This window comes from Petromyzon marinus, chromosome 15 (assembly GCF_048934315.1).
Source record: "Petromyzon marinus isolate PM22_M1 ecotype Great Lakes invasive population chromosome 15, UKy_Petmar_22M1.pri1.0, whole genome shotgun sequence".
NCBI lineage: Eukaryota > Metazoa > Chordata > Hyperoartia > Petromyzontiformes > Petromyzontidae > Petromyzon > Petromyzon marinus.
This window is the reverse complement of record NC_133681.1, coordinates 21886058-21958146: the sequence shown is the minus strand read 5'-3', so window position 1 is coordinate 21958146 and position 72089 is coordinate 21886058. Positions and strand designations below refer to the sequence as shown.

The 72089-nt window shown below is 45.3% G+C and overlaps 1 long non-coding RNA gene across 2 annotated transcripts; it reads left to right on the top strand.

The window, feature by feature from the left end:
- Positions 1 to 31097: 31097 nt before the first annotated feature.
- Positions 31098 to 36916, top strand: LOC142924668 (uncharacterized). Of its 2 annotated transcripts, none has more exons than XR_012941782.1 (5): positions 31098 to 31292; positions 33772 to 33852; positions 34921 to 35161; positions 35764 to 35899; positions 36294 to 36916. It is a non-coding gene; the product is annotated as an uncharacterized LOC142924668 (long non-coding RNA). The 2 variants fall into 2 exon arrangements; XR_012941781.1 differs by having other exon boundaries at positions 33689 to 33852.
- The last annotated feature ends 35173 nt before the right edge of the window (positions 36917 to 72089 follow it).

The window sequence follows — 72089 nt, the reverse complement described above, 5'->3', positions numbered from 1 at the left end:
TTAAGGCCACATGGCCACACTGTGTCTCTTAGTTCTTGCAAGCTATGCTGGAATCAGTCTCTCTCATTAAGGCCACATGGCCGCACTGTGTCTCTTAGTTCTTGCAAGCTAAGCTGGAGTCAGTCTCTCTCATTAAGGCCACATGGCCACACTGTGTCTCTTAGTTCTTGCAATCTAAGCTGGAGTCAGTCTCTCTCATTAAGGCCACCTGGCCACACAGTGTATCTTAGTTCTTGCAAGTTAAGTTGGAGTCAGTCTCTCTCATTAAGGCCACATGGCCATACTGAATCTCTTAGTTCGTGCAAGCTAAGCTGGAGTGAGTCTTTCTCATTAAGGCCACATGGCCACACAGTGTCTCTTAGTTCTTGCAAGCTAAGCTGGAGTGAGTCTCTCTCATTAAGGCCACATGGCCACACTGTGTCTCTTAGTTCTTGCAAGCTAAGCTTAAATCAGTCTCTCTCATTAAGGCCACATGGCCACACTGTGTCTCTTAGTTCTTGCAAACTAAGCTGGAGTCAGTCTCTCTCATTAAGGCCACATGGCCACACTGTGTCTCTTAGTTCTTGCAAGCTAAGGTGGAGTCAGTCTCTCTCATTAAAGCCACATGGCCACACTGTCTCTTAGTTCTTGCAAGCTAAGCTGGAGTGAGTCTCTCTCATTAAGGCCACATGGCCACACAGTGTATCTTAGTTCTTGCAAGTTAAGTTGGAGTCAGTCTCTCTCATTAAGGCCACATGGCCACACTGAGTCTCTTAGTTCTTGCAAGCTAAGCTGGAGTGAGTCTTTCTCATTAAGGCCACATGGCCACACAGTGTCTCTTAGTTCTTGCAAGCTAAGCTGGAGTGAGTCTCACTCATTAAGGCCACATGGCCACACTGTGTCTCTTAGTTCTTTCAAGCTAAGCTTGAGTCAGTCTCACTCATTAAGGCCACATGGCCACACAGTGTCTCTTAGTTCTTGCAAGCTAAGCTGGAGTCAGTCTCTCTCATTAAGGTCACATGGTCACACTGTGTCTCTTAGTTCTTGCCAGCTAAGCTGGAGTCAGTCTCTCTCATTAAGGCCACATGGCCACACTGTGTCTCTTAGTTCTTGCAAGCTAAGCTGGAATCAGTCTCTCTCATTAAGGCCACATGGCCACACTGTGTCTCTTAGTTCTTGCAAGCTAAGCTGGAGTCAGTCTCTCTCATTAAGGCCACATGGCCACACTGTGTCTCTTAGTTCTTGCAAGCTAAGCTGGAGTCAGTCTCTCTCATTAAGGCCACATGGCCACACTGTCTCTTAGTTCTTGCAAGCTAAGCTGGAGTGAGTCTCTCATTAAGGCCACATGGCCACACTGTGTCTCTTAGTTCTTGCAAGCTAAGCTGGATTGAGTCTCTCTCATTAAGGCCACATGGCCACACAGTGTCTCTTAGTTCTTGCAAGCTAAGCTGGAGTGAGTCTCTCTCATTAAGGCCACATGGCCACACTGTGTCTCTTAGTTCTTGCAAGCTAAGCTGGAGTGAGTCTCTCATTAAGGCCACATGGCCACACTGTGTCTCTTAGTTCTTGCAAGCTAAGCTGGAGTGAGTCTCTCTCATTAAGGCCACATGGCCACACAGTGTCTCTTAGTTCTTGCAAGTTAAGTTGGAGTCAGTCTCACTCATTAAGGCCACATGGCCACACTGAGTCTCTTAGTTCTTGCAAGCTAAGCTGGAGTGAGTCTTTCTCATTAAGGCCACATGGCCACACAGTGTCTCTTAGTTCTTGCAAGCTAAGCTGGAGTGAGTCTCTCATTAAGGCCACATGGCCACACTGTGTCTCTTAGTTCTTGCAAGCTAAGCTGGAGTGAGTCTCATTAAGGCCACATGGCCACACTGTGTCTCTTAGTTCTTTAAAGCTAAGCTTGAGTCAGTCTCTCTCATTAAGGCCACATGGCCACACAGTGTCTCTTAGTTCTTGCAAGCTAAGCTGGAGTCAGTCTCTCTCATTAAGGTCACATGGTCACACTGTGTCTCTTAGTTCTTGCAAGCTAAGCTGGAGTCAGTCTCTCTCATTAAGGCCACATGGCCACACTGTGTCTCTTAGTTCTTGCAAGCTAAGCTGGAATCAGTCTCTCTCATTAAGGTCACATGGCCACACTGTGTCTCTTAGTTCTTGCAAGCTAAGCTGGAGTCAGTCTCTCTCATTAAGGCCACATGGCCACACAGTGTCTCTTAGTTCTTGCAAGCTAAGCTGGAGTCAGTCTCTCTCATTAAGGTCACATGGTCACACTGTGTCTCTTAGTTCTTGCAAGCTAAGCTGGAGTCAGTCACTCTCATTAAGGCCACATGGCCACACTGTGTCTCTTAGTTCTTGCAAGCTATGCTGGAATCAGTCTCTCTCATTAAGTCCACATGGCCACACTGTGTCTCTTAGTTCTTGCAAGCTAAGCTTGAGTCAGTCTCTCTCATTAAGGCCACATGGCCACACAGTGTCTCTTAGTTCTTGCAAGCTAAGCTGGAGTCAGTCTCTCTCATTAAGGTCACATGGTCACACTGTGTCTCTTAGTTCTTGCAAGCTAAGCTGGAGTCAGTCTCTCTCATTAAGGCCACATGGCCACACAGTGTCTCTTAGTTCTTGCATGCTAAGCTGGAGTGAGTTTCTCTCATTAAGGCCACATGGCCACACTGTGTCTCTTAGTTCTTGCAAGCTAAGCTGGAGTGAGTCTCTCATTAAGGCCACATGGCCACACTGTGTCTCTTAGTTCTTGCAAGCTAAGCTGGAGTGAGTCTCTCTCATTAAGGCCACATGGCCACACAGTGTCTCTTAGTTCTTCCAAGTTAAGTTGGAGTCAGTCTCTCTCATTAAGGCCACATGGCCACACTGAGTCTCTTAGTTCTTGCAAGCTAAGCTGGAGTCAGTCTTTCTCATTAAGGCCACATGGCCACACAGTGTCTCTTAGTTCTTGCAAGCTAAGCTGGAGTGAGTCTCTCTCATTAAGGCCACATGGCCACACTGTGTCTCTTAGTTCTTTCAAGCTAAGCTTGAGTCAGTCTCTCTCATTAAGGCCACATGGCCACACAGTGTCTCTTAGTTTTTGCAAGCTAAGCTGGAGTCAGTCTCTCTCATTAAGGTCACATGGTCACACTGTGTCTCTTAGTTCTTGCAAGCTAAGCTGGAGTCAGTCTCTCTCATTAAGGCCACATGGCCACACTGTGTCTCTTAGTTCTTGCAAGCTAAGCTGGAATCAGTCTCTCTCATTAAGGTCACATGGCCACACTGCGTCTCTTAGTTCTTGCAAGCTAAGCTGGAGTCAGTCTCTCTCATTAAGGCCACATGGCCACACTGTGTCTCTTAGTTCTTGCAAGCTAAGCTGGAGTCAGTCTCTCTCATTAAGGCCACATGGCCACACTGTCTCTTAGTTCTTGCAAGCTACGCTGGAGTGAGTCTCTCATTAAGGCCACATGGCCACACTGTGTCTCTTAGTTCTTGCAAGCTAAGCTGGAGTGAGTCTCTCATTAAGGCCACATGGCCACACTGTGTCTCTTAGTTCTTGCAAGCTAAGCTGGAGTCAGTCTCTCTCTTTAAGGCTACATGGCCACACTGTCTCTTAGTTCTTGCAAGCTAAGCTGGAGTGAGTCTCTCATTAAGGCCACATGGCCACACTGTGTCTCTTAGTTCTTGCAAGCTAAGCTGGAGTGAGTCTCTCTCATTAAGGCCACATGGCCACACAGTGTATCTTAGTTCTTGCAAGTTAAGTTGGAGTCAGTCTCTCTCATTAAGGCCACATGGCCATACTGAGTCTCTTAGTTCTTGCAAGCTAAGCTGGAGTGAGTCTTTCTCATTAAGGCCACATGGCCACACAGTGTCTCTTAGTTCTTGCAAGCTAAGCTGGAGTGAGTCTCTCTCATTAAGGCCACATGGCTATACTGAGTCTCTTAGTTCTTGCAAGCTAAGCTGGAGGCAGTCTCTCTCATTAAGGCCACATGGCCACACTGTGTCTCTTAGTTCTTGCAAGCTAAGCTGGAGTGAGTCTCTCTCATTAAGGCCACATGGCCACACTGTGTCTCTTAGTTCTTGCAAGCTAAGCTTGAGTCAGTCTCTCTCATTAAGGCCACATGGCCACACAGTGTCTCTTAGTTCTTGCAAGCTAAGCTGGAGTCAGTCTCTCTCATTAAGGTCACATGGTCACACTGTGTCTCTTAGTTCTTGCAAGCTAAGCTGGAGTCAGTCTCTCTCATTAAGGCCACATGGCCACACTGTGTCTCTTAGTTCTTGCAAGCTAAGCTGGAATCAGTCTCTCTCATTAAGGCCACATGGCCACACTGTGTCTCTTAGTTCTTGCAAGCTAAGCTGGAGTCAGTCTCTCTCATTAAGGCCACATGGCCACACTGTGTCTCTTAGTTCTTGCAAGCTAAGCTGGAGTCAGTCTCTCTCATTAAGGCTACATGGCCACACTGTCTCTTAGTTCTTGCAAGCTAAGCTGGAGTGAGTCTCTCATTAAGGCCACATGGCCACACTGTGTCTCTTAGTTCTTGCAAGCTAAGCTGGAGTGAGTCTCTCTCATTAAGGCCACATGGCCACACAGTGTATCTTAGTTCTTGCAAGTTAAGTTGGAGTCAGTCTCTCTCATTAAGGCCACATTGCCATACTGAGTCTCTTAGTTCTTGCAAGCTAAGCTGGAGTGAGTCTTTCTCATTAAGGCCACATGGCCACACAGTGTCTCTTAGTTCTTGCAAGCTAAGCTGGAGTGAGTCTCTCTCATTAAGGCCACATGGCCACACTGTGTCTCTTAGTTCTTGCAAGCTAAGCTTGAGTCAGTCTCTCTCATTAAGGTCACATGGCCACACAGTGTCTCTTAGTTCTTGCAAGCTAAGCTGGAGTCAGTCTCTCTCATTAAGGTCACATGGTCACACTGTGTCTCTTAGTTCTTGTAAGCTAAGCTGGAGTCAGTCTCTCTCATTAAGGCCACATGGCCACACTGTGTCTCTTAGTTCTTGCAAGCTAAGCTGGAGTCAGTCTCTCTCATTAAGGCCACATGGCCAAACTGTCTCTTAGTTCTTGCAAGCTAAGCTGGAGTGAGTCTCTCATTAAGGCCACATGGCCACACTGTGTCTCTTAGTTCTTGCAAGCTAAGCTGGAGTGAGTCTCTCTCATTAAGGCCACATGGCCACACAGTGTATCTTAGTTCTTGCAAGTTAAGTTGGAGTCAGTCTCTCTCATTAAGGCCACATGGCCACACTAAGTCTCTTAGTTCTTGCAAGCTAAGCTGGAGTGAGTCTTTCTCATTAAGGCCACATGGCCACACAGTGTCTCTTAGTTCTTGCAAGCTAAGCTGGAGTGAGTCTCTCTCATTAAGGCCACATGGCCACACTGTGTCTCTTAGTTCTTGCAAGCTAAGCTTGAGTCAGTCTCTCTCATTAAGGCCACATGGCCACACAGTGTCTCTTAGTTCTTGCAAGCTAAGCTTGAGTCAGTCTCTCTCATTAAGGTCACATGGTCACACTGTGTCTCTTAGTTCTTGCAAGCTAAGCTGGAGTCAGTCTCTCTCATTAAGGCCACATGGCCACACAGTATCTCTTAGTTCTTGCAAGCTAAGCTGGAGTCAGTCTTTCTCATTAAGGTCACATGGTCACACTGTGTCTCTTAGTTCTTGCAAGCTAAGCTGGAGTCAGTCACTCTCATTAAGGCCACATGGCCACACTGTGTCTCTTAGTTCTTGCAAGCTATGCTGGAATCAGTCTCTCTCATTAAGGCCACATGGCCGCACTGTGTCTCTTAGTTCTTGCAAGCTAAGCTGGAGTCAGTCTCTCTCATTAAGGCCACATGGCCACACTGTGTCTCTTAGTTCTTGCAATCTAAGCTGGAGTCAGTCTCTCTCATTAAGGCCACCTGGCCACACAGTGTATCTTAGTTCTTGCAAGTTAAGTTGGAGTCAGTCTCTCTCATTAAGGCCACATTGCCATACTGAATCTCTTAGTTCTTGCAAGCTAAGCTGGAGTGAGTCTTTCTCATTAAGGCCACATGACCACACAGTGTCTCTTAGTTCTTGCAAGCTAAGCTGGAGTGAGTCTCTCTCATTAAGGCCACATGGCCACACTGTGTCTCTTAGTTCTTGCAAGCTAAGCTGGAATCAGTCTCTCTCATTAAGGCCACATGGCCACACTGTGTCTCTTAGTTCTTGCAAACTAAGCTGGAGTCAGTCTCTCTCATTAAGGCCACATGGCCACACTGTGTCTCTTAGTTCTTGCAAGCTAAGGTGGAGTCAGTCTCTCTCATTAAGGCCACATGGCCACACTGTCTCTTAGTTCTTGCAAGCTAAGCTGGAGTGAGTCTCTCATTAAGGCCACATGGCCACACTGTGTCTCTTAGTTCTTGCAAGCTAAGCTGGAGTGAGTCTCTCTCATTAAGGCCACATGGCCACACAGTGTATCTTAGTTCTTGCAAGTTAAGTTGGAGTCAGTCTCTCTCATTAAGGCCACATGGCCACACTGAGTCTCTTAGTTCTTGCAAGCTAAGCTGGAGTGAGTCTTTCTCATTAAGGCCACATGGCCACACAGTGTCTCTTAGTTCTTGCAAGCTAAGCTGGAGTGAGTCTCACTCATTAAGGCCACATGGCCACACTGTGTCTCTTAGTTCTTTCAAGCTTAGCTTGAGTCAGTCTCACTCATTAAGGCCACATGGACACACAGTGTCTCTTAGTTCTTGCAAGCTAAGCTGGAGTCAGTCTCTCTCATTAAGGTCACATGGTCACACTGTGTCTCTTAGTTCTTGCCAGCTAAGCTGGAGTCAGTCTCTCTCATTAAGGCCACATGGCCACACTGTGTCTCTTAGTTCTTGCAAGCTAAGCTGGAATCAGTCTCTCTCATTAAGGCCACATGGCCACACTGTGTCTCTTAGTTCTTGCAAGCTAAGCTGGAGTCAGTCTCTCTCATTAAGGCCACATGGCCACACTGTGTCTCTTAGTTCTTGCAAGCTAAGCTGGAGTCAGTCTCTCTCATTAAGGCCACATGGCCACACTGTCTCTTAGTTCTTGCAAGCTAAGCTGGAGTGAGTCTCTCATTAAGGCCACATGGCCACACTGTGTCTCTTAGTTCTTGCAAGCTAAGCTGGAGTGAGTCTCTCTCATTAAGGCCACATGGCCACACAGTGTCTCTTAGTTCTTGCAAGCTAAGCTGGAGTGAGTCTCTCTCATTAAGGCCACATGGCCACACTGTGTCTCTTAGTTCTTGCAAGCTAAGCTGGAGTGAGTCTCTCATTAAGGCCACATGGCCACACTGTGTCTCTTAGTTCTTGCAAGCTAAGCTGGAGTGAGTCTCTCTCATTAAGGCCACATGGCCACACAGTGTCTCTTAGTTCTTGCAAGTTAAGTTGGAGTCAGTCTCTCTCATTAAGGCCACATGGCCACACTGAGTCTCTTAGTTCTTGCAAGCTAAGCTGGAGTGAGTCTTTCTCATTAAGGCCACATGGCCACACAGTGTCTCTTAGTTCTTGCAAGCTAAGCTGGAGTGAGTCTCTCATTAAGGCCACATGGCCACACTGTGTCTCTTAGTTCTTGCAAGCTAAGCTGGAGTGAGTCTCATTAAGGCCACATGGCCACACTGTGTCTCTTAGTTCTTTCAAGCTAAGCTTGAGTCAGTCTCTCTCATTAAGGCCACATGGCCACACAGTGTCTCTTAGTTCTTGCAAGCTAAGCTGGACTCAGTCTCTCTCATTAAGGTCACATGGTCACACTGTGTCTCTTAGTTCTTGCAAGCTAAGCTGGAGTCAGTCTCTCTCATTAAGGCCACATGGCCACACTGTGTCTCTTAGTTCTTGCAAGCTAAGCTGGAATCAGTCTCTCTCATTAAGGTCACATGGCCACACTGTGTCTCTTAGTTCTTGCAAGCTAAGCTGGAGTCAGTCTCTCTCATTAAGGCCACATGGCCACACTGTGTCTCTTAGTTCTTGCAAGCTAAGCTGGAGTCAGTCTCTCTCATTAAGGCCACATGGCCACACTGTCTCTTAGTTCTTGCAAGCTAAGCTGGAGTGACACTCTCATTAAGGCCACATGGCCACACTGTGTTTCTTAGTTCTTGCAAGCTAAGCTGGAGTGAGTCTCTCTCATTAAGGCCACATGGCCACACAGTGTCTCTTAGTTCTTGCAAGCTAAGCTGGAGTGAGTCTCTCTCATTAAGGCCACATGGCCACACTGTGTCTCTTAGTTCTTGCAAGCTAAGCCGGAGTGAGTCTCTCATTATGCCACATGGCCAAACTGTGTCTCTTAGTTCTTGCAAGCTAAGCTTGAGTCAGTCTCTCTCATTAAGGCCACATGGCCACACAGTGTCTCTTAGTTCTTGCAAGCTAAGCTTGAGGCAGTCTCTCTCATTAAGGTCACATGGCCACACTGTGTCTCTTAGTTCTTGCAAGCTAAGCTGGAATCAGTCTCTCTCATTAAGGCCACATGGCCACACTGTGTCTCTTAGTTCTTGCAAACTAAGCTGGAGTCAGTCTCTCTCATTAAGGCCACATGGCCACACTGTGTCTCTTAGTTCTTGCAAGCTAAGGTGGAGTCAGTCTCTCTCATTAAGGCCACATGGCCACACTGTCTCTTAGTTCTTGCAAGCTAAGCTGGAGTGAGTCTCTCATTAAGGCCACATGGCCACACTGTGTCTCTTAGTTCTTGCAAGCTAAGCTGGAGTGAGTCTCTCTCATTAAGGCCACATGGCCACACAGTGTATCTTAGTTCTTGCAAGTTAAGTTGGAGTCAGTCTCTCTCATTAAGGCCACATGGCCACACTGAGTCTCTTAGTTCTTGCAAGCTAAGCTGGAGTGAGTCTTTCTCATTAAGGCCACATGGCCACACAGTGTCTCTTAGTTCTTGCAAGCTAAGCTGGAGTGAGTCTCACTCATTAAGGCCACATGGCCACACTGTGTCTCTTAGTTCTTTCAAGCTAAGCTTGAGTCAGTCTCACTCATTAAGGCCACATGGCCACACAGTGTCTCTTAGTTCTTGCAAGCTAAGCTGGAGTCAGTCTCTCTCATTAAGGTCACATGGTCACACTGTGTCTCTTAGTTCTTGCCAGCTAAGCTGGAGTCAGTCTCTCTCATTAAGGCCACATGGCCACACTGTGTCTCTTAGTTCTTGCAAGCTAAGCTGGAATCAGTCTCTCTCATTAAGGCCACATGGCCACACTGTGTCTCTTAGTTCTTGCAAGCTAAGCTGGAGTCAGTCTCTCTCATTAAGGCCACATGGCCACACTGTGTCTCTTAGTTCTTGCAAGCTAAGCTGGAGTCAGTCTCTCTCATTAAGGCCACATGGCCACACTGTCTCTTAGTTCTTGCAAGCTAAGCTGGAGTGAGTCTCTCATTAAGGCCACATGGCCACACTGTGTCTCTTAGTTCTTGCAAGCTAAGCTGGAGTGAGTCTCTCTCATTAAGGCCACATGGCCACACAGTGTCTCTTAGTTCTTGCAAGCTAAGCTGGAGTGAGTCTCTCTCATTAAGGCCACATGGCCACACTGTGTCTCTTAGTTCTTGCAAGCTAAGCTGGAGTGAGTCTCTCATTAAGGCCACATGGCCACACTGTGTCTCTTAGTTCTTGCAAGCTAAGCTGGAGTGAGTCTCTCTCATTAAGGCCACATGGCCACACAGTGTCTCTTAGTTCTTGCAAGTTAAGTTGGAGTCAGTCTCTCTCATTAAGGCCACATGGCCACACTGAGTCTCTTAGTTCTTGCAAGCTAAGCTGGAGTGAGTCTTTCTCATTAAGGCCACATGGCCACACAGTGTCTCTTAGTTCTTGCAAGCTAAGCTGGAGTGAGTCTCTCATTAAGGCCACATGGCCACACTGTGTCTCTTAGTTCTTGCAAGCTAAGCTGGAGTGAGTCTCATTAAGGCCACATGGCCACACTGTGTCTCTTAGTTCTTTCAAGCTAAGCTTGAGTCAGTCTCTCTCATTAAGGCCACATGGCCACACAGTGTCTCTTAGTTCTTGCAAGCTAAGCTGGAGTCAGTCTCTCTCATTAAGGTCACATGGTCACACTGTGTCTCTTAGTTCTTGCAAGCTAAGCTGGAGTCAGTCTCTCTCATTAAGGCCACATGGCCACACTGTGTCTCTTAGTTCTTGCAAGCTAAGCTGGAATCAGTCTCTCTCATTAAGGTCACATGGCCACACTGTGTCTCTTAGTTCTTGCAAGCTAAGCTGGAGTCAGTCTCTCTCATTAAGGCCACATGGCCACACTGTGTCTCTTAGTTCTTGCAAGCTAAGCTGGAGTCAGTCTCTCTCATTAAGGCCACATGGCCACACTGTCTCTTAGTTCTTGCAAGCTAAGCTGGAGTGACACTCTCATTAAGGCCACATGGCCACACTGTGTCTCTTAGTTCTTGCAAGCTAAGCTGGAGTGAGTCTCTCTCATTAAGGCCACATGGCCACACAGTGTCTCTTAGTTCTTGCAAGCTAAGCTGGAGTGAGTCTCTCTCATTAAGGCCACATGGCCACGCTGTGTCTCTTAGTTCTTGCAAGCTAAGCCGGAGTGAGTCTCTCATTATGCCACATGGCCAAACTGTGTCTCTTAGTTCTTGCAAGCTAAGCTTGAGTCAGTCTCTCTCATTAAGGCCACATGGCCACACAGTGTCTCTTAGTTCTTGCAAGCTAAGCTTGAGGCAGTCTCTCTCAATAAGGTCACATGGTCACACTGTGTCTCTTAGTTCTTGCAAGCTAAGCTGGAGTCAGTCTCTCTCATTAAGGCCACATGGCCACACAGTGTCTCTTAGTTCTTGCAAGCTAAGCTGGAGTCAGTCTCTCTCATTAAGGTCACATGGTCACACTGTGTCTCTTAGTTCTTCAAGCTAAGCTGTAGTCAGTCTCTCTCATTAAGGCCACATGGCCACACTGTGTCTCTTAGTTCTTGCAAGCTAAGCTGGAGTGAGTCTTTCTCATTAAGGCCACATGGCCACACAGTGTCTCTTAGTTCTTGCAAGCTAAGCTGGAGTGAGTCTCTCATTAAGGCCACATGGCCACACTGTGTCTCTTAGTTCTTGCAAGCTAAGCTGGAGTGAGTCTCATTAAGGCCACATGGCCACACTGTGTCTCTTAGTTCTTTCAAGCTAAGCTTGAGTCAGTCTCTCTCATTAAGGTCACATGGCCACACAGTGTCTCTTAGTTCTTGCAAGCTAAGCTGGAGTCAGTCTCTCTCATTAAGGTCACATGGTCACACTGTGTCTCTTAGTTCTTGCAAGCTAAGCTGGAGTCAGTCTCTCTCATTAAGGCCACATGGCCACACTGTGTCTCTTAGTTCTTGCAAGCTAAGCTGGAATCAGTCTCTCTCATTAAGGTCACATGGCCACACTGTGTCTCTTAGTTCTTGCAAGCTAAGCTGGAGTCATTCTCTCTCATTAAGTCCACATGGCCACACTGTGTCTCTTAGTTCTTGCAAGCTAAGCTGGAGTCAGTCTCTCTCATTAAGGTCACATGGTCACACTGTGTCTCTTAGTTCTTGCAAGCTAAGCTGGAGTCAGTCTCTCTCATTAAGGCCACATGGCCACACTGTGTCTCTTAGTTCTTGCAAGCTAAGCTGGAATCAGTCTCTCTCATTAAGGTCACATGGCCACACTGTGTCTCTTAGTTCTTGCAAGCTAAGCTGGAGTCAGTCTCTCTCATTAAGTCCACATGGCCACACTGTGTCTCTTAGTTCTTGCAAGCTAAGCTGGAGTCAGTCTCTCTCATTAAGGCCACATGGCCACACTGTCTCTTAGTTCTTGCAAGCTAAGCTGGAGTGACACTCTCATTAAGGCCACATGGCCACACTGTGTCTCTTAGTTCTTGCAAGCTAAGCTGGAGTGAGTCTCTCTCATTAAGGCCACATGGCCACACAGTGTCTCTTAGTTCTTGCAAGCTAAGCTGGAGTGAGTCTCTCTCATTAAGGCCACATGGCCACACTGTGTCTCTTAGTTCTTGCAAGCTAAGCCGGAGTGAGTCTCTCATTATGCCACATGGCCAAACTGTGTCTCTTAGTTCTTGCAAGCTAAGCTTGAGTCAGTCTCTCTCATTAAGGCCACATGGCCACACAGTGTCTCTTAGTTCTTGCAAGCTAAGCTTGAGGCAGTCTCTCTCATTAAGGTCACATGGTCACACTGTGTCTCTTAGTTCTTGCAAGTTAAGTTGGAGTCAGTCTCTCTCATTAAGGCCACATGGCCACACTGAGTCTCTTAGTTCTTGCAAGCTAAGCTGGAGTGAGTCTTTCTCATTAAGGCCACATGGCCACACAGTGTCTCTTAGTTCTTGCAAGCTAAGCTGGAGTGAGTCTCACTCATTAAGGCCACATGGCCACACTGTGTCTCTTAGTTCTTTCAAGCTAAGCTTGAGTCAGTCTCACTCATTAAGGCCACATGGCCACACAGTGTCTCTTAGTTCTTGCAAGCTAAGCTGGAGTCAGTCTCTCTCATTAAGGTCACATGGTCACACTGTGTCTCTTAGTTCTTGCCAGCTAAGCTGGAGTCAGTCTCTCTCATTAAGGCCACATGGCCACACTGTGTCTCTTAGTTCTTGCAAGCTAAGCTGGAATCAGTCTCTCTCATTAAGGCCACATGGCCACACTGTGTCTCTTAGTTCTTGCAAGCTAAGCTGGAGTCAGTCTCTCTCATTAAGGCCACATGGCCACACTGTGTCTCTTAGTTCTTGCAAGCTAAGCTGGAGTCAGTCTCTCTCATTAAGGCCACATGGCCACACTGTCTCTTAGTTCTTGCAAGCTAAGCTGGAGTGAGTCTCTCATTAAGGCCACATGGCCACACTGTGTCTCTTAGTTCTTGCAAGCTAAGCTGGAGTGAGTCTCTCTCATTAAGGCCACATGGCCACACAGTGTCTCTTAGTTCTTGCAAGCTAAGCTGGAGTGAGTCTCTCTCATTAAGGCCACATGGCCACACTGTGTCTCTTAGTTCTTGCAAGCTAAGCTGGAGTGAGTCTCTCATTAAGGCCACATGGCCACACTGTGTCTCTTAGTTCTTGCAAGCTAAGCTGGAGTGAGTCTCTCTCATTAAGGCCACATGGCCACACAGTGTCTCTTAGTTCTTGCAAGTTAAGTTGGAGTCAGTCTCTCTCATTAAGGCCACATGGCCACACTGAGTCTCTTAGTTCTTGCAAGCTAAGCTGGAGTGAGTCTTTCTCATTAAGGCCACATGGCCACACAGTGTCTCTTAGTTCTTGCAAGCTAAGCTGGAGTGAGTCTCTCATTAAGGCCACATGGCCACACTGTGTCTCTTAGTTCTTGCAAGCTAAGCTGGAGTGAGTCTCATTAAGGCCACATGGCCACACTGTGTCTCTTAGTTCTTTCAAGCTAAGCTTGAGTCAGTCTCTCTCATTAAGGCCACATGGCCACACAGTGTCTCTTAGTTCTTGCAAGCTAAGCTGGAGTCAGTCTCTCTCATTAAGGTCACATGGTCACACTGTGTCTCTTAGTTCTTGCAAGCTAAGCTGGAGTCAGTCTCTCTCATTAAGGCCACATGGCCACACTGTGTCTCTTAGTTCTTGCAAGCTAAGCTGGAATCAGTCTCTCTCATTAAGGTCACATGGCCACACTGTGTCTCTTAGTTCTTGCAAGCTAAGCTGGAGTCAGTCTCTCTCATTAAGGCCACATGGCCACACTGTGTCTCTTAGTTCTTGCAAGCTAAGCTGGAGTCAGTCTCTCTCATTAAGGCCACATGGCCACACTGTCTCTTAGTTCTTGCAAGCTAAGCTGGAGTGACACTCTCATTAAGGCCACATGGCCACACTGTGTCTCTTAGTTCTTGCAAGCTAAGCTGGAGTGAGTCTCTCTCATTAAGGCCACATGGCCACACAGTGTCTCTTAGTTCTTGCAAGCTAAGCTGGAGTGAGTCTCTCTCATTAAGGCCACATGGCCACGCTGTGTCTCTTAGTTCTTGCAAGCTAAGCCGGAGTGAGTCTCTCATTATGCCACATGGCCAAACTGTGTCTCTTAGTTCTTGCAAGCTAAGCTTGAGTCAGTCTCTCTCATTAAGGCCACATGGCCACACAGTGTCTCTTAGTTCTTGCAAGCTAAGCTTGAGGCAGTCTCTCTCAATAAGGTCACATGGTCACACTGTGTCTCTTAGTTCTTGCAAGCTAAGCTGGAGTCAGTCTCTCTCATTAAGGCCACATGGCCACACAGTGTCTCTTAGTTCTTGCAAGCTAAGCTGGAGTCAGTCTCTCTCATTAAGGTCACATGGTCACACTGTGTCTCTTAGTTCTTCAAGCTAAGCTGTAGTCAGTCTCTCTCATTAAGGCCACATGGCCACACTGTGTCTCTTAGTTCTTGCAAGCTAAGCTGGAGTGAGTCTTTCTCATTAAGGCCACATGGCCACACAGTGTCTCTTAGTTCTTGCAAGCTAAGCTGGAGTGAGTCTCTCATTAAGGCCACATGGCCACACTGTGTCTCTTAGTTCTTGCAAGCTAAGCTGGAGTGAGTCTCATTAAGGCCACATGGCCACACTGTGTCTCTTAGTTCTTTCAAGCTAAGCTTGAGTCAGTCTCTCTCATTAAGGTCACATGGCCACACAGTGTCTCTTAGTTCTTGCAAGCTAAGCTGGAGTCAGTCTCTCTCATTAAGGTCACATGGTCACACTGTGTCTCTTAGTTCTTGCAAGCTAAGCTGGAGTCAGTCTCTCTCATTAAGGCCACATGGCCACACTGTGTCTCTTAGTTCTTGCAAGCTAAGTTGGAATCAGTCTCTCTCATTAAGGTCACATGGCCACACTGTGTCTCTTAGTTCTTGCAAGCTAAGCTGGAGTCATTCTCTCTCATTAAGTCCACATGGCCACACTGTGTCTCTTAGTTCTTGCAAGCTAAGCTGGAGTCAGTCTCTCTCATTAAGGTCACATGGTCACACTGTGTCTCTTAGTTCTTGCAAGCTAAGCTGGAGTCAGTCTCTCTCATTAAGGCCACATGGCCACACTGTGTCTCTTAGTTCTTGCAAGCTAAGCTGGAATCAGTCTCTCTCATTAAGGTCACATGGCCACACTGTGTCTCTTAGTTCTTGCAAGCTAAGCTGGAGTCAGTCTCTCTCATTAAGTCCACATGGCCACACTGTGTCTCTTAGTTCTTGCAAGCTAAGCTGGAGTCAGTCTCTCTCATTAAGGCCACATGGCCACACTGTCTCTTAGTTCTTGCAAGCTAAGCTGGAGTGACACTCTCATTAAGGCCACATGGCCACACTGTGTCTCTTAGTTCTTGCAAGCTAAGCTGGAGTGAGTCTCTCTCATTAAGGCCACATGGCCACACAGTGTCTCTTAGTTCTTGCAAGCTAAGCTGGAGTGAGTCTCTCTCATTAAGGCCACATGGCCACACTGTGTCTCTTAGTTCTTGCAAGCTAAGCCGGAGTGAGTCTCTCATTATGCCACATGGCCAAACTGTGTCTCTTAGTTCTTGCAAGCTAAGCTTGAGTCAGTCTCTCTCATTAAGGCCACATGGCCACACAGTGTCTCTTAGTTCTTGCAAGCTAAGCTTGAGGCAGTCTCTCTCATTAAGGTCACATGGTCACACTGTGTCTCTTAGTTCTTGCAAGCTAAGCTGGAGTCAGTCTCTCTCATTAAGGCCACATGGCCACACAGTGTCTCTTAGTTCTTGCAAGCTAAGCTGGAGTCAGTCTCTCTCATTAAGGTCACATGGTCACACTGTGTCTCTTAGTTCTTCAAGCTAAGCTGGAGTCAGTCTCTCTCATTAAGGCCACATGGCCACACTGTGTCTCTTAGTTCTTGCAAGCTATGCTGGAATCAGTCTCTCTCATTAAGGCCACATGGCCACACTGTGTCTCTTAGTTCTTGCAAGCTAAGCTGGAGTCAATCTCTCTCATTAAGGCCACATGGCCACACTGTGTCTCTTAGTTCTTGCAAGCTAAGCTGGAGTCAGTCTCTCTCATTAAGGCCACATGGCCACACAGTGTATCTTAGTTCTTGCAAGTTAAGTTGGAGTCAGTCTCTCTCATTAAGGCCACATGGCCATACTGAATCTCTTAGTTCTTGCAAGCTAAGCTGGAGTGAGTCTCTCTCATTAAGGCCACATGGCCACACTGTGTCTCTTAGTTCTTGCAAGCTAAGCTGGAGTGAGTCTCTCATTAAGGCCACATGGCCACACTGTGTCTCTTAGTTCTTGCAAGCTAAGCTGGAGTGAGTCTCTCTCATTAAGGCCACATGGCCACACAGTGTCTCTTAGTTCTTGCAAGTTAAGTTGGAGTCAGTCTCTCTCATTAAGGCCACATGGCCACACTGAGTCTCTTAGTTCTTGCAAGCTAATCTGGAGTGAGTCTTTCTCATTAAGGCCACATGGCCACACAGTGTCTCTTAGTTCTTGCAAGCTAAGCTGGAGTGAGTCTCTCATTAAGGCCACATGGCCACACTGTGTCTCTTAGTTCTTGCAAGGTAAGCTGGAGTGAGTCTCATTAAGGCCACATGGCCACACTGTGTCTCTTAGTTCTTTCAAGCTAAGCTTGAGTCAGTCTCTCTCATTAAGGCCACATGGCTACACAGTGTCTCTTAGTTCTTGCAAGCTAAGCTGGAGTCAGTCTCTCTCATTAAGGTCACATGGTCACACTGTGTCTCTTAGTTCTTGCAAGCTAAGCTGGAGTCAGTCTCTCTCATTAAGGCCACATGGCCACACTGTGTCTCTTAGTTCTTGCAAGCTAAGCTGGAATCAGTCTCTCTCATTAAGGTCACATGGCCACACTGTGTCTCTTAGTTCTTGCAAGCTAAGCTGGAGTCAGTCTCTCTCATTAAGGCCACATGGCCACACTGTGTCTCTTAGTTCTTGCAAGCTAAGCTGGAGTCAGTCTCTCTCATTAAGGCCACATGGCCACACTGTCTCTTAGTTCTTGCAAGCTAAGCTGGAGTGAGTCTCTCATTAAGGCCACATGGCCACACTGTGTCTCTTAGTTCTTGCAAGCTAAGCTGGAGTGAGTCTCTCTCATTAAGGCCACATGGCCACACAGTGTCTCTTAGTTCTTGCAAGCTAAGCTGGAGTGAGTCTCATTAAGGCCACATGGCCACACTGTGTCTCTTAGTTCTTGCAAGCTAAGCTGGAGTGAGTCTCTCATTATGCCACATGGCCAAACTGTGTCTCTTAGTTCTTGCAAGCTAAACTTGAGTCAGTCTCTCTCATTAAGGCCACATGGCCACACAGTGTCTCTTAGTTCTTGCAAGCTAAGCTTGAGGCAGTCTCTCTCATTAAGGTCACATGGTCACACTGTGTCTCTTAGTTCTTGCAAGCTAAGCTGGAGTCAGTCTCTCTCATTAAGGCCACATGGCCACACAGTGTCTCTTAGTTCTTGCAAGCTAAGCTGGAGTCAGTCTCTCTCATTAAGGTCACATGGTCACACTGTGTCTCTTAGTTCTTCAAGCTAAGCTGGAGTCAGTCTCTCTCATTAAGGCCACATGGCCACACTGTGTCTCTTAGTTCTTGCAAGCTATGCTGGAATCAGTCTCTCTCATTAAGGCCACATGGCCACACTGTGTCTCTTAGTTCTTGCAAGCTAAGCTGGAGTCAATCTCTCTCATTAAGGCCACATGGCCACACTGTGTCTCTTAGTTCTTGCAAGCTAAGCTGGAGTCAGTCTCTCTCATTAAGGCCACATGGCCACACAGTGTATCTTAGTTCTTGCAAGTTAAGTTGGAGTCAGTCTCTCTCATTAAGGCCACATGGCCATACTGAATCTCTTAGTTCTTGCAAGCTAAGCTGGAGTGAGTCTCTCTCATTAAGGCCACATGGCCACACTGTGTCTCTTAGTTCTTGCAAGCTAAGCTGGAGTGAGTCTCTCATTAAGGCCACATGGCCACACTGTGTCTCTTAGTTCTTGCAAGCTAAGCTGGAGTGAGTCTCTCTCATTAAGGCCACATGGCCACACAGTGTCTCTTAGTTCTTGCAAGTTAAGTTGGAGTCAGTCTCTCTCATTAAGGCCACATGGCCACACTGAGTCTCTTAGTTCTTGCAAGCTAAGCTGGAGTGAGTCTTTCTCATTAAGGCCACATGGCCACACAGTGTCTCTTAGTTCTTGCAAGCTAAGCTGGAGTGAGTCTCTCATTAAGGCCACATGGCCACACTGTGTCTCTTAGTTCTTGCAAGCTAAGCTGGAGTGAGTCTCATTAAGGCCACATGGCCACACTGTGTCTCTTAGTTCTTTCAAGCTAAGCTTGAGTCAGTCTCTCTCATTAAGGCCACATGGCTACACAGTGTCTCTTAGTTCTTGCAAGCTAAGCTGGAGTCAGTCTCTCTCATTAAGGTCACATGGTCACACTGTGTCTCTTAGTTCTTGCAAGCTAAGCTGGAGTCAGTCTCTCTCATTAAGGCCACATGGCCACACTGTGTCTCTTAGTTCTTGCAAGCTAAGCTGGAATCAGTCTCTCTCATTAAGGTCACATGGCCACACTGTGTCTCTTAGTTCTTGCAAGCTAAGCTGGAGTCAGTCTCTCTTATTAAGGCCACATGGCCACACTGTGTCTCTTAGTTCTTGCAAGCTAAGCTGGAGTCAGTCTCTCTCATTAAGGCCACATGGCCACACTGTCTCTTAGTTCTTGCAAGCTAAGCTGGAGTGAGTCTCTCATTAAGGCCACATGGCCACACTGTGTCTCTTAGTTCTTGCAAGCTAAGCTGGAGTGAGTCTCTCTCATTAAGGCCACATGGCCACACAGTGTCTCTTAGTTCTTGCAAGCTAAGCTGGAGTGAGTCTCATTAAGGCCACATGGCCACACTGTGTCTCTTAGTTCTTGCAAGCTAAGCTGGAGTGAGTCTCTCATTATGCCACATGGCCAAACTGTGTCTCTTAGTTCTTGCAAGCTAAGCTTGAGTCAGTCTCTCTCATTAAGGCCACATGGCCACACTGTGTCTCTTAGTTCTTGCAAGCTAAGCTTGAGGCAGTCTCTCTCATTAAGGTCACATGGTCACACTGTGTCTCTTAGTTCTTGCAAGCTAAGCTGGAGTCAGTCTCTCTCATTAAGGCCACATGGCCACACAGTGTCTCTTAGTTCTTGCAAGCTAAGCTGGAGTCAGTCTCTCTCATTAAGGTCACATGGTCACACTGTGTCTCTTAGTTCTTCAAGCTAAGCTGGAGTCAGTCTCTCTCATTAAGGCCACATGGCCACACTGTGTCTCTTAGTTCTTGCAAGCTATGCTGGAATCAGTCTCTCTCATTAAGGCCACATGGCCACACTGTGTCTCTTAGTTCTTGCAAGCTAAGCTGGAGTCAATCTCTCTCATTAAGGCCACATGGCCACACTGTGTCTCTTAGTTCTTGCAAGCTAAGCTGGAGTCAGTCTCTCTCATTAAGGCCACATGGCCACACAGTGTATCTTAGTTCTTGCAAGTTAAGTTGGAGTCAGTCTCTCTCATTAAGGCCACATGGCCATACTGAATCTCTTAGTTCTTGCAAGCTAAGCTGGAGTGAGTCTCTCTCATTAAGGCCACATGGCCACACAGTGTCTCTTAGTTCTTGCAAGCTAAGCTGGAGTCAGTCTCTCTCATTAAGGTCACATGGTCACACTGTGTCTCTTAGTTCTTCAAGCTAAGCTGGAGTCAGTCTCTCTCATTAAGGCCACATGGCCACACTGTGTCTCTTAGTTCTTGCAAGCTATGCTGGAATCAGTCTCTCTCATTAAGGCCACATGGCCACACTGTGTCTCTTAGTTCTTGCAAGCTAAGCTGGAGTCAATCTCTCTCATTAAGGCCACATGGCCACACTGTGTCTCTTAGTTCTTGCAAGCTAAGCTGGAGTCAGTCTCTCTCATTAAGGCCACATGGCCACACAGTGTATCTTAGTTCTTGCAAGTTAAGTTGGAGTCAGTCTCTCTCATTAAGGCCACATGGCCATACTGAATCTCTTAGTTCTTGCAAGCTAAGCTGGAGTGAGTCTTTCTCATTAAGGCCACATGGCCACACAGTGTCTCTTAGTTCTTGCAAGCTAAGCTGGAGTGAGTCTCTCTCATTAAGGCCACATGGCCACACTGTGTCTCTTAGTTCTTGCAAGCTAAGCTGGAATCAGTCTCTCTCATTAAGGCCACATGGCCACACTGTGTCTCTTAGTTCTTGCAAGCTAAGCTGGAGTCAGTCTCTCTCATTAAGGCCACATGGCCACACTGTGTCTCTTAGTTCTTGCAAGCTAAGCTGGAGTCAGTCTCTCTCATTATGGCCACATGGCCACACAGTGTATCTTAGTTCTTGCAAGTTAAGTTGGAGTAAGTCTCTCTCATTAAGGCCACATGGCCACACTGAGTCTCTTAGTTCTTGCAAGCTAAGCTGGAGTGAGTCTTTCTCATTAAGGCCACATGGCCACACAGTGTCTCTTAGTTCTTGCAAGCTAAGCTGGAGTGAGTCTCTCTCATTAAGGCCACATGGCCACACTTTGTCTCTTAGTTATTTCAAGCTAAGCTTGAGTCAGTCTCTCTCATTAAGGCCACATGGCCACACAGTTTCTCTTAGTTCTTGCAAGCTAAGCTGGAGTCAGTCTCTCTCATTAAGGTCACATGGTCACACTGTGTCTCTTAGTTCTTGCAAGCTAAGCTGGAGTCAGTCTCTCTCATTAAGGCCACATGGCCACACTGTGTCTCTTAGTTCTTGCAAGCTAAGCTGGAATCAGTCTCTCTCATTAAGGCCACATGGCCACACTGTGTCTCTTAGTTCTTGCAAGCTAAGCTGGAGTCAGTCTCTCTCATTAAGGCCACATTGCCACACTGTGTCTCTTAGTTCTTGCAAGCTAAGCTGGAGTCCGTCTCTCTCATTAAGGCCACATGGCCACACTGTCTCTTAGTTCTTGCAAGCTAAGCTGGAGTGAGTCTCTCATTAAGGCCACATGGCCACACTGTGTCTCTTAGTTCTTGCAAGCTAAGCTGGAGTGAGTCTCTCTCATTAAGGCCACATGGCCACACAGTGTCTCTTAGTTCTTGCAAGCTAAGCTGGAGTGAGTCTCTCTCATTAAGGCCACATGGCCACACTGTGTCTCTTAGTTCTTGCAAGCTAAGCTGGAGTCAGTCTCTCTCATTAAGGCCACATGGCCACACAGTGTCTCTTAGTTCTTGCAATTGCTTGCTCATGCCACTGCTGGTGGAAGGTCCTCCACTAAAGAATGCTCTAGATTGCCCATCGAGATGATATTTGGCCTACTCGTCCATGATGGCCAGACGTCTTGGACACGGTGGGAGTACCCACATTTTACCCCATCACATCTGAACTGCCAATCATCTAACTGCGGTGTCTCCGTTTATACTGCTGAGCATATGTGGGATAATTGAAGAAACCTAGCCATTATTTCAGCTGCCATGCCAGGCGATCGCACTGGAAATCTATAAACTGCAATTCTAGAAATGTAACTATTACACCATGGCAGCATCCCATGGGATTGTATATAAGTGTATATGTATGTCTATATGTACTTTACGTGTATATGTACTTGTGTATAGCCTTAGTAGGTGCTTGCTGATACTCATTGTTCAGTCTGTATTGCTATACAGGAGATCTGTGTGAGTTCTACATCTGACACATGAGTGTATGTGTGTGTGTGTTTGTATGCATTTGTCTGTATGCATGTGTCGGGCCAGTACCTAGTGATGTCACGGTCCTTGCTGAATACTCCAAAGAAAAAGGAGATCAGGCCGACGATTGCAGCGAAGATCAGCATCTTTGTGTAGAAGCCGAGCCATGCAAAATAGAGCCCCACTTGCTCCCCGAAGTATGACCTGTGCCGACAACATCACTCGCACACACAGCGCAAACATCACCAACCGCACATGGCACCAGTGGTGTAGCTATCGAATATGTAAGCAAGGACCATGGGCTGGAGGGAAATGTGAAGAGCAGGGAAGGCATGGGCAAATGCTATTCTGGAACTCCATTTCCCCAGCCATCTGTGCTATCAACTCCCAGCTAGCATTCAAGTCCAGCCTTAGGACCTTTCTGGACAGAGCACGTCCCTAAGAGGTACGATGGCCTGTGGTCGAGACTAAGAATGATGTGGCAGTCAAGAGAAGGAATGCGTCTGAGAGGATGTGCACCACAGAGATTTAAGTAATGAAATCAGCATGTGTGCAGGAGCCATATGGATCGTTGCATCAGGAGACTGGGAGAGATGGTGAAGGATTGGGGAAGTCTTCATCCAGCAGTGGATAGGGCATGAACTTACCGCACAAGGTCAAGAGGCTGCTCCTTGAAAGAGCGCCCGGCTCTCGCCCACTCCCGTCGCAGCGTGTTGCGGTCGCCCAGCGTGTTCGGGTTTTTGGTGGGATGAACAGACTCACTCTGACATGGGGAAAGCAATTGTTAGTCACAAACACTGCATGGACATTCACAAATTACCAGCTCCACCCCCCCAAAACTCTGCCATGGCGCTGCTGTGGTGTAATGGTGTTGCACACTTGCACACTGCACTGGACATGGGAACGACAGTTAAAACAATGACCACGTTTCTTAATCACGCTGCTTCTTCCCAGCAAGCAGTGTAAATGGGTGCACCCACAGTTAATCTATTGGTTGTTCACGTGTTGTGGGATGAAGTGTGGGTACTTCTAATTCTTCCAAAGACTTCTGTCCCACGTGAAATAGTCGGCCAAATACCCTTGAGAATGGCTCTCTAGAGTGCTCGTGGAGTCCTTTCCAATGCATGGATATTGAACTTCTTTTGCACCGTATGTAGCCAACCATGCAAATCAGAGGTGTGTTTAGTGAGCTGGGGAACCTGGACACCTATGCGGCGCATCTCTGTGGGACACTAATGTTAAGTATGTGGTAAGCTTTAGACTATGCAATAGCATCCTAAACAGGTGTGCAATTCAGGTGTTGTACATAGGCCTCCCGTAAGGTGTCAGTGTGCCCTCCACCCCCTACCCCCCCAACAACTTACGTCATGCAGTGGATAGGCTGCAGTATAGCAGCCATTTTCAATCATTTGGTTGATATTTAATATGTTCGTGCTGTCTTGTGGCATGGGGTTTTGCAGCATGTAGTGGACCTGTGTGAGCACACATGACACACATGACAAACATTACATGCATGAAACATAGGGCTGGGTGGGTAAGCTATTATTGACTCACTCCACTCTGAAATGTTTCCCCCTCTCCAACCACCACCAGCCTACACAGTTATAATGGGCCCACAACTCTTATTGAGTCCCGACTCGGAAAGGTCCATAGAACACTCCAAAAACTGAAGCAGATATGTACCGATTTCAGCAAGTACAATATCCAGATTTCAAGGAGACATTTTATGCATGCTTCCCATGCACAAAGGCAATTTATTCAGAATACAATACTATCAAAACCCCAAATGCCCATAATATTGGCTCGACAGGATACCTGCTCACCAAGAACCATATCAACAGTAGTCTTTCATTCTTTTGTTGTGCAGGGGAGAGTGATTGAGGGGACGTGGTTATATAATGTGGGCAGGACTTACAAAGGGTGGGGCTGCTAGCTCACCATGTCTCCTGGTTAAGCATCCCAAAAATTTGGTAGCTTTCTCTACAGGGACACATATTACCACAACCCATAAATCATAAATCCAGGCATTCTTAATAAACCATAATGATTTACACTTCTAACCACATGTCACTCAGAGATCGCAAGTTGCGATACAGAGCTGAAAACTTTAATTAAAATGATAAAAACACGACAAAACCCTATTAAATTAACTTGTTTTTGCAAAAAAACCACCTCATTCTGGCATTATTTATACAGCATTATTGATACAAACGTACGATTTGGCTGCGTACGGCCGGTGGGATGAGGACGTCATGATCCTTTATAGGATAGATGTCCTGCTGCGAACGCCGGTAGGGTGCCGTGAAATAGTCCGGTTGTTTGGGCACGGCTCCCGGCTTCAGGTGGTGAATATTTCCCAGGTAGTGAAGAGGCCCACTGTCTGAGCCTGACACCTGGGGGAGGTCGCTCTCCTTGAGTGGCACCTGTTTGATTTTAAATGTATTAAACCCTTTGCCTCGAGCACATGGAATCATCATCAGCCAAAATCAGTCCACGAATGGATGAAGGTCTCCCCAAGTTGTTGCAATCTATACAAGTCCTATAATACAACAAGTCCTTTAATACAACAAGTCCTATAATACAACAAATCCTATAATACAACAAGTCCTATAATACAACGTTCTATACAAGTCCTATAATACAACAAGTCCTATAATACAACAAGTCCTTTAATACAAGTCCTATAATACAACAATTCCTATAATACAACAAGTCCTATAATAATACAAGTCCTATAATACAAGTCCAATAATACAACAAGTCCTATAATACAACAAGTCCTATAATACAAGTCCTATAATACAACAAGTCCTATAATACAACAAGTCCTATAATACAACAAGTCCTATAATACAACATTCTATACAAGTCCAATAATACAACAAGTCCTATAATAATACAAGTCCTATAATACAACAAGTCCTATAATAATACAAGTCCTATAATACAACATGTCCTATAATACAACAAGTCCTATAATACAACAAGTCCTATAATACAACAAGTCCTATAATACAACAAGTCCTATAATACAACAAGTCCTATAATACAACATTCTATACAAGTCCTATAATACAAGTCCTATAATACAACAAGTCCTATAATACAACAAGTCCTATAATGCAACAATTAATATGCCAAAAGCCTCCACTGCATATCCCACCCACTCTTCAAGTTGTCCCACCAATATCCCCAGTCATGAGCACACGCACATGAGCCAATCTTATCTCGCCATCTCTATGATATACATCATCTTGGGCACGTTCTCTCCTTCTGCTGCCACTCCAATGTCATTTTCGGCCAGCAGACATCATCCCTTCAAGCAACGTGCCCTTCCCGAGCCCATTCACTTTTCTAAAAAGAGTCAATATGTTGCTAATATGCATATTTTTCCAAATGTACGTTTTTCTAATCCGTTTGTATATTTACGTCTCTCGATATCTCGTAATGTCAGTGCTACGATTATTATCGTTGAACGTCATAAATTATAATCATCACAATCATCACCCTCACCATCATACTCTGTATCACATGCATGATCATCGCAATTATCATCACAACCATGATGAATCTTCACAAACATTATTGTCATCACATTCATTATCACCATCATAATCACAATCATCACCACAATCATCATCACAATCATCGGCATCATCATGATCATCATTACAATGACCATCAGAATCTTGCCTGGATGTGTAGAATCTCGGCATAGGTGGTGAGTGGGTTCCATGGCGCGTGTACTTTCACAAAGGTGGTGCGTCCGCTCACCGACTCCTAGTGGATGGCACGAAGTTCATCGTCAGACTCTAGATGAGTGCATTTAGTTGTATTTATTAGACTTTGTTTGACCAGGTGAGAGTTCAAGGGAACCGGATGGTCTCATTTGGAAGAGGGTCCACGGCCGCGTGGATTTTCGTGCTTGTGTCACGTGTTGTTAGCACCTCGTGCCGATCAACGTGTGGCACAACCCAAAAGCAAATTGCATAATGTACGTGCAGTTATCGAACACTTATTACTACAGTATAAATAGCTGGCATGCCACATTAAGGTGGAGACTGTTATACCCTCCAGTATAAATGGGTAAGCCACAATTAATCCATCTTAAGATTGTGCATGGTGGGGTAAAGTATGGGTATTCGCTATCTCTTTCAAGACGTCTGGCAAGCATAGAAGAGTAGGCCATATACCCTCCAGCGGGGATCTTTAGCGCTCCTACTCAAGGAATGTATGCCAGCAGTGATATTATGAAGCAATCACAGTCTAACACCTTTTTATTTGTATACAGTGTCTGTCATCTATAGCAGAGAGACACGCAGGAAACTTACCTCCTTGGGTTCAATCTCGAGATCTAGCCCCATCTTCATCAGGCTTGCCTGATATTCGGTCCTCTTCTTCTGTCAAACAAAATTGACCATCTGTGTTATACATTGTTCTCAGTTGTGTCACTGTGGGAGTCAAGTCAAGAGGTGAGGAAACTTCTTGAACTCTTACAGTGAGTAGAGCCTCACATGGGAATCAATCAGAGAACGGCTCTGCAAAGTAGCATCACTGAACTGCTTCAGTCGGTGTCACTTCAGCAGACCTTAATAAAATAAAAATTTGCACAGCTCTTTGTCAATCAACTGTTTGAGTTCACCTTATTTGTTACAGGGATGGTCTCACTTAGCTAGTTGCTTTGCTATTTTACAAGGGAGATAGATCCATTGTGCGTGGGTACAATAGCAACAAAATAAACAAAAACATCAATATTGCAGAGAATGCATACTGGGTACTTCAGCACTGTTGTAATAGTTTTCCATTTGGCAGTTAGAATGTGGATATTACATGTATCCTGTAAGTTATGTCTGGGTGTCGGTGTTTGCAATATGAAAGTGGTGTATTTATTTAGGAGTTGTGGATGGAGTGTGATACGTAACGATAATTGATTGTTGTTCGCCAAAGCAGTGAGGCGTATGGTTCAGGGTATGGATGTGCGAGTTGAGTGATGGGAGTCTAGCGTTCATTGACTAGCGTGGTCTGCAGTTGACGATACAGTTTGATAAAGGATGTATACTGTGGATTTAAAGACTCGTATGGAGGTGGCAGGGTGACTCAGCAGTCAGAGAGCTGAGCTGGCACCACTGCGTCAAACCTAGGTTTAGAGGCGTGTGGTGTTGCACGTGGGGAGGGGTGATAATGCTGGGTGCAGGAAGGTGGAGCATTATTTGTAGGTTCCTCGTTCTCACCTGATTGTTGATGGCGTCCTGAGAATGGACCTCATCATCGAACGCGAGGATGAAATCGATCCGACGGACTCCATCGCAAAAGTAGACAGTGTCCTACACGCAAAGGCAAGCACACACACGAATATGAGAGATGTAATAGCTTATGCATGAAATGTATATTTATTCATAAGCTCATGATACATGTATCAGGACATAAGTTAATCTGCTATTTGTATGCAAGTTGTTTATTGCTATGATGATGTACTAGTTTACCCAGGAAAACCTCAATGAGTTTACATTTTTATTTTCAAGGAGGGTCCTACCAAGTTCTGTTTTTTTGCAGTCGAGAACGAAGTTGCTTAGTTTAATTCCAATTGAATAATTTGCATGTATTTTTTCAGCATTGGTACGTTTGGCCAATACCAGTTACACTGTGTCATTTAGCTATGGGAGGAAACCAGAGACCTGGAGAAATATGTACACAAAGCATCTAGCCCCTGTGCATTATACAAAAAACATCAGTATTTTCTAAAGTGCATTGTGGTAATGGTATCTTAAACCACCATCAAAATAAAGGTGAGCAAATGTGACAGACTAACAGCAGCAGTTATGCAGTGATATGCAACTGTGGACCGGTGTAATCCTCATTCGGACTCATCAGCACAGTATAGTCACCAAAACGCACTGCTGCAAAGGCTGGAAATCTATAAATGAGGAGCAGCCATGTCTACACTTTGGGGCCCATTAGTTGGCGAATGCAAACAACTAAATCTGTAAATACCAGGAATCTCCCATCTTTGACATTAGCCAAGTTAATTTATAGGCTGTGCAAATCCACGTTGTGCCGCATCGTACCTGGGCCAGGGTAGATTGAAATGATGACGTCGAAAAGTCTTGTGGCACCGTTGAAGGCTGAGCCTCATGCCCCTCCGCTCCCTCCTCCTCATTCATTCTCTCCACGAGCTCTGCATAGGTAATGTGGGGGTAGAGGGTTCATTGCATTAGGGACAGGGGAGGCAGGTGCAGGGATGGGAATGTCGGTAAAGAACCGCACATGGTACTCATGTGTAAAGCTTTCTCATAAATGTCGACGCTGCTCCAGTGTGAGTACACCTGTGGTATAAAGTTGTATTACCATTAGGGGACTTTTACCCCATTGAATATCGTACACTTTAACAAAGCCGTGCCCAGCATGGTCAGACACAAACCAGGGCAAAAAATATTAGTTGGAATATGCAAAGTCATTTTTGCCCTGACAGCTTGTCAGCTATACTCTTTGGTTCTTTCGGTAAAGTCACGTAGGTGGAAAAAAAAATAGAAATAGAAATAAATCACGACGTTTCGAATGCAACATAAGCACTCATCATCAGGTGTGACAACCACAGCAAGGAAACTGTTTTACTGAAGTGGGAGAGAAACCAGGGTTAGGGCAGTTAAATAAGTCAGAGAGGGGGAGAGTGGGGGGTGAATGGGGCGAGGAGTGCGAGCGCTGCAAGCGCTGCAGAGACGCTGAGAGTAAAAAAAGAAGCAACATAATTACTGCCAAGATGGAAGCTTGTCAGCTTCTGCGAGAGCTTCCCCGTGACCACACAGATCATGGTGGTTACTTGACCACATTTCAATTGAAGTGCTGTCGTCCCGACAGTTCTGTTCCTTCACCTGAAGAAGGCCACTTGTGTTGTGGCCAAAACGTCGTGATTTTTGTTGGTTTATTTTTTACCTACGTGACTTTACCCAATAGAACCAAAGAGTATGGATCCTTGCAGTCACGACAGCTTCAAATCCACATTTCACCACTCTGGTTAATGTGGGTTGGTGAAGACGTATAGTATGTATAGTACAACCAATTTTGATGGACTGCCCTTTGCTGCCCACCATGTAGCCCGACACCACACTTTTAGACCTGTTATGCACTATCCTGGCTCAAACCCTGCTGGGTTATCACGTTTTTTTTTATCACCGTGCCTCGATTCTTCCTCTTAACCTGCATTTTGTATCCACGGGAAAACATGTGCAGTTTTATATGGACGTGCCAACAGTGCCTCCCACATTTCTATTGCCTGGTTCTCCACTGGCCGTTTTCCATGTTGCGCTAGAACCAAAAACCGGGATACGCTAACCTCACGCGGTGTCTGAATATGGCTTGGGGCCAAGCAGGGCCAGGGGCGGGGATAATGACGCGTACATTGTGCGTGACATTCGGTGAGTGCACGGTAAGGACACCAGCGCACACCACACCAGTGGTTCTCAACCGTTGTTGGCTACCGGTGCCCCCCCTCGTTGTTGAATTTAGTTTAAACCGAGTAGCCCCCCCCACTCCCCCCTTGACCCAACGTGGTTCTGAGAAATCAACGTGTGAATAATGAACGTCAATATTTTAACCAATTGTCCACTTTGTGAGAGGTATATCCTAACCAGCTGCTAGTAACTGCAAGCGAATAAAAACAAATTAAACGGAAGCTCTGCACACGAGACGTCATTAGTTCCCTGGCTGCTCTTGTAAACCCACATTGTGTACGATCAGTGAGTTTAGAAAGTGCTTTCATATCGTTCCAGGTTACCACGTGGATACAAATTGTATCGTAGTTACTTTACATTGTCCGATTCATACATGACTATTCACCAATGACTCATGTCCGATATGATTTCACATATTTATACATTATCTCACGTACACCCTGGGGCATTGCCACATAGCCCCCAGGGGTCCGCGTACCCCCGAGTAAAAAAAAAAATTACTGCACTACACCACCCACATGCGTCTCGACGCGCTCGTCACACGTGACGTCCGTGGCACGGCTCGGGTTCCGCAGTGGAAACATAACTTGGTGCCTTGAGAGCCACACGGGGCTGGCTCGGCACTGCCCTGGCGCGGCTTGGTAGCGAGGTGGAAAATAATTCGCATCACGTGGAAATTTATAGCAGCCAAATAACTCTGAAAGCACGTTGATTCTAAATGTTAAAGGAACAACCGGAGGACCCAGGGAATAATCCACGCGGCCACGAGAAGACAGAGAGAGAGAGGCGTCACAATTTGGATCGAACTCACGGACTTCCTGCATACGAGGCGAGGGAGATAACATCTTGCGAGGGAGATAATATCTTGTCATGGAGATAACATCGTGTCAGGGAGATAACATCTTGTGAGGGAGATAATATCTTGTCAGGGAGATAACATCTTGCGCGGGAGATAACATCTTGCGAGGGAGATACCATATTGCGTGGGAGATAACATACGTACTCTTTGGTTCTATTCGGTAAAGTCACGTAGGGAAAAAATAAATAAATAAAATGGACAACAATCACGACGTTTCGGCCACAAAACAAGTGGCCTTCATCAGGTGAAGGGACCAAAGAGTATGGATCCTTGCAGTCACGAAAGCTTCAAATCCACATTTCACCACTCTGGTTAATGTGGGTTGGTGAAGACGTATAGTATGTATAGTACAACCAATTTTGATGGACTGCCCTTTGCTGCCCACCATGTAGCCCGACACCACACTTTTAGACCTGTTATGCACTATCCTGGCTCAAACCCTGCTGAGCGTCCGATTAAAACACTGACGAGATCTCAATATTTAAAACTGGCCCAAAGCCCCGTCATAGCACGAACATTACACTTTACCTATCTCAACAAATGTGGACATCATGAATCTTTGGTCTAATCTCAGATCTTGTGAGTTATAACTCGGGAGCTCCTCATGCACAGCCAGCCAAGGATAACTCCCTGCTATAGTGACGTCACAGCAAAAGGGCGTGACATCACCTAAATATGGGCGTGGTCAAAAGCGGCCCCATCCCCCGCTCTTCCCGACCTTGCTTCCCCCCTCGCCGAGGTTACCCACATGAACAATAATAATAAATCATAGATGTACATTATGAAAGAATCAATGATTTTTCACAAAACTGCTCCTATACGGCCTTTTGCCAATCCCCTGCTGGAGAGCCTCTTGACGATCGCACGAATCGTGTTGGTTATTTGCACATACTTCACCATGCCGGTGAGTATGGGTTGGTAAAGGAAAAGGAGGAGCATTAACGTACAAACAAAAACCTATTTTACTAGAATGCCTTCTGCTTCCCATCATGTAGCCTGTAACACCTGGTATGCACTATCCAGGCTCCAACCTCCTTAACGTTAGATGGAGACATCTGGCACATCCCCAGCAGTTTTGTCCACAGGCTCAACATTTAACACAAACACACATCTCTAACACTAACGTTAAACTTTACCTATCTCGACGAAGGTAGACATCGTGAATCTTTGATTTTTTCTCGAATTCAGAGTCAGAAGTCAGGAGCTCCTCGCGTGCACAGCCAGCCCACGATAAAGTCCGACCCAGAATGATGTCACCGTGACGTCGGTTCAATATAGGCGTGGCCAGAATGTGGGTGTGGCCAACGGCGGCGGCTTCCCCGCCCCCCGCTGCCCCTCCCCGCAGGTTTCTCTCAACCCTCAGTGCGCATGCGCAGGCCGCGCGTCTCGGACATCGCCTTCAGCGGCCGTTGGCGACGCGGCGGTTGTGGCGGGAAAATTAATTAAAAAAAACTTCTCCGAATAACCGCGACCTTTAACTACCCTCACGGATAATCCACACGGATCTCTGGACGGCAAGGCGAAGACGATCAATGGAATAATCTCCGGTGAGAGACGGAGAGAGATGGGCAGGCGTGAGGGCGAGCCAGGTTCAACTTTGTTGAACGCTGAGCGCAGAGTGAATGGGGTTTATACTCTTTGGTTCTATTGGGTAAAGTCACGTAGGTGAAAATAAAATAACAATTTTCACCTACGTGACTTTACCCAATAGAACCAAAGAGTATGGATCCTAGCAGTCACGAAAGCTTTAAATCTAGAATTGAATGGGGTTTGCTTCACTCAGCACGCGGCTTGGACACTTCGGTGTGCAAAGTGTTGTCTGGTTGTGCCGTGTAAAGGAGGAGGACATTCAGTAAATGTCGTTGGTTTGTTAATGGGAGTGTGTGGCACGGTAATGGACTGGGTACGACTTACAACACAAGTTCTGCTCACATTGCACGCTAAGGGTTAGCACGGCGATTACTACGCGTGCATTTATTAGTTATTGTTCATGTTAAAAGTAGTATTGATTGTTAAGACAATGTTTAGTATTTGTAGGAGAATCATTTCAATATTGTACAGTATAGCATTGTCCTGCTGTGTGGCTCTCACGTGGCGAACATCAGTGCAGCAATATTCAGTACGTGGTTGTAATGCACTTCTATAGCCCCCTGCCACCAGTGCAGCAATATTCAGTACGTGGTTGTAATGTACTTCTATAGCCCCCTGCCACCAGTGCAGCAATATTCAGTACGTGGTTGTAATGCACTTCTATAGCCCCCTGCCATCAGTGCAGCAATATTCAGTACGTGGTTGTAATGTACTTCTATAGCCCCCTGCCACCAGTGCAGCAATATTCAGCACGTGGTTGTAATGTACTTCTATAGCCCCCTGCCATCAGTGCAGCAATATTCAGTACGTGGTTGTAATGAACTTCTATAGCCCCCTGCCACCAGTGCAGCAATATTCAGTACGTGGTTGTAATGTACTTCTATAGCCCCCTGCCATCCATGCAGCAATATTCAGTACGTGGTTGTAATGAACTAATATAGCCCCCTGCCACCAATGCAGCTATGTTCAGTACGTGGTTGTAATGTACTTCTATAGCCCCCTGCCATCAGTGCAGCAATATTCAGTACGTGGTTGTAATGTACTTCTATAGCCCCCTGCCACAAGTGCAGCAATTTTCAGTACGTGGTTGTAATGTACTTCTATAGCCCCCTGCCATCAGTGCAGCAATATTCAGTACGTGGTTGTAATGCACTTCTATAGCCCCCTGCCACCAGTTCAGCAATATTCAGTACGTGGTTGTAATGAACTTCTATAGCCCCCTGCCACCAGTGCAGCAATATTCAGTACGTGGTTGTAATGTACTTCTATAGCCCCCTGCCATCCATGCAGCAATATTCAGTACGTGGTTGTAATGAACTTCTATAGCCCCCTGCCACCAATGCAGCTATGTTCAGTACGTGGTTGTAATGCACTTCTATAGCCCCCTGCCATCAGTGCAGCAATATTCAGTACATGGTTGTAATGCACTTCTATAGCCCCCTGCCATCACCAAACTCACACTGACCAGCGTGGTGAAGTATGGTAAATAACCCCTCCCCCTGGGAGCTGCATAGCATGGGACAGCTGTCAGCCAGCAATGGATTTAAAAAGGAGCTGTACTCCGCACACATTCTTATTCAGGGTAGGGTAAGGAACTTGGAGGTTCGGTACGCATAATGTGCTCGGAAAGTATTGTATTCTGTATGTGTGTTGAACCTCTTTCGCATCGTACAAAGCCAACCGTGCTCTTCGGAGGTGCGATAATATATAAATATAAGTAGTCATACTACTGTAATACCACTTAATATTTAGCATTCATTGTATTAGTAGTACGGTAATTTTTTTATATGCAGGTGTGCATGCCAAACGTTAACCAATGTTAAATGTTAAGCCTTCTCTTTTGAATACAGTGTGATTTAAACATGGAGTTGTCTCCAGCTAATTCTTAAATGTATATCATTCATAATGTAGTAGTAGGCAGGTAGTGCATTTATGACACTTCAATTGTACATAGAGCTTGCAGGTGTGATGAAGGAAACCATGGGAAAGGCTGGAATTTTTGTTGAAAAAAGGACAACAGCCACAGTAGCTTAAGAGACCTAACGCGAAGTGGTCGACACTGGCCCATGCGATCGCGTTGCGACAGCGGACCCACTTTCCGCACACAGCAGCTCCTCATGGTGCCCCCCATACCAGGACCAGTGGTGACCTTGTAGCCACAGCCATTCCTCTCCCTGGCCCCATCCGGTCCAGGCATCCCAAATCGTACAAAATGTACTGCAACGGTGGTGAGACAAACAGCCCTTCGGGCGACAGCACGGTGACGGACACAAGCCCTCGCGGCAGCCTGGGCAGCACGCTGCTCCGGACCGGAAGCGGGGGCTAGCGCAGCCCTGTGGTGTGCGGAGAGCAGTGCTGCTCGTAGGCGAGCGGTGCGCTGGACGCCTACATCGAGGACTTTGAGCAGAGCGGAATCTGTGCGTCACCGCCACCCAGGATACGTGCAGAGCACAGCGCCGCGCAGCATGGCGGAGCGGAGACGCGTGGAGGAGAGGAGGATGCGCAGTGTGGATGAGGGTGGGTTGCGCCTCTCGCCACGCGAGGAATCACTCCGTGGTGCTTGCGCTTGAGTGGCTATCGAGTGTGCAGGCGGTGCAATGGTATTGAAGCTATAGTAATAGGTTTTTACCCTTTTATCTGGCACAAACACTGACACCTTTATACAAGGGATCATGTTTGCAATAACCACAACACAAGTAGTCAAAATGCAAACAAAAAAGACAACTGATAATATGCACTGTCCTTGAATTTGATTGGTCCACACCCGAGACGGCTTTTCTGAGATCCCAGTCTCCACTGGTGTTGGACCAGAAGACGCCAAAAGGCGTCTTCTTATTCTTAGCGTCTTCTTGTTTGCATTTTGACTACTTGCGTTGTGGTTATCGCAAACATGATCCCTTGTATAAAAGTGTCAGTTTTTGTGCCAGATAAAAGGGTAAAAACCTATTACTATATCTTGTTACTGGCAAAGGAGGTCTCATAAGGTATCGAAGCTAGTTGACTGGATGGGGGATAATTGGAGAGGAGAACCCCATTTTTTTTGCTTGTACTGGGTGCTTGTCAATTATGCTATGCTATCATGAATGTAATGTAATTCCCCTAGAAAAAAAACCCTTAATAAGGTCTAAAGATACATTTTCGTGAGAGTCCCACACTGGGATGCTTGGCAAATTCCATTAATGAGTTCATTTTATGTCAGAGAAAACTATCCACAGTAAGCACACGCATATGAGAGGATAGCATAGGTCTGAACAGATAGGTCGGTGCATGCATTTCTTTCTCCTGTCATCTTCCAGCAACTTCACTGATTATCGAGTTTGTAAAGTTTGTGAAATCTAAGTGATCCTCCAACCTTTGTGTCAAAATTTGCAGATCCTAGACTGGACACATCTGAAGTTTAAACAATAACAGCTCATGCACTGATTTATCCCATATTCTCACAAACTCCACAAACGGATAACATCATTAGTTACTGATGGTGCAAAGTAAGGCAACATTGCAGGATTGCCGTTCAGGGGTCAAGGAATCTAGGGGAGAGCAAATTCATTGTGTACCAGTAAAATGTCTGTGGGTCTTACATTGCAGGTGGCATGCTGCCTGTGGAGGACCTCATCTCGGGCACGTGCAGCCTCACTGCTGCGCTGCAGCGGTCGTGGCTCATAGCCCGACGGTCAGTCTAACCACGGACCAGCTCCTAGCGGCGCCAGTTGACGGTTCCTCCAAGTCCTTGCTCCGCTCGCCTGGCGCCCACCGAGACCTCGCAGTGTCGCACAGAGGCAAGCGGTCATCTCTCGGGGTCACCGCGCACAGCCTCGGCGCATCATTGGTGAGGGGCAATAAGCCAACTAAACGGTTGAGCTCAACAGCGAGAAGCAACAAGGCCGTGATGCCATTAAATTTGTCGGCAAAGCCCGAAAATTATTTCTTTTCTAACCAGACGAATGTTTTGTTGTACTTACGGAGCAGTGAAGCAACTAGGCGTGAGCACTTGCCGAACGGCGGCTGTGCGACAAGTACCTATCTCAGGTGGTTGACAAGCCAAAAGGATAAGCTGGATGTGTCGGGGATCACGAGCATTCCTGAGCTCAGGTACCCGGCCTGGCTGCGTGACTGCGATGTGGACTCCCAGACCAGCAGCCACGAGACGGATACCAGCACAAAGAGAGCAGGTGCCGCTCAGAGCCCGCAAAGCAGACCAAAGTACCCAGAGTGGCTCAAAGTTTTGGATATCTCCGGCCTTACGAATGTAGCCAACGAGGAGCCCGTGTCAGAGGACAATAGATCCCTAGGTGTGTGTATATATATAGTCTGTATATAGCAGATGACATTTCATATGTTTTCAGGTACATATTCAGTCTTTTCTCACAGAGACGGCTGAGCGGCCACCCATGTGGTTGTGACGTGCGATGCGTGATTCTTGATGCACAGCCTCATTGGAGGAGCTGCTGAGCAGGGCGCACATGGAGTTGGACTCCCCTGGCTTCGAGGCCCCCTCCCCGGGCAGCTTCAACACGGACGTCTTTCTAGGGGCTGATCGTCCCTGGGAAAACCCCTCCACGCCATTGTGAATTTATCTTTATATCCACACTCACGCACAGCATAGAGGCTGCACCGCCTCTAAGTATGATGTCAGATTTTGAATGTTATAAGCTAAGCAGGTAAGCCTGGTTATTACTTGGATGGGAGACTGTTTTGAAATAGCATATATTATAGATTTTGGCTGCTAGGTAACCAGGAGTTAGTAATACGGCAATGGAATCTTGAATCTATATCCGGAGTTTTGCATTTTACTCCCTCTGTTTTCACCGGGTTCTCCGTTTTCCTCTCACATACCACTCGCTGATGAAATTTGCAAAATATCACTGCCAAACCCTCCTGAGACTTGGTGAGATTTTTCTGGCTTCCACCTTGATAATAAGTCAACCAAGTAATTTTCTCTCAATCGTGTCTCTTCTCAGGGCCGTGTACCACCTGTCGCGTCTGAAAGAGCTGGTTGACACCATCAAGGAGAACAAGGATGGCTGACTACCCGTGATGTAGAAAGCCCGAAAGCATTTTATGGCGGTGGTCGAGGTTTCTACTCAGAAGGATACGTTCGCTTGGTCCTGCTAATTCATGGTTGTTAAACATCAATGGTACTTCAGGTGCTGTGGTGTGAATCGCAATTACTTGTGAACTTGTGGGGCCCATGGGGCACAGTAATTGCCCTGTTAATGGAAGTGCCACAACAAAGTATTGGAAAAATGTGATAAAGTTCGTTCAAGGTTGGAGTTATTGAATGGTTGCAGCAGTATTTTGCACAGCAAATCCATACAGACTCAAATGTCACTTGAAATAGAACGGATATGTGAACAATATTGTGAGCACAACTAAACTAATTTTGGTTTTAGCCATTTTGGAAGGAGACTACTTTATTGGGAACATACATGCTAGTATTTGTGTAGTTATAAACATTTGGGAAATCACTGTAAAAGTACATTTGCTTATTTAGATTGCACTATACCTGTATTGTAAAATTTCAGAACCTTTTATGTAATTTGTAATCAATAAACCAAAGTTGCATATTGTATGCAACCCATGACTTGGATTGTTTTTATCATGTCTTGTTTAGCATGGTTGGTTATGTACAGTGTGAAAGAAATTCAACATACATTAAATATTTTCTGATATTTGAATGTTTATATTGTACATGTATATTTATTTTACAATAAATCTGAGACAAAGGCTTATACACATGGAATTGAAAATATTCAGCTATGATTTGTATTTCTCAAGTATTTTAAGAAAAGTCAGCGAGTCTCGTGACATGTCTTCACATTTGGGAGTGATGATTGTGATGGATATACAGGCATTAACCTGCTTACATTCCTAGAGTATGTAAGGTGAATTTGGGCATTCTGGGTGATTGGGTTTTAGGCCAAACACAGGCAGATGGTGGGGGATAGATGTTTTCAAGCATCTATTAATTATTCATCGGCATGTACTATCTTACTATGATGTAAAGTTCAAAAACATGGTTCATGAAGGGAATGGAATAAAAACTCAACTGTGCACAAGTATGGAGGAATTAATACTTGGAATTCAATGCAAAGATCTGGCCATATGGCGTTTACTGGGCACCAGGGTTGCCAAACAACACGTGAAAGATGTGTATCAGGCACAGCCTCTGCATTATGAAAAAAATATCACTTCCTGAAGAAGTGCATTTTGCTTCTCCTGTCTTAGGTCACCATCAAAATAAATTAGAGCAAATGTGACTCGACTGACACAGGCAGCATTTATACTTGTGAAGTGTTCTCCTTCCGACGTGTGGTGTGTGTCGCACACACTGTCGGAGACGAGGTAGTTGCAGGAGACATCGTCTCTTTATTATCTTGTTCACACCAACTCCGGCCTCACTCTCTCGACCACGTTGCCATAGAGCCCGGCCTAGACACGACCCTGTCCGTGTTGCACCGATGTCGTCGACCGAGAAGGCCAACGACTGTCTGGCCACGCAATGATTGGGCGAATGCGGTGGCAACGACAGCGACGTCGAGACGAGTCCACTCCCAGAACCGGCAGCCCAGAGCTGTCGCTCTCCGCTGCTTATATTATATTCTATATTCTACTCGGTGCGGCTTGGCTCTGCCCTATCCACGCCTCCCTTCTCGAACCGACCAGAGGGTTCCAGAGGCTTCCCTATGAGGTCTTCCATGACCCTTGCCCCAATTCCTCTGCCCGGCCGGCACACCCGTATATATGCTCAATGGCGTGTGTGCAAACTTTCCACTGCAGTTGCCGCTGCTGGACAGCAGTCAGCGCTGTGTCACTACACTTGTATGAACACAAGAATTACATAATCATGTCTACACTTATATGTAATGGGCTGAGATAGGCGCACACAACTTCTTGGGAGGCAACACTATTTATTAACACCAACACATTACACTTAACATAAATTTCGATTTAAAGCTTTCGTGACTGCGGGCTAACACCAATCCCGAATATCCGCCCCCACAGCCCTTTAAATAACCTCCCATACAGCCCCCCAATCGGCTACGCGTGTACGAGTGACGTCCCTGCCCTCTGACCCCCGACCCCCCCGTCCTGCGCGTGCGATTGGTGTGTCGCTCTAAAACCGACTCCAAATCCCCGCCCCGCAGCCCTTTAAACAATCTCCATTGCCCGGCATCGGCGGCAACGCGTGTGCGAAGGACGTCATTGCCCTCTGACCCCTGACCCCCCGTTTAGTTCGTGTGAGTGGTGCGCGGGGTTGTGTGAGCGGAGACGTCGCGTTTGAGTGGCTGAGAAGCGACGGATTGATTCCAGGCAGCCACGTGCCAGCCCCGAGCTATGCCCCACAAACAGGACCCGCGGACCCGAGGGGCTGCGCCGTGAGGAGAGTAGCCGGAGAGCGGCAGCCCTCTCACCGCGAGCGAGGAGTCGAGTAGCGGCTGCTCTCACTCGAGCGAGGAGTCCGGAGCCCGCAGCCCTCTCGAGATCAGCCCTCCCCCAGGGGGGGAGCCGGGGGCCCGCATCCCCCACAACTGACAACCTGTGTACCAACTGGCCGAGCGAGAGTTTGTGTGTATTTGAGCGCAATCGTGCCAGTGTTTAGCTGTACCAGGGAGTTTGATGCAGCAGATTGTTTCGGTGTAGCAGGGTGTCCGGATTGTGCCGGCACACTATCCTTCTATCTGTAATGTCGTAGGGTGAGCTCCATTAAAAGTTTACTCGGACCCCAACCTGTCAAAGCGCCTAATCTCGGAACGTGGTTCTCAACCTCGTACCTCACCCATGCTACGTACCTTTGAGACGTCCTGCTTTTACAAATGTTGATGAACTGGAGGGCAAAGGTCTGGAGGACCCCACATGGAGTCTGGTTTCTCACACCCGCGCCTCCTGTGACATTTCTGGAGGCTTCTCTGGAATCTTTGTCCCATTTATTGAGTGCAGATTTGGCTTACTTCTAGCTTCATCCCAAGACGTCATCCAGTTTGGAAATACCCGAAGGTTGTGGGAGTCGCCCCGTGCTTCAGTTTCTTTCCAACCCTCGTAATGGCCGGATGCTCACCAGCCGGAAGTCTTTTGCTGCTTACACTACGACCGAGGTGTTGAGAGCAACCATCTCGTGGCTGGTCGGCAATGGAGATGGTATTGTCGATTTGGGGAGCGTGAGTCTGTGGCGTTCGTGGTGCTGCTGTCACGGAGGCGACACGAGTTTAGGAAATTCAGTTTTGTGGGTTTCCTGTAGCGAGCACTGAAAGATCCTCTCTTCCTCTTTCTCCACCCTTGTCTCTGCTGTCTCCATGTCCCCGTTCAACTCTTTCTACACCGCTTTCCTTGAATGTGCAGCTGCCTTTACGGCCTCCCCTCTCCCCTTCTCTCCACCTCCAACCCATCTCCGTCGTAATCTCCTCCCCTTTGTTCAGGCTCTTCCCTTTCTTCCTCAGTCTATGGATGGGGTTATTGTTTATCGGGCTCTTATACAAAAAATGGAGCTTATTTTAGCCTTTGAATAGGATTTTCTGTTTTCCTTCGGTAGCGTGTTGCGCACATAGGGAAGATCGAGCCACGCCACCGGTTCCCATGATCAAAATCTTTGTCAACTTGTCTCCCTCGGTAGGAATGCCTTTCCTTCTGCAGCAAGCAATTGTCTTCTCTCTCTCCTCCGGTATTTCTTCCGATGCGCTTTCTTAATCTCGCTTGCTGTGTGTATCGACTCTATCATTCAACAAGGGCAAATAAAAAAAAATGCTTTTTTTTCCTCCACTGTTTTACCACTATACCTCCTGAGTGGGTACTCGGAGTTTCATCTAATGTACTATTTGATGAGTCGCTTCCACACAGCACAAAGGCGGTAGCTATCCGAACTGTAAATTTTTCTTCCAATTTCGATAGATTCTCGAATTATTCTTGGGCAGTAGTAGCTAGTTTTGCACAGAACTTCAACATTAGAATCAACTGAGTGTCCTTGTTGGCACGTGTGTTCTGCTACTGCTGAACACGGGTGCCAACAAATAATACATTATTTAAATGCATGCCTATAAAGGGCAGCATACTTCAATAGGGATTACAATTGGTACGGCTATTTTAATACACAATAGACAGGAAGGACAAGATCAAAGGGCTCTCATAATGCACATGCATAATGCACGTTGACTCGGTAATCTCCCCCCCCCCACTTTGCGCGAGAGTGCCACAAATCTGGCTGTCGCCTGATGAAGCTAGTTGTAATTACTGGCAAAACGTCGTACTCCAATTGTAAATGTTGTGGCTTGGCTCTCCAAAGTACCAGTGATGAATTGGCTTGTTCTGTTTCCGTGACAACCCTTACTAGTTGGCTGTGTCGAGTGGTGGCGGGTTTTAACGACACGTTTATATATGTATGCGATCTAATCCAAAAAACACCTCTATGGATGATATTGGGCGCGAAAGCCTACATGTTAAACCAAAATTTAAAATATATACAAAACAACAATAATTTCTAGTTTTCCTCATTCACATCGTGATTCGTATGAAAAGACATGAGATGATTGAGACATGTTAAATCATAAACGTATTTATTAATATATATACAGATAGTCCTCGACTGCAATGTCCTTGTCCACGTGCAAACAGAGTTAGGATAGCAGCCTCCTTTAAAAGCCAGAGTAGATTTATACGCTGTAGAAGACAGTTGACGAATCCTCGTTGCTTGATTCCTCCTCGGATCCCTTCAGCAGTGAGTCGTCACCAGTCTTCTCTGCCTGCTCATTCTCCATGTGGCACGGCTGGGGTGGGTGCAATACGCCAGGAGACTCCTTATGCAGCGAGCAGCGAAGCAGGCCCATCTCTGCCTGCTCATCCTCAACGTGGAATTGAGGAGATGGCGGTGAGCTGGGGGCATCGGTGAGGAGGGTGTTACGGAGACGGCCCAGCTCTGCCTGCTGCAGAATCGTCTGTACGACGAAGCGCTCGCGGCGCCTGCAGGCGCGCACATGGGATGGCGTGTCCGGGATGATGTATGCAATGCAGGCCTTCGTGAATAACACCACGTGCTGCACAGGTCCACACACAGGTAAAGGATTTTCAGTTTCAGGATTTGCATGTAAAGGGTGCTTACTAAATATAATATGGCAGCATCTTAAAGTGCTTTACATCTCAGGTCAACTATTCCGGGGACCTGAAGCCCAGGGATATTATATTGTTACGTCGTTTTTCCCAATTAAATTAAGTCATTTGAGTAATTTTTGAACATTTGGCAAATTATACCGAGACACTTTTTTTGAATTACTTAATGGGTTTTTTACGTTCACTATGCAGCAGGCAACATTTATGATGTGCAGTTAATGCACCCACAGTATTCACCTGGGCAGCCGCAAATTACCGCAACAATCAGCAAACACTTACACTCGGCCATGTCACCACTACAAAGATTCCCTGTGTAGCCTTTCACAGACTGAGACAAGTGCATCTATGAAGGGTGGCACAGTGCCTGTGGGGGTGGTGTGCACCTTTATCTCGCCAGTGATGATTTTCACACACTTCATCAAGTACTCATTTTAAGACAGAATCAACTTAAGGGAAGCTCAACACTGGTTCTAATATTTTCCACTGTTGTTGGCTGTGGCCAGAAATAGTACTCCGGTCACACAGGATTGGTAGCGCAGTTCACAAACAACTACGCAGCCGCTCCCCTTCCCACACGCACACATGCTTACGTGTGACAAATTGCATCAAAAACATGAATCGTCTGCTGCATGATGAAAGTGAGTATTGTATTACCACTATTATTTGTGATCTCAGAAATACTGTGCAATTGTGAGGTGTAATAGCATTACGGCATTATCTGTAATGACCCATTGACAATGATCACAGTTTGCTCTGCTGACCTTAACAACTGCTCACAGATGAGTCTATACGATGGTGCAGTAGTGTAAGGCTTTGCACACTAGACTTGCAATCCAGAGGTCACGGGTGTGAATTGATCTTTGATCGTGGGAGTGTAAACAACGGTGAAAGGTTTTTTTTTACATTCCACTGCCTCTATCCACCAAGCAGTGTAAGTGGAATACATCCAGTCAATTGGTCGGCTGAGTTTGGTGCTGTTCAGTGCGGGAACTCCCAGCTCTTCCCAAGACGTCTGTCCAGTGTGGAAGAGCAGTTCAAATACATCTTAAGGGTCTCTCTTGAGCTCCCTATAGCAGGAGCCCTTTTGCCATCAGTGACATGAGCAAGTAATTGGAGGGCTGTACCTTTATCTTTCAATGGGTTTATGAATGTGTGTGTGTGTGCATGTTGATGTGTACCTGCATGGCAATGACGAAGGCCAGCTTTGCCGTCAGTACTTTCCAGTACTGCTTGGTGACGGAGTAGGCTTGGGGATGATCCGGCGGGTAGCGATGACCTGGATACCTACACACATACAACCACAAGCACGCATGGACTATATTGAACAAAGTGCCTCGAAAGTAGAGTTGGCGCTAAATTGAACAAGTATGGTTGTGCACAAACGGTATATGCGTTCACAGCCCTTTAAAAAATCCGCTTCTGAAAGAGGGCCTTCCCACAACGTGCAGCTTGTGGGGGCTCTATTGACCATGGTTCACGCTGGTCCGTACCAGGTTGGTGAAGGTAGGGAGTACAGATAATGGGAGAACAATATAGCACAACTATTCATTTTTCTGATCTACCCACTGCTGACAACCTAGCTCCAAAGTCGCCTACTGCACCTGCATTGTGCATGGTGTTCATCAATCTAAGCACGAACAAGGCTCAAGCCTGCTTGACTTCCGGAATCTAAGATTAGCTGTATTCGTGGTGATTTGGTCATAGTCAAGTAAGGTTATATTAAATATCGATCAATATGGTTATATTGATTATAGTTGTGTATGCCAGCAATTCAAAAACGTTACAGAAAAGGGTTGGTAGATCGCATCAATTTCCTAACTAACTGTGCTGTGAGGTGACCAGAAGATGGCTGTAGAGCAAGTGGTTTCATGTCTGTGTGGACCTTTAAGCTTCATTTCATTATCATGGGTTCTCCAGGACCTCTTATTGCATCCCACATGCATAAGACCACCTTAAACTGGAATCCCAATGCACGGTCTTCCTGAAAAGGGATCTTGAGACTCAATTAAGCAGTCGTGGATCGATAGATAAATAAATAACATTACTCTTTAGCAAGGTAACAATGAGCTGTAATTTATATCAATCTATTATTATATTTCTCTAAGTGGGACTTTGGTTGTAAAGCCATCCCACCCGTACCCACTGCTCCCCCCCTCCAATTCCCCCCCCACCCCCTTTACTGTCCCCACCCACCATGCACACTCTTCCCCCAACCCTACCACAACCCCTTACTACCCAACTAAGCCAAACCCTGTGTCCACGGTAAGGGGCAGGGCATAAACAGAGGTGGGGCCTAGGGGAAGTGTGGGTCTTAAAAGGAAAGTCACGGAGTGAAAAGAGGAAGAAAACGAGCATAATCAGGAAGGGGCGGAGCCAGGAGGACGCCACACCCAGACATCAGTGCATCACATTCGCAGGGACGGCACCCCCGATAGCTGGGCATGACACTGAATGGCACAAACCTGCAGGTTGTGTGGATTGCCGGATCAAACCAGGCTGGCAGGATGTTGGGATAATTTTGCTCCTTGAAGTTGCTGATCTTGAAAATTGAAAAGCTGTCCTCCGTGTACCCATGCATTGTAGGCGAACCTGTGCCATACTCTGCCGAGTATCCATAATAATACACCAGGCGTGGGATGATGTCCGTTGTGAATGCCAAGATGCATGACTGTGGAATTAGCATACGGAGGCACAGCGATAGCGGTCACTTAGCATGCAATGATTTGACCAAGGCTTCTGAACATCTTACCTTGGCAATTACATTAATTTTCACAAATACAATTTGGGGGGTTGCTGCCAGAGTGAAATGGTTACCATATAAGGACTTGCAATCTGGCAGTCGTCAGTTCATTCTCCTGACACAACAGTTGAAGCAATGGATCATTTTCTTAAATCTCCCCCACCTCTGTCCAATTAGCAATATAAATGGGTTCATCACTGTTTTAGCGCAGGTAATTCCACATCTTACAACATGTCTGGTCATCATGGAAGAGTAGGCCAAATACCGTGTAGAGGGGTTCTCTAGAGCTACCTTTAGTTGAGGCCCTTCTACCAGCAGTGACATGAGCAAGCAATGGCAAGGCTTTACCTTTTGCGATTTTGGGAGAGAGTGGATAGGAGCGGTGGTGCAGTGATTCGTGCACTGCACTTTGAATTCAGCACACATGCAATTGACTTCCAGCTACGACTAACATCAGTGACGAGTGATACCCGAACCGCTCCTGGTCCCCCACTACACCTCTTCTCAAACCTGCCAGGACCAGAATGGTGAAGTATGGTAAAAAGAACCCACACGGCTAACATGACATGTTATGTCACTCATAAGATGGGATATTGAGCGAGAAAGCGAGCGGACAATCTGGCGACTTACATTGGTGATTACAGAGAGGGTGGCAACGATACTCAGAATGTCGGCCCAGGCTCCAATTCCTCTTGCTCGTGAAACCACAGGCCTCCTCATCTTTGTTACGAGCTTCCACGCGTCGACCCGCACTTCGATGATGTTGTTGAGCAGTGCGAGCAATGGCGCAAGTGGAAATGATGCCACGAAGAGAGTGACAAACCCGAATTGAATAACTGGGGTATATTTTGAGAATGGGTAGGGGGGCAAGGATAGGATAATGAGTGAAACAGGATATAGACATACACTCTTAATGCTGTTATGTTGTGATTACTTTAAGCAAACAAAACATGTTTTCAATGCATTGAATGTGTTTTAGTCAAAGGAGACCCCAAAATATGGTCACATTTTCGTGTCATTTGTTCACAAAATTATCGTGTCCATTACATTGGCCACTGACATGCGACCAGCCACTACCATCTTTAATGCTCAGCTCTGGTTCACCTGGGTTTCTTTTGCACCATTTTCCACCACTAGGAGGCTATAATAACTAGATCACATCCTGTATTGAGGACTCCATTAACCGTACCACACATTTTTAGGCATATGCACTGTGGCTGAAATGCCAACAAATCACAGCAGTTAACCACAGTGGACATGATGCACAAGAGTTTTAAATAAATAGTAAGGGGGAAAACCGTCAATCCAAGCTGACCAATGTAGCTGCATTGGTTAGCAGACAAGAGGAGCAAATATGTGCTCCTATTGTTTCTAAAACTTAACTCCGTACATATGCACATACGCGCATGCTCAAAGACAATTGTGTTACAGTATATCCATAGATTGGTGCCTATGGCCAAATCACCCAGTATGCGTCAGATTTAATCAGATCCCAGAAGTTAAGGAGAGCTGAGCCTGAAAATTGGTTGGATGGGTGACCATGCAATAGTTATTGTGGGGTTGTGAGCAGCAGAGGACAGTGCAGCAAATTACATTGTTGTATTGTACATCTAAGCTCTTACATCTGTGCTCCCTGCCTTCAACAACCCGAAGTGTGGGTAATTTCCCTCCCACAACAATGTCCGACAGATACACAGGGGCCGTACACACGTGCCTATATAGTCAAATGATACCCAATTGTGTGTGTTTTTTTTATAATAAAGTAAAACGCGTTGACTCCGTAGTGTGATCCTCTGAGCTCATTGTACCCATCTCGAGGTATTCATCAAAGAGTCCAAGTGGGCTCTGGGGCTGTAGGTTCAAGTGTTTGCTGGAAGAAGTGTTTGGTAACTGGATAAGACCATCAATGAGAAGCCAGTTTAATCGTGGTTCGGTGACAGAAAACCCAGAGTTTCACGGTTTAACCCAACATCCCAGCAGCACCACATCAGATCTCTAGACTCCTCAGCGCAGGCATACAGATATGGTCAACATATGCGTACATTAACTAATTTGTGAAATTATGAATTACATCCAAATGAAATGTAGTGTGTGCATTACTAGGACGTACCTAAAGGTGCCAGGTTGGGTTCATCCACCTTGGGGATGCTCTGCTCCACGCAGCCTCCTGCTTCCGTGCAGTCCATCCTCTTGATGTCCGAATTCTGGCTGTTGCTACTGCTGCAATTGGTGACACTGGTGGTGGTCTTCTTTCTTTTAATGGACTTAGGTCTACTTCGCTTTTCCTTCTTATTCTGCTGCAAGGTCATCAACACTTTCATGCTCGTAATAGGATCGAGAGCAGCGTATGGTTTATTCTCACTGACTGGTGAAGCAGTTTCTTGACGTGGAACTAGGCCAAAGCATTCAAGAAATTTGGATTTCATGTCATTTATCTTAACGCCGCTATCTTTTGTCGAAGTGTAATCATGTTCAGGCTTCGGTCTGAACAAGAACTGTGCGTGAAGACTTTCATGAGTTTTCAGGATTTCAATAGGACTTAAAAATCCGCAGACTGAGCACATCTCATAGGGCGATGGTGGATTCAACACCGCATTGGCAAAACTGCTGTTATTCACCAAACCTGGTGCACCCTTTATCATATAATCCTTTTCATGGGTCTTCATGTGCCTTTTAATTTTCCTGGCTGATTAAACCTTTGTCCACATATGCCGCACCATTGCTCACGGGTCTCCTTATGCGTTCTTACGTGGGCTTCTAGGCACCATGCCAGTTGGAATTTTTTTCCCACAGACGTCACAAGAGATAAGTTTTTTCGCTCTTGTAACTCTACCGGATTGAGGTGGGGTTGAGACGGGTGCTGGTGAAGTGCCATCGATGGTGAAGGCAATTCTCCCAGCACCACCATGACTCGCAGCGGAGTTGCTCTCGCACATCTGAAACAAAAGACAAAGGTCACGCACATGACACCCGTGTCACGAGTGTACTCACAAAGGCATACTTAAGGTGACATAAGATTCATATATACTACAACTCATTATACCAGAACTCCACAATATTGCAGTTCCTATCATGTACGATTTTACCCTCTTATCCACCCAATTAATATTTTGTTTCTAAACAACAATGACTAACTACCTCCAATTACCTAATGTTACCCACCCAATAGGCCTTTCTGTATATACACACCAACAATATAATGATGGCACCACACGTTCACTCCACTATTCACAACACTCTGACTGGCAATCTCCATATAAGATTGTAATATAATTTCTGTACGAGGGCCGGTCAAAAAGTTTTGAGAATGGACACTTTTTTACAAAAAACTACGCAAAATAGTCTTCATTAAAAGTACAGTATAGTACTATTAATGGCACTTATAAGTGAACGTCATTATCTCTCATGCTAATATTACAATGTTAACTAGTTACCCAGGAAAGCTTCATTGAGTCTAAGTACTGCATTTTCAGAAAGGTCCCATTGCATTGAGATGTTTGTGTGAGTGGAACCCAGAGAGACCCCACCTTGCATATTGGGAAATAACACAACTCCACACAGATGGATTCAACCCACAAGCTCAAAGCATTCCCTGTTCAACAAAGTACTCAGTGTAATGTTTAATATAATTTATTTGGTAATATATAGTATCGTAATTGTATAGTGAATCTACAGCAGTGTGGTATACAGTAGGGTTGGTAAAATAATACATAGTGTAATATTACAAGTCTAATATTATTATAATCTAACGTATAGGGTAGTGTATAGTAACTCAGTGTATAATTCAGTGTTGTGGTCTGTCTATACCAGTTTATAATAAAAATATTATTTGGAGGCATATTATAATATTTTTTGCGACATAGAAGTGTAATGTATAATAACTTATTGTTAGTAGCTCAGCTTAGTGGAGAATATATTGAGTACATTTATTAAATTGATGTAGTTTATATTTAGTTCTTTCACATCGGTTTGTTGTATGATAGTTGGGTAGTTGCAGTTCTTTAGCGTCAATATACTAAATGCCTCTGTTGATATGTAAACTCTGACTTTAACATAGCTACTTCCGTGACCAGTTACATGCTAATTCCTCACATTAACATCATGCTAATCTGCCAGTTACATGCTAATTTCTGACTTTAACATCCTACTAATATCTCACATTAACACAGCTACTTCAATGCTAAATTATTCTGTTGATATGTAAACTCTTTTGGCAAGGCGCTCTGCTCCTCCCACCCAGCTTAAAATACGCTGCCAAACTTAGCAGTGTTCATTGGAGCGCTGTCTTTCCGACAGTTCTGTTTCTTCACCTGAGGACGGCTGCTTGTGTTGTGGCCGAAACGTCGTGAGAATTTTATTTTATTATGTTTTATTTTAATATTTCCCTTCTATGTGACTTCACCGAAAGAACCAAGAAGATGAATCTCTGCAGTCACGAAAGCTTTAAATCGAAATTTATTCAAATCAAGTTGTTTTCTTTTTACCACAGTACTTTATGGAATCCTCAAGAATAAATGCATTTTTAGAAGTATTAAACTACACTTGAAGATGTGTGAGAATGTAATTCTGCAGATGCAAGCACAGGCAAACTCGTATCTGCAAATACAAGTTTCTGGGCCTCCTCACTTCACCAAACCCGCATTGACCGGCATGGTGAAGTATGGTTAAACAACTCCCACGAACGACATGGTGTGGGGGAGGCCTCTATCAAAACGCTGGATCGACAAAGGGCTGATACATGTCACGACATTGTACGTTAAGATCGTTCTCTAGTCAGCACAAGCCGTCTATGTGGACAATAGAGGGCACGGCACACGTGTACACGATGTTTGTGTGCGTATATTCAGCGTGTGTATCACGTAATAATTATATAAGGTCGCGATTATGCTCAAAACGAACCAAATGTATAACATCACGAATAACTTTGGAAGTCTCCAGAGCCTGAACAATATTTGAAGTAGACACTGACCCAGTTACTATTAATAGCTCAGATGTGTATGCTTTGACTTTAACACATCCATTTCTGTGACCAGTCACAAGCTAATCACTCAGTTATTTCAATGCTAAATTCTCCTAGTTATTTCAATGCTAAATTTTCCTGTTTGATTTTTACTAGGTGCCTCTGTGAATGTGTATGCTTTGACTTTAACATAGCTATTTCTGTGACCAGTCACAAGCTAATCACTCAGCTATTTCAATGCTAAATTCTATGCTAATTCCTTTGTCAAGGGGTGCCTCTGTGGATGTGTATGCTTTGACTTTAACATAGCCATATCTGTGACCAGTCACAAGCTAATCACTCAGCCATTTCAATGCTAAATTCAATGCTAATTCCTTTGTCAAGGCGCTTTGTTCCTTCTCACACAGCTTAAAGGTCTCGATCTGAGCTTGGCTTTGTTCGCTCCAGCGCTGTCCTCCAGACAGTCTCGTCCCTTCACCTGATGAAGGCCGCTTGTGTTGTGGCCGAAACGTCGTGAGAATTTTATTGTGTTATTTTATTTTTCCAATTTATTATTTTATTCTCATGCTACGTGACTTTACCGAAAGAACCAAAGAAGATGAACCAAGAATATGGCGTGTAGATGCTGCCATCTGCCGGCCACCAATGTGGCGTGTAGATTCTGCAAATTGAAAAATTAAAATAATAAATTGAAAATAATAAGCAAAAATCCAGATTCATATTCTTGGTTCTTTCGGTAAAGTCACGTAGATGTAAAAATAATGAAATAAATTAAATAAAAAAATAATCGTAAATAATAAAATTACTTTTATTTGTAATTTTGAAATTGACATAATCTACACGCCATAATCTTGGTTCTTTCGGTAAAGTCACGTAGATTTGAAAAGAAAAAGAAAATAATTAAACGAAAATCATGAATTGTTATTATTATATTTTGATTTAAAGCTTTCGTGACTGCAGTGATTCATATTATTGGTTCTTTCAGTAAAGTCACGTAGAAGGGAAACAATAAAATAAAATAAATATTTTTTAAAATATTATTTAAATTTTAACTTTTCTTTTATTATTTATATTTTCTATCTACGTGACTTTACCCAAAGAACTAAGAATATAGCGTGTAGATTCTGCCAATTTAAAAATACAAAAAAATAAATGGAAAATAATAAAAGCTTTTATTATTTTCAATTTATTATTTTAAAATAAAAATTTTGTTTCATTTCTTTAATCTCTGTGACTTTACCGAAAGAACCAAGAATATGAATGTGGGTTTTTGCTTTTATTATTTTCCATTTCACACTTTTTATTTGATTTGATTTGATAATTTTTTTATTTTCTATCGATGTGACTTTACCAATAGAACCAAGAATATGGCGTGTAGATGCTGCCAATTTAAAAATTAAAATAGATTGAAAATAATAATCAAAATCCAGATTCATATTCTTGGTTATTTCGGTAAAGCCATGTAGGTTCAAAATAAAAATAATACAATTAAATAAAAAAATATACAAAAGATAAATGGAAAATAATGAAAGCTTTTATTATTTTAAATTTATTATTTTAATTTGTAATTTTTTTTAAAATTGGCAGAATCTACACGCCATATTCTTGGTTCTTTCGGTAAAGTAACGTAGATTTGAAAATGAAAATAATAGAATTAAATGAAAAAATACTAAATCATGATTTTTTTTACTTTTCTTTATTATTTATATTTTACCCAAAGAACCAAGAATCTGGCGTGTAGATGCTGCCACCTGCCAACGTTGTTGGCCACCAGATGGCAGCATCTACACGCCATATTATTGCTTCCTTCGGTAAAGTCACGTAGATAGAAAATTATTTGTATTTTTAAATTAAATTATATTATTTTTATTTTAAAATCTACGTGACTTTAACGAAAAAAACAAGAATTCGGCGTGTAAATGTTGCCACCTGCCGGCCACCAACGTGGCGTGTAGATTCTGCCAATTTAAAAATTAAAATAATAAATTGAATATAACAAAAGCTTAAATAATATTAAAAGCTTTTATTCAATCGATTATTTTAAAATTGTATTTTTTTTATCTCCGTGACTTTACCGAAAGAACCAAGAATATGAATGTGGGTTTTTTGTTTTTATTATTTAAAATTTCACATTTTTATTTGATTTGATATTTTTTTTATTTTGTATGGACGTGACTTTACCGAAAGAACCAAGAATATGAATTCCTGAAGTCACGAAAGTTTTAAGTCACAATCTACACCCAACAATGGTGGCCAGCAGATGGCAGCATCTACACGCCAGATTATTGCTTCCTTCGGTAAAGTCATAATACTGGTAGGAACCAAGTTGTAAACTGAGTGTACCAGCCTGCAATAGATTAATGTGTCCGTCCGTGCCCTTTCAATACTTTAACGAAGTGAAATCTCGTGCTGTTGGGTGTAAAATCAGCAATAGGCAGTGCAGAGACTTGCCCTACCAGCCCACCCTCCAGGGACCTGTTAATAAAATTAAAATAATAAATTGAAAATAATAAAAGCTTTTATTTTCAATTTATTATAAAATAATAAAAGCTTTTATTATTTTCAATTTATTATTTGTATTTTATTTTTTTGTATTTTAAAATTTCAAATAATAAATTTAAAATAATCAAGCTTTTATTAGTTTAAATATTATTATTTATATTTTTAAATTAAATTTAATTATTTTTATTTTCAAATCTACGTGACTTTACCTGAAGAACCAAGAATATGGCGTGTAGATTCTGCCAATTTAAAAATTAAATAATACATTTTTTATAATAAAAGCTTACATTATTTCTAAAAAATTTGTATTTTTAATTTAAAAAGCTTTTAGTATAGCTTTTATTATAATATCATAATATTATAATCAAAGCTTTTATTAATAAAAGCTTTTATTATTTTAGGATTCTCCTCCACGGCGGCCTTTGTCTCCCCCAGTAGCGATGTTTACGACACACCGCACCAGGTACTCATCTGAGGCTGAGTCGACCTCACACTCTCTTACTGTCTCAAAACAACAACCGCCATGCGCCACTAAGTGGCGGTGACGTCACCACGACGCTTATGCCAGGCTATGTGCACCTTGAGGCTACGTGAAGTGTCGATCGCCGGCTGGCAGGAGGTCACGGGGCAGACCCAGGTGCCACTGGTCGACTGACTGAGATGACTGAGATTACTGGCTGATGCACCACCTGTGCCCCCTACTGTGCCAACTTGCTGAGCTTTAGCCACCCGACGCTCCGCTCGTTTTTCTGAGCGTCGCTCCTCCGCCCTCCGTTGTTGTTGGAGGGCGACTGCCTCCAACCAGTCATTGGCAAGTCCACTCAGCTCCACATCCTCCTGTACCACATCACTCCATCTCTTCTCTAGTCCGTGCCACGCCCGTTTAGCTCCCTCGATCCGGCCAAACAAAAGCTGTTTGGGCATGCGGTGATTGGGCATGCGGGCTACATGGCCCAGCCAACGCAGCCTTGCCTGCTGGAGGAGCTCACCGATGGGACTTTGTCCAGATCTTTCGAGGATTTGTGAGCTCCTCACACAATCCAGCCTGGTTAAACCCAGGATTGATCGTAGGCAGGCCAGCCTAAATGTTTCTAACCGGTGAAGATGCTGCATTAGGGGGGTCCACGTTTTGCAAGCGTAGAGAAGGGAGGGAATGACTGTGGCCGAGAAGAACCGAAGCTTCATGCGGAGCGACAGACCAGGCAGCTTCCACACAACGTTACACAACCGATGAAAAGATAATGCCGCTCGACTAATTCGGAGTGAGACCTCTGCTGTTAAACCGGAGCCGATCATGAGCACACTGCCCAGGTATGGAAAACTCTCCACTCTCTCCCCAACTGCCCCATCACCGATTAGGAGTTGTGGGGGTAGAGTGCCCGATGGCACAAAATACCCAGGCAGGTGCTTCGTTTTGGTGGGGCTGATGGTAAGGCCCCACCTCTTAGTGACACACTCCAGTTTCAGCAGCAGCGCCTCCAACTCCTCCTCTGAATGAGCAGCAATTACCAGGTCGTCGGCATACATAATGTGGTTGACCAATAGGGAGACATCCCTTGACCGCACCTGGGCATCGATCAGCCTCCCATTGTATCTGTACCGGACGTAAATTCCTCTGGTACAGCTACTGAAGGCTTCACGAACTATGTGGTCGAAATAGATGTTAAATAATGTTGGAGCCAGAGGACATCCCTGTCGCAGGGAATGGCTCTGACTCCCGGCTATGTAGTTTTACTCGGGTCTGCTCACCATCATGAAGGTCCTTAATGAGTGTGAGCAGAGGGTCAGGGACTCTGAAAGCACGAAGAACAACCCAGAGCCCAGGCCTACTGATGGTATCATAGGCCTTAACCAGGTCAATAAAGCAGAGATGTAGGTCTAGTTGGAATTCCCTCCACCTCTGCTGTAGCAGACGAACAGAAAATATGACATTTTTGCAGGACCGCCCTTTCTTGAAACCGCATTGGGACTCCGCAAGCCTCTCCTTAGCGTACCTAGCAAGGCGATGTGGAATAATCCTTGCCAGGACCTTTCCCGGCACACTGAGGAGTTAGATGCCCCTGTAGTTGTTACAGTCTGTGCGGTCCCCCTTCTTAAAGAGGGGGACCGCCAGGGCATCCTTCCAATCCTGCAGAACCCGTCCAGTGGCCCAGACTGTTGTTATGATGTCATGTAGGGCAGTCTGCGCACAAACGCAACCCTCCCTCAGCATTTCGCTTTGGAGATCATCTCTGCTCGGTGCCTTTCCTGTTCTCAGACTCTGGATCGCCCTCAGTACTTCCTCAACGGATGGTACCTCAGCCAGCCACTCACAGAGGGTGACTTCCTCCAATATTTGAGGCACCGCATCCTCAGCAGGGTCATCCCCACTTTGTCCCATGATGTTTTCCAGGCTGAGGGATTCCCCCTCCCCCAAGACCTCACAGAAATGCTCAGCAAATCTGCAAACCTGTCGCTGGAGGTCGGAGATTGGATCACCCTTCGTTCCCCTAATGATGGTGTAGTGGGTATAAATTGACGAATAAACTTCTGATGAGGCAACACGATATTTACTGTCTTGGCCCCTTTTTGGGCCATGGACATTAGCCCCGGCGTGATAGCGCTTCCGCCCCCTATTGACGATAAGGGGAAGCTACCAGCCCACAGAGTGGTGAGTGACGATTACCTCTACAATGGTAATAGGTGTGGCGCTGTAGGTTACTTTTTTAATGGAGTTAAATAGGGATTTGTGATCGCGGGCCATTGAGGCAGACTCCATCTCCCAGCAACCCGCGACCACCACCCATCCTTGCAGCGCCTCACGTCTCTCCGAACCTCCGAGCGAAGGCTGCGGTAAGCCTCCTCATTCTCTGACGTGGGATGCTGTAGACGATTAGAATGGGCCTGTTGCTTTTTCTCAACAATCCTGAACACCTCCTTTGTCAGCCAGGGTCTCTGGGGAGGTCTGGACCGCGTACACAAAGCAGCCATTGCAGCTGCATGAGTCACAGGCCTAAACCTCGCCCATTTACCCTCGACATCAGGAGGAGTGGGGGACGATGCTGTCTCACTCACACTCACTCACAGCGCGAGGACGACTCATTACATCTCGCGGAGGATCGCGCTGCCGAACAAAAAAAGTTCCGTGGTTTCAGTTTGCAAGCGCGAGTTCGCGTTTTAAGGCGATGGGGGCCGTCCATAAATGACATCACGCACCTGGGGAGGGGGGGGTCAGACATTTGTGACGAGGGGGGGGGTTGAGAAATGTGACGTCACATCGAAATGCGCAACTTAAAATAAATATAGACAACACGTTCTATTTAGTTAAATAGACTTTTTAATAAATGTTTTCTCCTACAACATCAGAGTGCAGCGCCACATAAAATACAATGACAATAGTTTAAAGCGATTTGAAGCATGTTTTATTTTCAAAATGGAAATTTGGTTTTGGGGGGGGGGCAGAGCTTTGTGACGTCAGCGAGCGCCGTGGCGGGAGCGAGCTCCGCGGCGGGAGCAAGCTCCGTGGCGGGAGCGAGCTCCGCGGCGGGAGCGAGCTCCGCGGCGGGAGCGAGCTCCGCGGCGGGAGCGAGCTCCTAGCGGGAGCGAGCTCCGCGGCGGGAGCGAGCTCCGTAACGGGAGCGAGCTCCGTGGCGGGAGCGAGCTCCTCACCCGAACGCGTTGGCACGGCCATCTTTTGGATCGCTAACACGGCTGCTTTTGTCACACGTGGACATGCTACCACCGGCATGACTGCATCGACTTGCTCATCTCTCATTGCCTTCAACATGATATTCTCATTGACTTCGTTCATGTACTTTTACATGCTTTTCTCTTTATCTTTAACATGCCACTCTTGGTTACACATAGACTGACATTAACTTACTAATTTTTTCATTAACTTTTACATGCTTCTCTCATTAAAACACATTCTCTCTCTCTCCCGCCAGCCGTTCTTATGCTAAGTTCATTAACTTTAACATACCACGCTATTTATTACACGTAGACTGACATCGACTTGCTCATCTCTCATTGACTTTAACATGATATTCTCATTAACTTCGCTCATTGACTTTGACATACTTTTCTCATCAACTTTAACATGCTATTCTTGGTTACACATAGACTGACATTAACTTGCTATTTTTTTCACTAACTTTTACATGCATCTCTTATCAAAATACATATGCTAATCCTACATGCTAATCTGAACTCTTATGCGCTACGGAAGCAAATTAACTTTGCACTATAATCCAACATGCTCATCTAAGTTCATTTCCTTTAACATGGCACGCTATTTATTACCTTTACACTATACTACCCCATTAGCACTACTTTGGCTACCTTTGTTCTCAAAAACTTATGTAAACTCTTGCTGGTAACAGCTTCTCTTCACAAGGCAGCAGACATCGTGCTGCTCGCAGCAGACATCGTGGCTGTCGCGATTTTCACCTGAAGACGATGGCTTGTGTTGCTATCGAAACGTCGTGATTTATTTTATTTTATTTTTCTTCCACAGTGACTTTACCGAAAGAACCAAAGAGTATGGATTCTTGCAGTCACAAAAGCTTCAAATCAAGATCGGTTTGAATTATTTATCGAGTGTGGGTAGAATCTGTGCAGAGTTGTGATGTTTCCCCATGTGCAAGGTGGGGGTCTCTCTGGGTTCAACTCACACAGAGCCAAACGCTCATTAATATAATTGCCTAATATCTCATTGCAATGAGAAACTTCTGAAAAAATCAGTCTTTAGACTCAATGAGGCTTTCCTGGGTAAATCGTTAATATTGTAATAATTAACATGAGGAATAATGAAGTTCACTTATGAGTGCCACGAAGAGTACTATACTGGACTTTTAATTAAGAATATTTTACGTAGTTTTTTGGAAAAAGTGTCCATTCTCAACACTTTTTGACGGGCCCTCAAGCAGAAATTATATTGCAATCTTACATGAGGATTGGGAGTCAAGTGTGTCATGAATAGGGACTGAACGTATTGTGCTATAATTCGCTTGCTGTTGTGTATATACAGAAAGGATCTCTGGTGGGTAACATTTGGAAATTGGAGATAGTCATTGTTGTTCATATACAAAATCTTATTTGGGTGATGATTTGAAGCTTCTGTGACTGCAGAAATCCATACTCTTTGGTTCTTTTGGTAAAGTCACGTAGGTAGAAAAATTAAATAAAAAATAACATATAACGATGTTTCTATCGCAACACAAGCGGTCGTCCTCAGGTGGAAAAAATAATCCGCTGCATCTCCGACCAGCGCCACCTAGCCAGTGAACTGGAGCACATATGAAGTGGGTAAATAATCGGCGGAGAACTTCTTGCGAGGCAACACGATATTTATTAACACTATTTTACAGGGTCCCTAACACAAAGGGGTAGCGGCCCCTTCACCCGATACCTGGGGAGGTATGGCCTCCGGACTACACGGGCCCTAACACTGGGAACCCGTTAATTCCCTGTCCTCTGGCTGGGGGCCCTAGGGGAGGCTATGCTGACCCGACCGTGCCAGGGTCTTCGGGTCCTGACCACTGGCCTCACTGAGCTCCGACCCTTGGAAGGACGACGGAGCTTGGGGTCCAGGGTATTAACTTCAGCCCAGGTCTACAGTCTTCGGCTTGGAGATGCCTGAGCCGGACCCTTGAGAGGTCCGGCTTATATACTGGTTCGTGGCTTGCTCCGCCCTAGCCACGCCTCCCTTACAGAACTTTCTGGAAGGTGACATCATCCCCCAGTCCCCCCTCCCGGGGTCTGGGGAATGTGTCTCAGGATCCGCTTCCCAGGGATTGTCGTTGGCCCCTTGGGCCATGGTCATTAACAGTGGCGTGATAGCGCTTCCGCCCCCTGTTGACGAGAAAGGGGAAGCTACCCGCTAACAGGATGGGGAGTGCCGATTAATGCCTCTACACATACACCAAGCCCTCAAGATGAATGGATACTCAGACCGCACAATCCGCAAAGCTGTATCTCCAACCATGGGGAGACAACCTTCTGAGAATCCAATAAAAACAATCACCTTACCGTACATAGCACGTGTCACCAAAAATATTTCCAAAATCTTAAACAAACACAAGATCCAGGTCCAATTCAATACAGTACACAAAATCCGTGATTTGATCCCACCTGTGAAGGATGTCATTCCTGACATGCAATACCCTGGTGTCTACAAACTAAGTTGTGTCCTGCGGCAGCAGTTACATTGGGGAAACGAAACGACATGTCTCGGACTGTGTTCGCGAACACAAGGCAGATTTGAAACACGGCAGAACCAATACCTCTGCCGTGGATGATCATTGTTATAACGCAGTGGGCTCGCACGATATTATTTTACCGAGACCAAGGTACTCTGCAAACCTTCGGGCTACCATCAAAGATTTGTCCATGAAGCCATCCAGAAAAATAAACACGGAGACAATTTCAACCGAGAAGATGGGTATAAGCTGAGCAATCATTGGAAGGACGTTATTAACCAAGCAAAGTCGTAACTTGCTGTGGCGCTCCCATTCTTCCCTGCCGTTTGGCTGTTATCTCCGACTCTCTGAGTTGCATTGCCCTGTTAGGTGCCTCTGCATTAATGGGCTGGGGTCTCACTAACATGGCCACCTCTGCTCCCTTAACCTCGATGTATCGATGGTTCTGGCTGTGTGATGGGCTGTGTGTCTCACTGCGGTGGTTCTCTTGCTTGGACGTGCTTGCTTCTCACAGCGCAGTTGGCAGCGCCGCAGCTTGTGTTACACATAGACATGACATTAACTTGCTAATCTCCCTAATCTCTCTGCCTAATCTCTCCCATCAACACAGTGCTGATCTCCCATTAACACTGCTCTTGTGCCCATATGCGAGGACGATACTCTTATGCGGCGACGGAAGCTCATTTCATGCTAATCTTCTCCCTAATCTCCCCCATTAACACAACTGACGTGCTTGCATCCGGGGATGGAATTCCTTTCCAGCTCAGACCCCACCTGGTTGCCCTTCACCACGTATATAACCTCTTGTTTTAACAGCTCTCTCGCTGGTTCAGCAGTTCTACCGCTGGATTATTTTTTCCGCCTGACGACGAACACTTGTGTTGCGATCGAAATGTCGCAATGTTGTTTTTTATTTTATTTTTCTACGTACGTGACGTTTCTGAAAGAACCAAAGAGTACTTATTTGGGTGGATAAGGAGCAAAATAGTACATGATAGGATCTGCACTATTGAGGACTTCTGTTATAATGAATCTGTTATAATGAATCTTGTCACCTTATGTATGCCTTTGTGAGTCCACATATGACACAGGTGTAATGCGCTTGACCTTTGTCTTTTGTTTCAGATGTGTGAGAGCAACTCCGCTGCGAGTCATGGTGGTGCTGGGAGAATTGCCTTTACCATCGATGGCACTTCACCAGCACCCGTCTCAATCCGGTAGAGTTACAAGAGTGAAAAAACTCATCTCTTGTGACGTCTGTGGGAAAAAAATTCCAACTGGCATGGTGCCTAGAAGCCCACGTAAGAACGCACAAGGAGACCCGTGATCAATGTTGCGGCATATGCGGACGAAGCTTTGATCAGCAAGGAAAATTCAAAAGGCATATGAAGACCCACGAAAAGGATTACATGATAAAAGGTGCACCAGGCTTGGTGAATAACGGCAGTTTTGCCAATGCGGTGTTGAATCCGATAGAGTCACTAGAATCTGATAGTATCACTAGAGTGAGAAAACGAATCTCTTGCGACGTCTGCAGGAAAACATTCCAACTGGCATGGTGCCTAGAGTCCCACATGAGAATGCACAAGACCGGTGGTCAAAGCTGCAACATCTGCGATCAAAGCTTTGATCAGCCCTACAAACTCAGAAGGCATATGGAGACCCACGGAAATAACTCAAGGGGCGCACGTGGCATGGTGAATGACGGCAATTTTGCCAATGCGGTGTTAAAGGTGTGTCAGAGCTACTCGGATGCGAGTCATGGTGCTGGAAGAATTGCCTTTGCCATGGATGGCACCAGCAGCTCCAGCAGCAGCAGCTTGTCGAGTCCTGGTGGTGAGGAGGCAGAGTTGCAGACAATGCCACCTTCTGCAAAGGGCGCACCTGCGTGCAACGAAGTTATTGCTATCACAGCAACCGTGCATGGAACGAAGGCGCCTGCTGGGAAACGCCACGCCTGACCAGCGCCCGTCTCGACTCCACCTCACTCCCATAGTCACTAGAGTGAGAAAACAAATGTCTTGCCAAGTCTGTGGGAAAGCATTCCAACTGCCATCATGCCTAGAGTCCCACATGAGAACGGACAAAGAAACCCCTGACCAATGGCATCTGCGGTCGAAACTTTGATCAGCCAGGCAAATTCAGAAGGCATATGGAAACCTACGAAAAGGCCTATTGGATATTTCTTTGCTGTTCTATTGCTGAAGCTATCAACAGAAGGTGTGTACCGGATTAATTGCACTTGTGGCAAATGCTATGGATGGCAAACAGGACGAATGATCAGCACGAGACTAAAAGAACACCACAGAAATATGAAATGCTCACAAATACAACTGTCAGCAGCAGCAGAACACGCGTGCCCACAAGGACACTCAATTGATTTTGATAATGTTGAAGTTCTGTGCAAAACTAGTTACTACGGGCCAAGACTAATTACAGAATCTATCGAAATTTAAAGAAATAAAAATAATTGTAATCGTTTGGATAGCTACCGACTTAGTGCTGCATGGAAGAGAATCATCAAATTACCGTTTGTACGGCTGTTTTAGTACACACAATGGACACTAAGTACAAGATCAATGGGCTAGCATAATGTGCATGTATAATGTACGTTGATTCATTAATCCCCCCCCCAACTTTGCAGTCAAAGAGCGCACAAGTGTTGTCACCACATCTACGCCTCTATATAAGGAATTAAACAGGTGGACTTCTCCCAAATCTTGTGTTGCCTGATGAAGCTAGTTGTAATTACTGAAACGTCATACTCCGATGGTTAATGTTGTAGCTTGGCTCTCCAACACACCACACACCGGTGTGCTGTACTAGTGATGAATTGGCATGTTCTGTTTACGTGACAACCCTTACTAGTTGGCTGTCGGGTGGTGGCGGGTTTAACGACATATTTACTTGATCCAACCCATAAAACCTGTATTATGGATATTTGTCGCGAAAGCCTACGTGTTAAACTGCCATGTATTTTTACGTCTATTGCTGTATTTTCTTACGTGCAATATATTTAATAAACCATCTTAATTTATTCATATTTTTGTTCATAGTTATATCATTGTTGCGCGTGCGGTGTGGTCAGTGGATATTGTTCAGTGGATCAAACCGAGACAAATATTTTTGCAGCAGCTGTGGCTGCACATTGCAACAGCGCATTCCGAATGGTGTAGAACGCATCGCCCAGAATCTGTATCTGTGTGCAAACACCAGGTATGGTTGGTAAGAAACACGTTTGGTTTTAAATGAATAGAACTCGAGCTTCAGCCATATTGTTCATTATAGACCCCACTTTGTAAGAATTAATCACGCAAACCTTGCGCCTGATTCATTTGAGTCGCTGTGCTCATGAGCAACAGGGCATTTGTGGCAAGGTGTTAATGTACCACAGATTAGCACGGTTGGCTACGTACACTGCGAAAGAAGTTCAACACATATTATTTGGGTCTTTCCGTAAAGTCACGTAGATAGAACAATAAAATAATAAAAATAAAGTGAATGAAAATTAAAATAAATCACGACGTTTCGATCACAGCACAAGCAATCGTCATCAGGAGAAAAATGATAACGATTGCTTGTGTTGCGATCGAAATGTCGTGATATTTTTATTATTATTTTGTATTCACTTTATTTTTATTATTTTACTGTTCTATCTACGTGACTTTATCGAAAGACCCAAAAAATATTAATTCCTGCAGTCACGAAAGCTTTAAGTCAAGATTCAAGCACAACACACTTTCATACATTGTGGAAAGCGAGTATCCTTGCACGTACAATGCACTGGACCGCATGTTCGTGTTAAGTGAGTCAGGGGCTTTGTCACTGCCTACCCCATGATATAAATAATCTCAGGGAATTCAATTGCAAGTGTGCAATCTCCCTTCCGGTGGGCATCGAGGATGAGTCATACCCTGGCTTGCCAGGAGGCAGTGGATCACAACTGTGGAATCCTTTCCATCTGCACGGGATAGAACGTTGCCCCCTTGCTCACATTCGTTCGTTTTCTGCGACTGTACTGGTTTCCCCCCACATGTAAACACTCAGTAAGTGGCTGCAAATATCGGAATGTAAAGAGAACCGCAGATCTTGGGCGATTGTTGGGAGTGCCGGCTCACCGCCTGGCTGCTGTCTCCCCGCTCGTCTGTGGGAGACATATAGAGGTACTGAATTAGATTTATATTCTCTACATAACATGATTCCTATCTACACAAAGCACTCACAGCGTAGAGTACAGCAAGTGATATTCCACGAAATAAAAAATAAACGTACATGACCACAACAGAAGCCAATGGGTACAGCTGTGCATACACGTACACAACATATACACGATTCATACTGGTGGTTGGAACGATTCACCACTGCCGGAGAGTCAAGGAATTGTAATGATTCAGGGTCATTAATGCAAAACTGTCCCCGTTCTCAAACCTGAGTACGATTTAAAAGGTCATAGAACGCCTTTGTCGGAAGCAATTACTTCCCCATGTCACTGCGATGGGCAGATTCATGCCGTTGCAGTCGGCTTACACATTGTCAGCAGACCCCCCATACGCAAGGGTACACATTTGGTTAACCCCTCCTCCCCTCTCCATGCATACATACTAAATGGATGCCCCCTAACAGCTACACCACCACTCCCCACACGAGACAAGCATGTGACTCTCGGTGTAAATGGAGCCGGAGTGCGAATACACGTGCCGATGCCCCAAGTACAGTTGCCACCATTTCCACGACAGAGCAAACCCAGGCACATTTCTCAGCGAGCCCAGGTCTATTGTTAAAACTGTGCATTTCACGGTGATAAAATCAACCATAGCCATACCCGGGGTACCAGATCTCGACACAAATCAATTCCTGCTGCCACCCGAACACTGTCCGGGGGTCAAACGCGGACAGGTGGCAGCCCCAGTCGCGAGGCCACATCTACACCGACTCACGGTAAATGTGTGCAGGGCCAGCAGGAAGAGCCCCGGAATCTCGGAGCGCAGCCACTGGTTCCACGCGCTGTCTCGGTCCACGTCCTCGCGTGACGACGACACTTCAAAATCACCTGACCGGAAGGAGGGGGTGGGAGGGAGAGTAAGAAGGTACGAAGGGGAACCTTCTAACTCTTTCACAGGGACGCGTTCTTCGCATGCGTCACCATGCAGCCAACCTCTCTGCTCTCGTGTGTGAACGTGGGTCAGTTTGGTTTAATCGTTCAGAATGAATGGGGCATGACCCTGGCCCTTGTGCAACTTATTATTTTCCATGAGATAATACCAAACGCATAATTCATGTGTGAGTGTGTCTGTGGCCTGCAAGCAAAACCTACATTCTCTCGAGTCATATATCGGGAGCAGTCACAGGTGGGAAAGCATTGCCGAATTCCTTGAAAGGCTCAACTCTCTCCAACTTATGTTGAAAGCATTTACAGTGAGGGAAAAAGTATTTGATCCCATGCTGATTTTGTACGTTTGCCCACTGACAAAGAAATGATCAGTCTATAATTTTAATGGTAGGTATATTTGAACAGTAAGACAGACAGAATAACAACAAAAAAATCCAGAAAAATGCATGTAAAAAATGTTCTAAATTGATTTGCATTTTAATTAGGGGAATAAGTACTTGACCCCTCTGTGAAGTTGTCCTGTCCCCTTAGCAGAAAAACACCCCCAAAGCATAATGTTTCCACCTCCATGTTTGACGGTGGGGATGGTGTTCTTGGGGTCATAGGCAGCATTCCTCCTCCTCCAAACACGGCGAGTTGAGTTTATGCCAAAGAGCTCCATTTTGGTCTCATCTGACCACAACACTTCCTTCAGATGTTCATTGGCAAACTTCAGACGGGCATGTATATGTGCTTTCTTGAGCAGGAGGACCTTGTGGGTGCTGCAGGATTTCAGTCCTTCAAGGTGTAGTGTGTTACCAATTGTTTTCTTGGTATGGTGCCAGCTGCCTTGAGATCATTGACAAGATCCTCCCGTATAGTTCTGGGCTGATTCCTCACTGTTCTCATGATCATTGCAACTCCGCGAGGTGAGATCTTGCACGGAGCCCCAGGCAGAGGGAGATTGACAGTTATTTTGTGTTTCTTCCATTTGCGAATAATCGCACCAACTGTTGTCACCTTCTCCACAAGCTGCTTGGCAATGGTCTTGTAGCCCATTCCAGCCTTGTGTAGGTCTACAATCTTGTCCCTGACATCCTTGGAGAGCTCTTTGGTCTTGGCCATGGTGGAGAGTTTGGAATCTGATTGATTGATTGCTTCTGTGGACAGGTGTCTTTTATACAGGTAACAAGCTGAGATTAGGAGCACTCCCTTTAAGAGTGTGCTCCTAATCTCAGCTCGTTACCTGTATAAAAGACACCTGGGAGCCAGAAATCTTTCTGATTGAGAGGGGGTCAAATACTTATTTCCCTCATTAAAATGCAAATCAATTTATTACATTTTTGACATGCGTTTTTCTGGATTTTTTTGTTGTTATTCTGCCTCTCACTGTTCAAAAAAACCTGCCATTAAAATTATAGACTAATAATTTCTTTGTCAGTGGGCAAACGTACAAAATCAGCAAGGGATCAAACACTTTTTTCCCTCACTGTATGCATTAGTTCTGCCCGTACCTCTTTGTGCCTGTGTAGTGGGCAGGCAAGTGTGGTGGAGCAGCAGGTCCAGCACACGGGTTGTCCAGCAGAGGAGAGGAACTCCCCGTGGCCGTGGCCGGGGAAGCAGAGGTCGGTGGCGCTGGGAGCGGCGTCAGTTGAGCGGCGTCTGTGGGAGAAGGCACAGGCCTCTGCTGAAGATTATCATCCGCAGACACATCACACGGCTTGCCGGACACGTCACACACTCGGCCCTGTGATTGTGGAGGTGAGACAGGTTCGCGCTTGGCAACGAATGGCTTGTCGCTGGACAAACATCGACGGCAACATCGGGAGAACGCGGCACGAACTCGTGCAGAGTTTCTGGCACCATATGAATTTACACTCCTTGTAGGTATGTACGTTGAACCTCGTTCGCGCCATACGTCAGCCAGCCGTGCTAATCGGAGGTGCAGATGGATGCAATTGAAGGACGTGGAGCAGAGGTGTCAAAATGAAAAAAATAATTGATACAGAAATTACACAAGTCCAGGGGACTTCACCAAGGCCGTGTTATCCCAGACTCTGACAGAGCACAAAGGAAAATTGGCAATGACAAAAAATGGCTTCATAACTTTCATTGTCAGATGGCACACTTGCATCTTCAGTCTTCAGTCGGCGTCAGTAATTTAAGAATGCACGCATGATGCGTGACACCAACTAAAATGGCATCGATGCTGACTAATCACATCCTCTCCAAGATGTGGAACTCAAGAGACGAGGATAGCCTCTTCCAAACAGGACTACCCTTGACAATTGAGTTGTCGCCTGGGTAAAAATAAAATGAACTAGTAGATTTCAACTTGAAAATCCAAACCATCGCACCAACAGTAATGGACGGAATCCTAAATGAGGCGCACACTGCAGTAGCTTCAGGTGGACTCTGGTACCTGCTTTAACGTCTGTGTGAGAAGCATCTTCTCCCACTGAAATTCAAACAAAGTTGACAGACAGGACATGTTTTAAAACATCCGCAGTAAAATTCAAGTATGTATACCATTAAAGTAAACTATTTTTTATTTACCAGGTAAGGCCCATTGAGAGCTATTAAGCTCTTTTTCAGAAGCGACCTGGCCACAAGTTATAGCTTAACGAAGTAGCTTATCACGTGGAAATTTATAGCAGCCAAATACTCTAAACGCATTACTTACAAATAGCTCACAAAGCGGTTATCCTCCCACTACCCTTGGGTTACCTCCTGTCCCGGTCCAGCCGAGACAGTCTGTGAATTGGCATCTGTGTTTGGGTGGCATGAATTAATTTGTACCGAGATCTGGTACCGGTACTGTGCTGAACTTTACTACTGCATGGTTGTTGACAGACCTAGACCGACTGAAACATAGGTCTGGGTTTGATCTCCATAGTGGAAAAGGTGGTAACCCGAAAACTAACCCAAACCCTTCCACATTCAACGATAAACACTTCTAAAACCGAGTTCGCTCGGAAATGACCCCACTAAACCGCACGTATGTAAACGTTTGACTTCAGTGGTTCCTCCGCCGCGTGCGAACGATGAAGTGCACGGCCTCTCGTGATGATGACCTCACACCCGCATGGCTGCACGAAAGGCGGTGCTGACGAGCATGAGGCAGGTGGAAGAGGCAAAACGAGGAGGCAAGATTAGAGTGCTGTAGTCGGTGGGGTATAGTGGGGCCTATTTCCAAATGATTGATTTATGTGGAAATGAAATTGGTCAAGTGCCCGTTACTTTGTAAACATTAGCATGTATCTACTTTAATACCAAGTCTGCAGGGGTGGGAAAGATGAGGTCTATTCATTCTGGTGGGCAAAGAGAATTTAGACACTCCAAGTTAAGTCTGGTGGCATACGGATAAAATGCACCTTACAAATGTAAATAATGATTATTAATCAATCTTCTTCTTCACTCCCACGGTGTTTCCAACCAGGGTTAGGCCATGTAATGATCTGACGTGCTGTACACTTGTACAGTGTTTCTGAATTATTGTATCATTATGAATTCAGTGCCCCTTCTGCGACCTTTCCCTAGATCCCCCTCTTGTGTATAACCTGGCCTGCTGACGTCAGGGCCGTAAGCCTCAGATCCCTTTCCCTGCCAGCAGCAGGCGCTATGCTGTTACATTACGATTCTATGCCACTACACAGGGACTCCTCTACTTACGAACATTCGACTTACGAACTTTCAGAGATATGATCAAACCTGTCCGTATGTCCAGTTTCCTGTTCGGACCGAGAGTCGCAAGTTCAACCACCGCACAATAGGTGGTGATGGTGGCATCTACATCTGCAGAACGTGAAGAACCAGAGGCAAACGTTAAAGCCATTCCCCGTGTTTAGTGTACAAGTCGTGAAACGTGTTTGAAATCGATGGGAGTAAAGTTGGACTCACGAACAAATCGACTTACGAACAGACCTATGGAACCGAACTCGTTTGTACGTACAAGAGTCTGTATATGGTGGTCACTCTGAACAACACAGACCCAGCCTCCTTTTTACTATTTTTGGTCCATTAGGACATTACCAGATGCATCTTTCTGTGCTAACGACCACACAATACACATTAGACGTGTCACAACAGGTCACGTTTAATAGTCTAACCTTGTCTGGAGTAAGTCGCATGCGGTAGACATTTCTGCGCATTTGCAGAATTACATGTCTATGACAAAGGAACCAAGTGTATTGCATTACAAGGGGTGCTTGATCATGTGTGGATGCAGATTCCCGCAGCAATAGAGGGAATAGGTTGTTCGCAGCGCCACTGATTAATCAGAATCAGAATCTTTTTTATATCCTGGAGGAATCCGATGAGCTATGAAGATCTTTTTCACATATGTCCAGTAGGGGAGGGTCAGCGAGCTATTTCCAAAACCGATGAGAGGCAAGATGGAGAAAATGTAAGCAAATTGCTAAAAATACAAAGTACATACATTCCTGCCAATTTGTCAACAAATGCAAGCTTGGGCAAGGTAGCAACACAACAACCACAGCTCCAGACCACGACAAGACTCCACAAAGTCCCTCAATTGCATTGCATTAAAATTGAACGTTTAATGAGCGATATTTGAAATAGCGTTACCAAATGACAATATTCCCTTCGAATACCTGACTAATGAATGAGGCTAAGACGCTTGCAGTAATGTTCAAATATGCATCACAAGCGATTCAGAAGTGGTAGGCCTCACGTGACCACAGGGCACCACAGTGGCAATATGTTAACTACCTCGCCTGGTACGCAGGAGGCCGTGGATTCAATCCCGACACTGTCGCCTGCTGTATATTTTGAGGTTGCATGTCTCTTTCACTACATTTAGAATAAACATCATGCGTTTAGAGTATTTGGCCTCTATAAATTTCCACGGGATAAGCCACTTCGTTGAAGATAACATTTGTGATAGCCAGGTTGCTTCTGAAAAATAGCTCCATAGCTCAGTGGGGCCTCAAACTGGTAAAATAAAAAAATATAGTTTATATTCTTGGTTCTTTCGGTAAAGTCGCATAGAAGGGAAACAATAAAATAATAAAAATATAAAATAATAAAATTCTCACGACGGTAAAGTCACGTAGATAGAACAATAAAATAATAAAAATAAAGTGAATACGAAATAATAATAAAAATATCACGACGTTTTGATCACAACACAAGCAATCGTCATAATTTTTCTCCTGATGACGATTGCTTGTGTTGTGATCGAAACGTCGTGATATATTTTACTTTTTTATTCACTTTATTTTTATTTATTGTTCTATCTACGTGACTTTACGGAAAGACCCAAAGAATATGTGTTGAACTTCTTTCGCAGTGTACGTAGCCAACCGTGCTAATCTGTGGTACATTAACACCTTGCCACAAATGCCCTGTTGCTCATGAGCACACCGACTCAAATGAATCAGGCGCAAGGTTTGCGTGATTAATTCTTACAAAGTGGGGTCTATAATGAACAATATGGCTGAAGCTCGAGTTCTATTCATTTAAAACCAACGTGTTTCTTACCAACCATACCTGGTGTTTGCACACAGATACAGATTCTGGGCAATGCGTTCTACACCATTCGGAATGCGCTATTGCAATGTGCAGCCACAGCTGCTGCAAAAATATTTGTCCCGGTTTGATCCACTGAACAATATCCACTGACCACACCGCACGCGCAACAAGGATATAACTATGAACACAAATATGAATAAATTAGGATGGTTTATTAAATATATTGCACGTAAGAAAATACAGCAATAGACGTAAAAATACATGGCAGTTTAACACGTACGCTTTCGCGATAAATATCCAGAATACAGGTTTTATGGGTTGGATCGCGTAAATATATAAATGTGTCATTATGAGACCACCTTTGCCAGTAGCAAGATATAGTAATAGATTTTTACCCTTTTATCTGGCACCAAAACTGACACCTTTATACAAGGAATCATGTTTGCAATAACCACAACACAAGCAATCAAAATGCAAACAAAAAGGGACAACTCTGATAATGATATACACTGTCCTTGAAGTTGATTGGTCCACACCCGAGACGGCTTTTCTTAGAGCCTAGTCTCCACTGGTGTTGATCCAGATGACACCAAAAGGCATACAACTCAAAAACAGCGCACTATCAGAGTATTGAGAGCTCGGGGTAAGCATTTACATTATGAGACCTCCTTTGCCAGTAGCAAGATATAGTAATAGGTTTTTTACCCTTTTATCTGGCACCAAACTGACACCTTTATGCAAACATGATCCCTTGTATAAAGGTGTCAGTTTTGGTGCCAGATAAAAGGATAAAAACCTATTACTATATCTGGCTACTGGCAAAGGAGGTATCATAATGTAAATGCTTACCCCGAGCTCTCAATACTCTGATAGTGTGCTGTTTTTGAGTTGTATGCCTTTTGGCGTCATCTGGTCCAACACCAGTGGAGACTAGGCTCTAAGAAAAGCCGTCTCGGGTGTGGACCAATCAACTTCAAGGACAGTGTATATCACTATCAGAGTTGTCTCTTTTTGTTTGCATTTTGACTGCTTGTGTTGTGGTTATTGCAAACATGATCCCTTGTATAAAGGTGTCAGTTTTGGTGCCAGATAAAAGGGTAAAAACCTATTACTATATCTTGCTACTGGCAAAGGAGGTCTCATAATGTATATTCTTACCCCGAGCTCTCAATACTCTGATAGTGCGCTGTTTTTGAGTTCTATGCCTTTTGGCGTCATCTGGTCCAACACCAGTGGAGACTAGGCTCTAAGAAAAGCCATCTCGGGTGTGGACCAATCAACTTCAAGGACAGTGTATATCATTATCAGAGTTGTCTCTTTTTACTCATTGGTTTTTTTGGTAAAGTCATGTATGTAGAAATACCATAAAATTATATTAAAATAAATAAATCACGACGTTGCGAGCGCAACACAAGCGATCTTCATCAGGTGTAAAAAAAAAACAAATAGCGAGGGAGCATATAGGGCGACACCAACGCAACACATAGAGAGCGCCAAACTGCACGGAGGTAAATACAACAAGAAGATGAGAGACGAGAATTCAACAAACCTAAGAAAAAATAACGTGATGCAAAACCAGTCAGGCCAACAACACAGTTAGACACTTGCCTGGCGGACCACGAATTGAAATTCGTTGAAATTCGTGGTCCGCCAGGCAAGTGTCTGCTTGTGTTGTGGTTATTGCAAACATGATCCCTTGTATAAAGGTGTCAGTTTTGGTGCCAGATAAAAGGGTAAAAACCTATTACTATATAAATGTGTCGTTAAACCCGCCACTGCCCGACAGCCAACTAGTAAGGGTTGTCACGTAAACAGAACATGCCAATTCATCACTAGTACAGCACACCGGTGTGTGGTGTGTTGGAGAGCCAAGCCACAACATTTACTATCGGAGTACGACGTATCAGTAATTACAACTAGCTTCATCAGGCAACAGCAAGATTTGGGAGAAGTCCACCTGTTTCATTCCTTATATAGAGGCGTAGATGTGATGACAACATTTGTGCGCTCTTTGAGCGCAAAGTAGGGGGGGGATTAATGAATCAACGTACATTATACATGCACATTATGCTAGCCCATTGATCTTGTACTTAGTGTCCATTGTGTGTTCTAAAATATCCGTACAAACGGTAATTTGATTATTCTCTTCCATGCAGCACTAAGTCGGTAGCTATCCAAACGATTACAATTATTTTTCTTAATTAAAATTTCGATAGATTCTGTAATTAGTCTTGGCCAGTAGTAACTAGTTTTGCACAGAACTTCAACATTATCAAAATCAATTGAGTGTCTTTGTGGGCACGCGTGTTCTGCTACTGCTGACAGTTGTATTTGTGAGCATTTCATATTTCTGTGGTGTTTTAGTCTCGTGCTGATCATTCGTCCTGTTTGCCCTACATAGCATTTGCCACAAGTGCAATTAATCCGGTACACACCTTCTGTTGATAGCTTCAGTAATAGAACAGCAAAGAAATATCCAATAGTCCTTTTCGTAGGTTTCCATATGCCTTCTGAATTTGCCTGGCTGATCAAAGTTTCGACCGCAGATGCCATTGGTCAGGGGTCTCTTTGTCCGTTCTCATGTGGGACTCTAGGCATGATGGCAGTTGGAATGCTTTCCCACAGACTTGGCAAGACATTTGTTTTCTCACTCTAGTGACTATGGGAGTGAGGTGGAGTCGAGACGGGCGCTGGTCAGGCGTGGCGTTTCCCAGCAGGCGCCTTCGTTCCATGCGCGGTCGCTGTGATAGCAATAACTTCGTTGCACGCAGGTGCGCCCTTTGCAGAAGGTGGCATTGTCTGCAACTCTGCCTCCTCACCACCAGGACTCGACAAGCTGCTGCTGGAGCTGCTGGTGCCATCCATGGCAAAGGCAATTCTTCCAGCACCATGACTCGCATCCGAGTAGCTCTGACACACCTTTAACACCGCATTGGCAAAATTGCCGTCATTCACCATGCCACGTGCGCCCCTTGAGTTCTTTCCGTGGGTTACTCCATATGCCTTCTGAGTTTGTAGGGCTGATCAAAGCTTTGATCGCAGATGTTGCAGCTTTGACCACCGGTCTTGTGCATTCTCATGTGGGACTCTAGGCACCATGCCAGTTGGAATGTTTTCCTGCAGACGTCGCAAGAGATTCGTTTTCTCACTCTAGTGACTCTATCAGATTCTAGTGACTATCGGATTCAACACAGCATTGGCAAAACTGCCGTTATTCACCAAGCCTGGTGCACCCTTTATCATGTAATACTTTTCGTGGGTCTTCATATGCCTTTTGAATTTCCCTGGCTGATCAAAACTTCGTCCGCATATGCCACACCATTGATCACGGGTCTCCTTGTGCGTTCTTACGTGGGATTCTAGGCACCATGCCAGTTGGAATTTTTTCCCACAGACGTCACAAGAGATGAGTTTTTTCGCTCTTGTAACTCTACCGGATTGAGGTGGGGTCGAGACGGGTGCTGGTGAAGTGCCATCGATGGTAAAGGCAATTCTCCCAGCACCACCATGACTCGCAGCGGAGTTGCTCTCGCACATCTGATACAAAAGACAAAGGTCACGCGCATGACACCCGTGTCACGAGTGTACTCACAAAGGCATACTTAAGGTGACGTAAGATTCATTACAACAGATTCATTATAACAGAACTCCTCAATAGTGCAGATCCTATCATCTACTATTTTACTCCTTATCCAC